General features: G+C 37.2%; 1 protein-coding gene, 1 non-coding gene and 1 pseudogene across 2 annotated transcripts; 1 reads left to right on the forward strand and 2 right to left on the reverse strand.

Annotated features, from left to right (window-relative positions):
* Positions 1-8,593: 8,593 nt before the first annotated feature.
* On the reverse strand, positions 8,594-8,665 carry Trnap-agg. Its single transcript has one exon. It is a non-coding gene; the product is annotated as a tRNA-Pro (tRNA).
* A 206-nt stretch (positions 8,666-8,871) lies between these two features.
* Positions 8,872-29,966, reverse strand: LOC114538400 (annotated as a pseudogene).
* A 1,012-nt stretch (positions 29,967-30,978) lies between these two features.
* On the forward strand, positions 30,979-52,878 carry LOC114538399 (TBC1 domain family member 1-like). Its single transcript, XM_028559577.1, has 19 exons — positions 30,979-31,189; positions 31,481-31,580; positions 31,929-32,036; positions 39,787-39,880; positions 41,629-41,736; positions 41,976-42,101; positions 42,953-42,999; positions 43,118-43,194; positions 43,639-43,708; positions 44,447-44,561; positions 45,875-45,925; positions 46,471-46,537; positions 47,589-47,701; positions 47,800-47,871; positions 48,150-48,326; positions 48,752-48,864; positions 51,616-51,653; positions 52,105-52,168; positions 52,265-52,878. Exons 1-19 carry the CDS (start codon positions 31,083-31,085, stop codon positions 52,358-52,360), a joined length of 1,743 nt encoding a protein of 580 aa, XP_028415378.1. The 5' UTR covers positions 30,979-31,082; the 3' UTR covers positions 52,361-52,878.
* Positions 52,879-53,112: the final 234 nt, after the last annotated feature.

Below are 53,112 nucleotides of genomic sequence, written 5' to 3' on the forward strand. Positions count from 1 at the left end.
CAACGAAAATTTAACATATCACTTTGCAGTAATGTATATAATATGTATAATATATATACCGGGTGTCTCAAAAAAAGTACCGGTGTTTGATTTAATATGATGTAAAAACTATACCAGGTATGGCTTTCAAATAAGTTTTATAGTATTAAGAAAATGCTAACTTCAATTTTGGTATACAGTGCTAGATCTTTCACCTTATATTCAGTGAGATATAAATGTTTCAAGCCAAACTTCAGTTTTAAAACTGGCGAAAAATCAATTAAGACAACTTAATAAATTTATTTGAAGACATTTTCTATTTTTTTCGCGAGTTCTGAAGTTTTTAAAGAAGTTAGCTTCAATCTTGTATTATTTTATGGTTTACATAAAATACTTTGACCTTTGTTCCTTGTGGGAAATGAAAAATGCCAACATTTCTTGTCCAAAGTTCGCCAAACGCTTTGATTTGCCTCATGGGACCTCAGGCATGCAAGCGAATTAGGATATCGTTATTTTATACCAAGTTGAATATGCTTCAGCTAACAAAAGATCAAAGAGTTTGGGCTCGTATTGAGTATGCAAGGGTAAATAATGCCGAAGAGGTAAGAAGGCGATGGCTAGGACGTTGGCCAGGTGATCGTGCTCCGACTAGAGCAGCAATTAAAAGAACGTACAACAAATTTTTGACAGAAGACACATGTCTTAACCTCAATAAAGGATGGAGTGGAAGGACGAGAACTGGAAGAACGATGGAAAACATTGACCTAGTCCGACAATCTCTGCTAGAAAATGGACAACGTTCCACCAGAAGAAATGGTCTGGGATTAAGTCGATGCACGTTCAATCGCATTGTGAAAATCGACCTGAAATTTCATCCGTATGTTTTAATACGCAGACAGGCATTAAAAGAAGGCGACCCAGCACAACGGCTTGCATTTTGCAATCGATTTGTTGGCACAGTTGACAAAAATCCTGGTTTTCTTGATCAATTTAATAGTTTCTGATGAAGCGGTTTTCACCCTTAACTCTGAAGTAAACTCTCGCAATGTTGTCAGATACGCGCAATATGGTAACGGTCACCCTCGCGAACATTACGTTGAATTCGTTCAAGGTGCCGAACAAGTGATGGTTTGGGCAGGTTTAACAAGAGCTAGTACTATTCTTGGCCCACATTTTGTGGAAGGGAATCTCGACAGCAGAGAGTATTTACGAATTATTCGCTATCATGTAATTCAGAGAGATTTTTGTGAACACAATATTGACCATCGTGTAATGTGGTGGCAGCAAGACAGTGCCCCTTGCCACACCAGCAATGCGACGATGCGATATCTTCGCGGACAGTTTCTAGGCAAGGTTATGGGAAAACGCGCCGATTGGCCCTGGCCTCCTCGATCTCCTGATCTGGCAATTTACGACTTTTTTCTTTGGGGATATTTGAAGCAACAAATCTGGAACGTCCCGCATGAGCAGCAGCCTAGGAATTTGAGACAGCTCCGCCAGGCAGTTATCTTAGCGTGCCAAAGTTTAGATGCACAAATGGTACAAAACGCTTTTTCTGGCGTGGTTAATAGAGCACGACGTTGTATAGGTGTTCAAGGACATGCTTTTTCAGATGTATAAACTATCGAATGTGTTAATATTTTTATTATGTGTTGTGTTGACAAGAACAGCAATTTAATTAAATGCTAATTTGATCGGCTGATTTAATGTAATTTTAAGCATTTTCAAAATTGCTCCTTCGAAATGAAACTGTATTATTTCATTCAATATTGCTCAAATATATTCAAATCATATATCAAAATTTTATTTAGGCCTTTCTGAATTCAGTGAAGTCTATTCGATTGAAACTCCTTATTCAGTTTTAAAGGTATAACAAATCAAACACCGATACTTTTTTATGAGACACCCGGTATATATAATACATATAATATATAAATATAATATATATAATATATAATATATAATATATATAATATATAAATATATATAATATAATAATATATATATATAAATATATAATAATATATATATATAATATATATAATATATATAATATATAATATAATATATAATATATATATATATAATATATATAATATATATATATATAAATATATATAATATATATAATAATATAATATATATATATATATAATATATAAAATATTAATATATATAATAATATAATAATATATAATATAATAATATATATAATATATATAATATATATATATATATAATATAATAATATATATAATATATATAATATAATAAATATATATATATATATATAATAATATAATATATATAATATATATAATATATATATATATATATAATATATATAATATATAATATATATAATATATATAATAATATATATATATATATAATATATATAAATATATAATATATATAATATATATAAATATATAATATATATAAATATAATAATTAATAATATATAATAATATATAATAATATATGTAATAATAATATATATAATATATATAATATATATAATATATATAATATATATAATAATAGACACTACAATTAAGTGAAGTATCCAAGAAGAAAGAGTGCTCGATATCAAAATTTAATAGAGCGATTAAAATAAAATCAATGAAATATTACAAAATTTTGAATGGGCTATATTGTTCGCTACACTCTGTGTTTCACGTTTCTTCTGAAACGATCATCAGGCGAATGATTACTCTACAGCAGTTAAAGTTTGTGTGATGACGTTTTTGACGTGCTTGCGCTGATACAATTCAAAAAGGTCATGTGGAAAATTTGGGAAAATCTTTGATCGAAATCACCGATTATCACATCTCTATCATTAAACATCCGCGCAAGTCTCTTCTCTTCTGCAACGATAAAACGTGGGTAAAAAAGAACAACCAGTCTCTTTTCGATGTCGCGATGGGAAGTTACGACGGTGCCGAGGTTTGTGAACTGGTCGGTTTGTTCTTGCTGAACAAGTCTAGCCGAAAGCTTTGGGATAGACAACGTTGGGTTGTACAGAGATGACGGATTGCTCATCCTTGAGGGAACGGGAGGTCGTCAGGCTGACCATGCAAGGAAAAATCTCCACAAAATCTTTGATGACTATGGCCTTAAAATCACTGCGGAAATCAACTACTACCTGGTAAACTTTCTTGACGTCACACTCAACCTTATCGAAGGAAATCACCAACCTTTCCGTAAGCCAAACAACGAGCCACTGTATGTTGACGCTAGATCTAACCATCCACCTAGCATCATCAAGCAAATACCGAAGTCAATCAACAAACGTCTATCCTCACTATCCTCCAACGAAAAATCTTTTAAAGAGAGTCTACCGGTTTACGAAGAATCACTCAAACGTTGTAATTATAATATCAGGCTCACCTACTCCGACCAACACAACCCAAGCCAACACCGTCACAATTCACAACGTAAGCGGAACATAATCTGGTTTAACCCACCTTTCAGTAAAAACGTTAAAACTAATGTTGCGCAGAAATTCCTTCAAATAATCGATAAACACTTTCCAAAATCCTCAAAGCTTCACAAGATATTTAACCGCAATTCAGTCAAAGTTAGCTACTCGTGCATGCCAAACGTAAAAAGTGTTATTTCCAGCCACAACCAAAACATCATGAAATCGAACAAAACCTCGTCAGATCGTACAAATTGCAACCGGCGCATCAAGAATGAATGCCCACTCCTTGGTAAATGCCTAACTGAAAGCCACGTTTATAATGCCGAGATTACAACTACAAATCCTCCTGAGTCGAAGAACTACATCGGTGTAACAGCTGGTACGTTCAAGACCAGATACTACAACCACAAGAAATCCATAAACCACCCAGCCTACGAATCCGAAACTGAACTATCAAAGCACACATGGAACCTAAAAAGACTAAACAAACCATTCAACATCAAGTGGACAATTATCAAATGCGTTCCGGCTTACTCAGCGGGCGGACGGTCATGCAATCTGTGCCTGGAGGAAAAAATGGCAATTCTTAAATCCTCGAAGGAGACGACATTAAACAAAAGAAGTGAACTTTTCGCAAAATGTAGACATAAAAACAGATTCAGCGCAAAAAACTTTAAACGCGCGCGCAATTTTTGAATTGTATCAGCGCAAGCACGTCAAAAACGTCATCACACAAACCTTAACTGCTGTAGAGTAATCATTCGCCTGATGATCGTTTCAGAAGAAACGTGAAACACAGAGTGTAGCGAACAATATATTCAAAATTTTGTAATATTTCATTGATTTTATTTTAATAGACATTATATATATATATATATATATTATATATATATATATATTATATATATATATATATATATATATATATATATATATATATATATATTATATATATTATATATATATATATATTATATATATATATTATATATATTATATATATATTATATAATTATTTATATTGTATTTTTTATATATATTATATATATTATTATATTATATATCATATGTAATATATATCGTATTGTAATACATATATAAAATACAATTACAAATCTCGCTTATACGATAATTTACAATTGGCTACTTATGGTTACATTTTTACAAAGGCTAAACAAGATTTCATATTACACAATATATTTTACTACGTAAGTGGTATTACATTAGAATTCATATGTTCATCAAATCATGACAATACTTGTCACCAGTTATTATTGAGGGGTTAGAAAATCCGGGAATATCGGCAAAAACATCTTGAAAATGTTTTGACGGCAGATTATTGGCAATGAAATTTAGAATCGAGTCGTGTTTCCACGTGAATCGATTCAGGTATGGGTTTCAGACATGCAGCGACTATATGAAGCAAGGTCTCCGGATGGAGGCAAAAAGATCAATCAGAAGATGACGATATTCCCCATTTCGTGAGGCTCTCGCGGGTCGTTAAAGAGATATTGGGGAGCTTTAGATTTGACTACAGCTATACGTCTACCGCTACGGGATTCGTCATTTGCGCGCCAATCACGCCACGGTCTGCTATTGCTAGTAAAGGGTTTGCGCGAAAACTTTGTGGCCCTCGCCTCGTCTAGTACGATAATTTTTGAAAACTTGGTAGTCCTGACTACGTGGTGAAGGAATTTTAAAAGGTGTGGCGTTATATCTCTTTTTATTATGCAGAATATTTTCTTATGAACCGGAAGTGGAAGGCCCCCTGTCGGTGAAGTCAAGATTGAATACTGACTCGTTCAATTTCTGCTAAAACACGCTCGGATGTTAAGCCGGTTCTCCACCAGGCGAATATATTCGCGCGAACAGATGAAAAGTAGGAAGCGATTCTACTTTTTCTCATGGTTGTGCTGTTTTTGTTGATATAAATCTTCAACCGAATCGACGGCTTCAACTAATGTCAAAATTTCTTACTATTATAAAAGCCAAATGCCTCGTATCTTTATAAAATACAATTTGAATCTTCTTAATTGAGCCATTTTTATTGTATTGTTTGTATACTTATTTACCGTTTAAACAGACATATATTTAAATTCATTAACTTATTGTTTTTTCAGATGGAAAGCGAAAACACAAATGAGACGGGGAAACATCACACGGGAATTACAGCTTTGCACATGTAATAATGTTTCCATAATATACACTACATTTCATTTCTAAAAACCAAATGAAATGTAGCGAAAAAACGATTTTGCATATAATTATTGGACGCAGTGTAGGTGTTACTCTAGCTATTCTCCAATCGTCAACAAATATACCAGAAAAAGTTGAAAGATTAAAGATATAAGTCAGGGATGGGGTAATTTATAATATTGCTAGAAAATTTCAATATTTTTGCAGGGATCCCGTCAACCCCGGTTGCCTTGGATGTTTTGGAAAAAGGTAAAAGTCGAGAAAAGTCTGGTTAGACCAGATCATAGTATGGTTATAGCTTATCCACGAGACATTAGAGATGTGAGACAATACAGAAAATTAAACATGTTAACTGAACTAGAATTGATCGATTGGAATGAAATTACTGCAGTAGGTCAAAGTGTCGATCAAATGGTTGAAAGATTCTATCTAAGTGTTTGGCCAAAATTCGTAAAAAGCTTTCCGATGATTAAAGTGCGAACGTCAAGAAAGGACCCGCCATTTATTTCTCCTTTGGTCAAATATTTGCTAAAACAACGAAAGCGAGCTATTGAGGCCAGAAACAGTGAAGCTAATACTCGCTTACAAGAAAGGATCAATGATCTTATCCGGAAAAATCAACTCATGCTGTAAAGAATGAGAATCGTAAACACCGATTAGCAGCAAAAGGCTTGTGGTGAAATGTCAACAGAGTCACAGGAAGGAAAGATAACAGTATATCAGTTACAACAACTATTGATCCTAACCAAATAAATAGCTTCTTCCAAAGTGTTAGTACTGACCCTCATTATGCTAGACCAGAGTTATTCGAAATTCCATAGAATACCAGAGTTCCTTCGCTTACTGATGAAATGATTCTAAAATATTTTCAAAAACAGAAAGGAACATCATCAGGACCAGATGATCTCCCGTACTGGTTTTGGAAAGAGTTTTGGAAAGAGGCCGATTGCAGAATTGCAAGGCATCACGGTAGTTTAATTACATAGCAGAATTTTTCAACATGGCGTATTGACCAACAATTACGCAAATATTTAATATTTCATTGAAAGTTGCCCAAGTCCCGGTAATGTGGAAGCAAGCTAATATCATACCTATACCGAAAGAATCCACTCTCAGTTCTTGAAATCAGTTAAGACCTATATCCTTGACAGACATTATTATAAGAATATTTGAGAAATGCGTCTACAAAACTAAAATTGCGCACATTGTTCAAGATTTCATCGACTCAGACCAATTTGCTTATACAGATGGACATAGTTCAATCATGGCCTTGATCAAATGCCAACATATGTGGTTAAAATGGATAGAAAAAGACGCCAAATATGTGAGAGTCTTGCGTTTGACAGCAATTTCTCTTAACCAATATATTATCAATTGGATAATAAGTTTTCTCCATGCATCCATCCGCCCGTCCGTCCGCCGTCCGCCCGTCCGCCCGTCCGCCCGTCCGCCATCCATCCATCCATCCATCCATCCATCCATCCATCCATCCATCCATCCATCCATATTTGAGAAATATTTGAGAAATGCGTCTACAAAACTAAAATTGCGCACATTGTTCAAGATTTCATCGACTCAGACCAATTTGCTTATACAGATGGACATAGTTCAATCATGGCCTTGATCAAATGCCAACATATGTGGTTAAAATGGATAGAAAAAGACGCCAAATATGTGAGAGTCTTGCGTTTGACAGCAATTTCTCTTAACCAATATATTATCAATTGGATAATAAGTTTTCTCCATGCATCCATCCGCCCGTCCGCCCGTCCGCCCACCCACCCACCGACCCAGCGCTAGTTCGTCTAGACGGATAATGTTTCTGTTGTGCGTCTTTATAACGAGACAAAAAATATTAAAGACGCATTACGTCTTTTTGTGTGAAAACGGCCAATGTGTCTCTTTTGAGGCTAAGGTATAAGAGTGAATAAAATGTCTCGGGGATGAACTCGAGAATGGGTTATAGATAGTATTAAGGTCCTTTGTCAACGAGGCTATTAAAACGTATGTATGCTGTTCATGATCAGTACATGATAATTCTGAAAAATTGTCTTCGATATCGGTGGATAACTGTAACTCGTCTCTTTTTCGTCGTAAGGTACTTTCACTGATACCGAGAATCTGCGCGATCTTGGCCCATGAAAAGTGCAATTCGCGAAGGAATTCAATTTGCTCACGTTGGATAACTAAGGCAGGCCGTCCAGGACCTCGTCCCTGACCTGTAGTCGTAGGGCAGACGAACGACACAGCTCTGTCTTCAGAATTCTGCTGTCGCTCTAAGGCTACAATTACTTCTAAAATTATCCGCGATTGTCTCGAACAGTGGTTATTAAAATCATCTAGTATTTGATCCCGACTTTGTCCAATGCTCGCGACTAGTAACTGCAACGAACCAATTGCGTCCTCCAAGTGAGATTGTAGTTTCGAGGTATTCAGATTCGATTTCTCGTGTATTAATTTGTTGAATTTGAACAAAAAGCGATCTTAGAGAGTGTGTGAAGTTAGCGAGGCCTATTTCATTGCGTTCCCTGGCCACATTTATGCGACGTGTCGACATTTTACTATTCAAAATCCAACCTTTGCAATGTGTTTGCATATTTTAAAAAGTAGAATATCCAGATCGAACAGAATTTTTAATTAGAAGGAATATAAAACTTGCAAATGAATTTTGATTAGAACGAATATAAAAAAAACATGCACAGAATTTTTAATTAGAAGGAATATAAAAACTTGCAAATGAACTCTAATTAGAACGAATATAAAAACCTGTCAGAGAAAATAATAAAATTAAATGGAAGGGTTAAAAATCAACTTAGCAGCAATATAAATATGACAGAACGAATATTTGTTAATGACAATATTGACGGGAATAGCGCGTCATAGGAACACGTATCACATTTTTTTTCAAAGAAAATATACAACATAATTAGACCATCGGCAAATTGTTGTCAAAGTCAAAGGGTGTTCTCTTTCAAGCGAAAGGGGCGAACAGGGCTTGCACGGGAATCGAACCCGGGACCTCTCGCACCCTAAGCGAGAATCATACCACTAGACCAGCAAGCCAAGCACAGAACACGGGTTCTTTTTCCCATATTCGATCACTAACAATAAAGACGATGTATAGCATGGAGTAAAAAAAATGGCCATATCCAGTGATTGTTTTTGGAAAACTTGATTTTAGAATTATAATGCGTGAAATACATGTTACCTAGTTATTACGAGAATTTCTATTTGCGATTCCCTTGGTAACAGAAAGGCGGCATTTATTGAAAATATTTTCTCGTATAACCCATAATTATTTTTAACTTACACAAGGTTTTTTTTTTTAAAATAAAAACGTTATTTACCGGCTACGAGGTCCGGATAAAAAACTGTGCTCTCAGTCCTGATTTTTGAACCCGGACCTCACGGCCAGTGAATAACATATTTATCTCTCAGTATATCTTTGTATATCTGAATGTGGTCTTAAAGTCGGTATGTATCTGAATATTTGCGTACTGAAAATATATTTCTGCGTACTGGGAAATATTTCTGGGCACTGAAAAAATATTTTTGCATACTGGAAATATTTCTGCGTAATAGGAAATATTTTTGCGTACTGAAAATACTAAACAGATATTTCTCAGATATTTCTGATGTACACTCATGCAATTGGAAATATATTTCCGCTATTCAATTATATATCTGCCATCTGTGTTGCCTTAATTATATTAATATAGGCTTTAGAAACGAAGAAAGTAAGCTGTCCTTTGTGATATAAACGCGATTAAAAGAACATTGGAGTTACATTCTGTATATCCTGTGTGTTGTGTAATGACATTGGCATAAAGGAACAGCGGTAAGGGTAACATATAAAAAGCTATTGTGATGACACATTTTGATAATTGCAGGCTTGTTAGGGATTGTTCAGATTATCTTTTAAACAAATTGCAAAAATAATAAAATAGGGCTGCGATATTGATTGCGGGCAGAATTTATGAAAGAAGATCCGAGGAGCTAAATTGGCAGCCCCTATAGTGAACACCTAAAATGCAAAACAAATGTATCTTCATGCACAACAGAGGATATTTGCGCCTTCTCGTAAAAGAAAAGAGGTGCAGTTGGCTCTTTACCATTTCCTGGCTTTGGCACTAAGATTAACGGGATTCTAAAACCTTCAAATCATCTGCGTCTGTGATTGTGTGTACCAGAGAACAATTCTCCACGAACTTTTCATATCCAACAAAACAAAATCTTGAAATGTTACCGCCAACATCTACTGTCACTAAACACAGTTCCTTTCCATTCGTGCCCAGGTTCCACCAAGACTCGGGCAAACTAAACACCGTAACTGCGCGCTGGACAAACTCTCGGAAGTCCAGCAGTTCATCATTCTCACGCAATTCTACCAAACCAATCCCAATATCTGATTGGATAGTGGGTGTTGAAGTGAAGATAGACATATCGGAGCACTTACTAGAAGGAGAAAAAAATACTAAATTACATGTCGATTAAATATGAAGGATGATCATTAATGATCATTCATTCATTCATTACCTCCAAATAAAAAGTTTACAGCTATTTACACATTCTGGGTGTCACATAAGTTTGGAATTAGGCCTGTTTTCCAACGTATAGCGAGAAACCCGTTTCGAAAAATTGTAGAGATTCTACTTGTTCTCTCGAAATAAAGAGATGGTCGTCATGGCATGGATATGATATGATATCGGTCATTTTTCAAACCTTATTTGTGTTTAAAACTGTTAAGGGCGGTTTTCCACTATAGGTTAAATTTTCGCTCGAACAAAGAGTTTTTCGAATGATTTTCTTTTCAATTGTAACAATTCGACCGTAGTGGACTATTCGCATTTGATCTGATATCGCGATGCATGCTAAATTGCGATATATAAGTTGTAAATTATTAAATTATTATTATTTCCTTGAACGGTCAAAATTGAAAGAAGAATCAAGCGAAAATTTTCGTTCCATCGAAAAATTTCGCCTAGTGAAAAACAGCTCCAACAATTAACATTCTCGTTGTTGTGTACATCTGCAGTATATAAAGCAACCGTGTAATACAAGTCACACTAACAAATTAAGATGCATCTTAATTTGTTTATTGTGTTGTGCATAGATGTAGTTTGACTATATGTAGCTAGGCGTTAGTGCATAAGGTGGCAATAGCACTGAATAAATAAAATATCTTTCCTCTGGGATATTTAGAGAAAATATTTTAGAATTACATAATTCAGCTAGCAATCTAGTACAAATCAAGTCGGAAATGTTTAAAACCTTAAACGAACGCCCAGCGATCCAACATATTTCCCATAAGTTCCAAAGATTCCGGTGATAGTTTCTCCGTATGCTGGTGTCATTCGATACCAATCTCCGCCTTGTCCTCCAAACCATATAGAAGATTTCATATTTGAGTGAAAGCGTATCCCATCAATCCACGCGCCAGCACGTACCTCGAGAGAAGTAAGATATTCGCCCTGTTCCAAGTGAAATGTATGCGTTGAACATTTCCGGTCGATCACTCCATACACTGGACAGCCTTTGATAGACAAATTAGCATGGAAAAGATTTTAAAAAAATTGAAATAAAATCATTCCATGTCTAATTCCCTGATGATAGACCTAACATAAATTATCCTTAAATTAGGAAAAAAGATCATCCTGTAATATCTTGTTCAAATCTCACAAGTGCAGACATTCATATAATATACCAAAAATTAAGTTAGACCTTTCTGAATTAAATATTTGGACGTACAGTAATTGTCTACAGGCACAGTTTTAACGGTATAAAGGACCAATACTTGATGCTCTGTGGATAAACTAATGGCCGAGATGCTCTATTGATAAACTAGAGGTAATAACTAAATATTTTGCGTGCTTAATCATTAGTTAACTAATTATCTTTTACTATTAAACTATCTATTATTTCCCTTTTTTACAACCGGGCCCGCATTTAAGAAATGTAACCCTAAAATAAATTTCATTCTCTTAAATTTTATTTACCTTCATTCTCTTCATCCGCTAGTGGTTTTATAGCATTGATATATTCCCCATGATAGATGACATATCCAGTTGGAGCTAAATTTCTTGACTTATACCAAGTTATGTCATCAAAATATGATTGGTTGACCGCTGTTTCCTATTGGCCCTTTTACGTCAGGTGACCAGTTCACGAAAGGGAATGACTGAGGCGTTAAGAGTGCAGCGGAATATGGATTGAGCCACCTTGAACATTTATGTAGAATGATGGAAACGCTGTGTAAGTAACTAATTGCAGACGGTTGTTTAGGAGGTCAAAAGATATAGTGTTTGAAACGAGAAAGTGTGGAGGAAGGGAAAGAAGTAAGGCCAGACGTCAGTGTGACACAAGAAAAAGCACTATTCAGCGGAGGATTCTGTAGCATTACTTATAGACAATTTAGTTGGGCAAGATCACCTTGGGGAAGACAATTATTATATGAGGTCTGAATAATTCTTGATGTCGTGCAAAAGCCGAATGCAATAATGTTGACCACTTGATAATAGACCAACTTGTGATCTAGGTAACAAGAAGGGGGGAAATTACTACAGTTAGAAAGAGCATACTAAAATTAGTATAATTGTTATTATAATTTCCATGTTGACTGCAAAATGTCAAATAGTACGGAAGCCATGCGAACCTGAAAGTAGGCAATTTTTGTATACTTTTGTACTACTAACGGAAGCGTATAATTAATTTAATTACACTCTTCCGGCCATAATACAAAAGTATACAAATTTTGCCAACTTCACATGGCTGAATCTTCGGTACTTTACAATAAATTATTTCGCAGCCAAACTTAGCAGTGTTACTAAGTTTAGAATCATCTTTTCGGAAATTCCGTTTTTGTCGCCTAAATCAAAAGTTGGTCTATTATGCAAGTGGTCCATTGATTTATTATACATTTAAAGACGTAAGAAACGTCCCTATAAAACCATTAAACGAAGTTTATCGTGTATGTTTTCATCGAGACGTGCAAATCGGCTATGAGACATTTCGTTTTTTTTTATTTTCGAGCCCTCCTGGGTTCGTGTTGCAAACGTGAGTTATAAAAAAATTACTATTGGCCGCTGAGCACATCAACAACTGAAATTACCAGTGCTTTCTGACCAATCAAGAACGACAATACACACGAAATGTATAATAATTTGCATTATTGACGGTTCGAAGTTACAAAACATGGATTCACTTCTTCTTAGAATGAAGTTTCTCAGGTTGGGCCAAGATTTTACTGGGGTACCGGCCCTAGCTACTTCTATAGGTATATTAGCCCTAGGAATCAGGCAGCGTAACATACCTATGATAATGCAAAAGAACAGCAGATGATCTAAACCAGTGAGCGCTATGGTCAGCGAACATCCGCAACGCCTTAACTACCTCATTGCAGTCAACAGTCGAATCTGCTGGGGATAAGCAATGACGGGGCGATGGAGCAATCACTGCGAAGTGATGTATATCGTCAAATCCTCTTGCCATTATTCCTTCTGGCATGTGCATTAGATCAAAGCAGTGACCAAGTTCGTGGAGAGCTGCGCCAAGAGTTGTAGAGTAATTCGCCCAGAATGTTCCCCTAAAAAATGAAGATTGGGGACATATACGTAAGTAAAATTTCTAGAGGATATTCATCTACATGGTCATAGATACCCCTGGATACCCTGACTGCGAAAGATTGGATAAACGTTAAAATGTATGCCAAAGTATATAAAAAGTGCGTTCATTTTGGCGAGGAATTAGAAAAATCAGAAAGGCGGAATATTAGAAAAAATTGATCTTGGCATACCCGATGCCAAAACCATTGCGTAGCCGTAGAATCAATTACGTGAGTTCAATGCATGAACCTGGTGTTCGGACAATAATAATTTATTAAATATACAAATGCATGCAATTATAATAATTTATAAACATGCAAACTGCATGGATCACTTATTGAGGTATACTTTATGTGATATCTGATTAAATTGAAAGATTACAATATACAATCTGTACGTTCCATATGTAATGTAGTACATCAGATAGTTTTCTAAAAGCTCGTTTGTTTGCCAGCAGTATGAGTATACTTGAAAGTTTTGACTCCTGTTTCCCAAGCTTTAAGAAACAAATTATTTAATAAGCCCCAAAGTTAATTCATAGGACTAACTTAATCAAAATTGCAACATTGCGTCACGATATTGCCAGCAAGGGAATATTGTTCACAAGGGAACATAAAAATTAGAAAAAAAACAAAACTTGTTTGGCTTTTAAAAATGGTAAAAAAACCAGTTTGAAGATCTCACGTTGTCAAACATGTGCACCAAATTTCCTCATAAACATTAATTTTACAGCTTGAGCACTGAGCAGCACAGTCCATATTTTGTGTTCAAAACAACGTTCTCATATAAATAAAAAGCTAGCTTCTTAGCCCACTTTTAATGCTAGTTGTCCCAAGAACATTAAAGAATTATAGGTTTTCTAAATGTTTTCCCTAATCTGGGGAACCCTCTACTTTTTTGAAGAGCATACTTTTTTTGTGAAACACCCTGTATAGTGCGTAACAAACAAACATAACATTTTTCAACACAGGGATCTTTAAAATAATTACAGCACAATACCTTTTGGCGCTGTCGTCAAAAAGTTTCCTTTTATCGATTTCTCTTTGGTCAGTAAAACATTTTACCAACTCCCCCACATCTTCAGCCCAGGTGTGTAGCCCAGCTGTACCAAATAAGCCAAGCTGCCCCCCACCCAGGGCAGTGTGCGCCTTTACGTAGCGTGGGATGTCCTCGGCATTGATCTGTTCAGGGGGGTCATAATGAGAGCAGGACATGAATGCCAAAAATTTGCAATTTGGGTCATTTTTCGAGGAACTTGTTAGCTCTGAAAACGCAATGCACCTGGTTAAACATGGGGTGGGGTGGGGTGGTATGGGATGGAGGAAAGGAGATGAAATGAAATGAAATGAAATGAAATGAGATAAAAGCGAAACCTAGGCGAATTTTCAACTCCGTCGCTGACGCCGAAGTAATAAAAATTTATGAGTATATTATCAAATAGTGATAAAATAGCGTAGCAACAATAGCGTAGCTATGTCTGGAGGCATACACTCTGCAACAAAATATGTACATCACATCCATACGTAATATAGCCACATAATTTGGGGGAAAACATAAAAAATAGAAGTTACGAATGCATAATAATGTGTTAGTATGAATTAGTATGTTATGTATTTGGCACAAAACGATACATATCGCCATTGGGTATTGATGCTTTAAAATGCTAAAAAAATCCCAATTTTTTTATATAGCTAAAAAACCCCGCAATGTTTAGGACTAAAGGCCATGTTACATGGTGTAATTTTTCTTGCAACTTTAATGCAATTCTACTTTTGAGAGATGTAAATTTGGCAACCAGGAAACTATTATGTTTATTTCACTCCATTTGTACAGTACGTTTCTTACCTTTACATTTTGAATACTCTGTACTAGAAATACATGCATGCAGCAACCCCTCGCCATTTCAAACGAAGCAAAATATTTCCTGGGCTAGCCAGAACTAACCTTCAATATTTTGAAATGGCCTAAATTAAATGTAAAGCCGATAGCTAATGTTTCAAATTTTGGTGTTTCAGGTGAAGTGAAATCACCCGTTTTCCTGCTGCATTAGGGTAATGCGGGGCAAAACGAGACAGTGGGGGCTAAATGAAACATTAAAATGTTAATTTTCGGCGTATTACCAGCCTCGTACCCAGGCGTTTTAATAGTAAAAAATAATGTTGCATTCAGTTATTGCATAGAGGTCAGCTGAAAAAAACGCGAGCGCGCGGGCACCATTGAACTGTAAACAAACTGGAATGATAACCCAGGGGGGAAAATTGAAGCCAGTGCTTTTTACTTTTTCTGAGTTTTGAGCAGAAATACTGAAGTGAGAGTCAATACTTCACTATAGCTAAACGCCTACACTATCAAAACAGCACAAATAATATAAATAAGATAAGATAAGATAATCTTGACTGCGATAAGATTCAAGATTTGTTTAATGCTAATGCGATATTTCTTTGGAAATACACATCTACTCCTTTGTCGTACTGTGCCTTCTCTGCATTAGAAATATTTCCTTTTCCCCTGAACACAATTGCAGGCTTAACATTCTGTTGTCCCTCTGCCCATATGCAGAGCTGTAGAGTAGCCTGTCTCTTATCTAAGCCAGTGGAAGGTTGGGACACACGAACCTGCTTGTTGCCTGTAGTATCTAGGTTTTATTCTGATCTACTAAAAAAGGCAGAGGAACTTGATCAACATTATATCGATTCTGTGGCAACCACCGCCCATACTTGGCATCCAAAGTTGAGTTGGTTCTTCTTCTTTTCGACTTTACTGCCTTTCTTAAATTCAGATGAAACGTTTGAATTGTTTCTCTTCCATCATCTGCAGAATCCTTCTTCTTATTTGATGTCCGTCTGAATGAAATTCCATGCCTCCTTTTGAATCTTTGAAACCAATTCTTGCTTCCTTTGAACTTGTCATCTTCTTCTTTGTCATAACGCATTTCAATCTTAGCTTTCATTTTCTTTCTTAGCCAAAGCTTTAAGACCTTGCACCCGCCTTCCCTTCGTAGTTTAAATAAGCAACAATAAGCTAGTGATGTTCGACATGTTGCCTTTGCTGATGACCTTAGTGGTGCCGGTAGACTTGCTCATTTGCGTTCCTGGTGGAAGAACATTGCTATTTATGGTCCCCGTCTTGGTTACTATCCGCGTGCTGACAAATCCTGGTTGATTGTGAAGCCGCACCTGGAGCAGACTGCCAAAGAGATGTTCGCTGGAACTGGTGTTCGTATAACAACTGAAGGACATAAGTACCTTGGAGGATATCTTCGTTCTGAAGATGGGAAAAATAAGTAAATTTCGTCTTTAGTTAGTAAATGGTGTCAGCAACTCCACGTTTTAAGTGAAATTGCTAAATTTGAGCCCCAAGCTGCATATGCTGCCTTTGTATCAGGGTTTCGGCACAGATTTACTTACCATATACGCACTATTCCAAGTATCAAGACTGCGATGCGAGTGGTAGATGATTCCATCAGCCCGAAGCTCCTGCCAGCGCTCCTAGACCACCGTAGTGTTTCCATCCATGAGAGGAGGTTACTGTCACTGCCGACGAGAATGGGGGGTCTTGGAATACCTATCTTCTCCGACCTGTGCGATGAAGAAAATGAGAACTCAAAGACCATCTGTCAAAATCGGCTGAGTTAGCACTGGATGGAAGAACTTCGCCAATCAAAGGAGCAAGGGCAGGTTCAATTGAAACATCGTAAGCAACGTCATCGATAGCAGTAGCAAGTAGATCACGGATCTCATCATGTCCTCGATGGATAAAGCCCCTTTCAGGCACGACAGGGCATGATCGACCGTGAACGATTTTCCACAGGCGCAGAAAGATGGAAGGCGTTTCAAAGGCCATCGATAGCGCATGTAGATCGCATCAAAGAACTCACGCTTGGTCAAGATGTAGCCCTCATCAGAAAGTGGCAGAGCTGTCAGCCACGCTGAGGATCCTTTCAACTGGGCGAGGTCATTTGCTCGAATCTGCTCTTCACTCATGCAAGATCTCAAGTTCTGTAGCAGCAACGAGTTCCCAACTTGAAGTTGTTTTGCAATCTCACGACGAAGATCGTGGATGGAATCTGCATGTTCTGCTGATGGTGTACCATTCTGGTGGATGATTCTACTTAAGAGAACATGACAGATGGTTGTGGAGTTAAAATTTTCTTCATCACAGATGTTATTAAAGATTGGAATACCAAGACCTCCCATACGAGCTGGAAGCAAAACCAATTGTCGCTCATGGATGGACAAGCTACGGTTGTCGAGGAGCGCAGGAAAAAGCTTCAGGTTGATGGTGTCGTCAACAAGCTGCATCACGGTCTTGATAACTGAAACAGCACGAATGTGGTAGGTAAATCTGTGCCGAAAACCTGAGACAAACGCCGTGTACGCTGCTTGGGGTTGGAATTTGGCAATTTCACTCAAAACGTGAAGTTGCTGGCACCATTTATTAAGTAAAGAACTTATATACTTATCTTTTCCATCATCCGATCCAAGATATCCTCCAAGGTGCTTATGCCCTTCACTTGAAATTCGTACATTAGTTCCAGCGAAGATCTCAATGGCAGTCTGCTCCAGCTGTGGCTTCACAATCAACCAGGATTTATCAGCTCGCGGGTAGTATCCAAGACTCGGATCATGCACGGCAATCTTCTCCCACCAGGCACGCAGTTGCATTAGCTTACCTGCACCACTAAGGTCATCCGCGTACGCAACATGCCTTACATCACTAGCTTCATCAGATTTAATCATGAGCAGGAGTGGAGTAATGGCAACGGATAGCTAGCGGATCACCTTGTGTGGTACCTTTCGCTGATGTGATTTCTTTACCACCTTGCACGAACAATCTTGAAGCTGTTTCATAACAGTTGAATGTATAAACAGCCATTGCGGGACAAATGTACTGAATGTTATGTAACATGATCTTGCGGTTGATGGAATTGAACGCATTGGTGGCGTCCACAAGTAAGACAGCATCTGTTCTTCTTCTTCAAAAATCGTCGACATGGCGTGAACAGCAGCCTCGCAGCCAGATTGTTGTCCTGCACATAGCTGTAAGTCTCCTGCGCTATCCATGATTTGTGGCTTGATGGCAAAGACAATTGATTTTCCAATTATCCTTCGTAGAACCTCTCCAATCCCAATCAGTCTGACGCCAGGGTTCTTGTCCAGAGGTATTAAGCGACACGCTAAAAAGGCCTCTAAGCTGGTGGTCTGATCTGCTCCAATAACGACCTTCTTGGTTGCTAGTGTTCTCGCCATTAACGCTATTGCCGATCGTCTTTTCCAGCAACTCCATAGTTGCGAGACACCAAAATATGCCGCCATTCAAGTGCGTCAAGACCTGAAGGACCAGCAGCTCCTCGAGTCCTCAATGCTGCTTTTGCTATGGCTGTCGTCAATGTTGGCGAATAACGATGGATCAACATACGGAATTTCACCATCAATCATGATGGAGATCGAAAGACGATGTGAACCTGCGCATATACGTCAATTGTATGAGTGATCCTAAGGTTGTGCAGGTGGATGTTTCTGCAAGAGGTCCTTGTACACAGCGTCATTAAGAGGAAGAACTCCACCAGATGATTGTTCATCCAACAAACGTAGAGCTGCGTTCACTTTGCCACGAAACATGAGACTAGCGAAGGTCTTGGAAAGCTGTTCATTCGAAACCTTTCTAGTAGCCAGTAGTGTCGACTGGATGGTTCTACATTCCCGAAGTAACCCATCAAAGTTCCCTTTTTGCCACAAAGCCATGCGCCGAGACAGGCAAGTCACATGGTCTTTCGATCTCGATTTGAAACTCGGTTTTTGCAAGAGAAGAGCAAGCATGATCATAGTAAGTTTTAAAGAAATATTAATGCAAGATCTCCGAGTTACTGTTCCAAGCGTTAATCAGTCTCTCCAGTTCCCTGACGTATGACTTTCCAGCAGCTCCACTTGGTAACATAAACAGATTTTTGCGCCAAAAAACCACTTCTTCATAGGCTGCGTTAACAGCTTGCTTCAGATCGTCTTTAGTGAGGCTGCCCCAAACACCTTTCCGACGGTCAGACGTGCCAAAAACACGTGATCAAAATCATCAAATGACAAAAATTCGGACAAACACATGGTAGGACATACTATAGTTTATATAGAGACGCAACAATAAAATGGTGAAAAGATGCGTATGGGGCACTTGCAAATCTGATTCCAGATAACCAGAACGTTTGTTTAGAAAGACAGAAGGTATACACGTAACATCTCACCATTTGTAAGAAGGTTAGTTACATATTATGTAGTTTGCATTTTATTGGAAAAACGGTTGAGCAGGAAAAAGAAAGTTATGCAAATTTATAACCCACCATTTAAAATAACATGCGCGATACTCGTCAAACGACGTGTAGGCGGCGAGACTCTGTTTGTAACATTTTATCAGGTAATTAAAAATATCATACAATCCAAAAGGAGGAGAATCATAAAGAAGAAGTTATTTACCAAGTTGTACGAGGGAGTTAATGGATCAGCTATTTCCATAACACGAGTAATTAATTTTTGGTTATCTTGAGAACTCTTTTTCTTCACAAAATTTGGATCGAATTGCAGCATCATCTTTTCAACAGCAGTTGCAATATTAACCAACGCAGGTTTTAAGTGACGCTAACACCGCGCTCGCGAACGAGCTCGGGAAGGTATGTTTTTAGCTCGCTCAATGTCATTTTGCTAACCATTTTCGAATCGTGAGCGTTAGACAACACCATTGTAAGGTAAGAAACGGCCCAAATCGTATTTCTTCTACATCTTGAGACATATAAAGAGCTTTAAAACGCAATGTGATCCTGACACTCTATATAAACTATAGTATGTCCGACCATGTGTTTGTCCGAATTTTTGTCATTTGATCACGTGTTTTTGACAAGTGTTTGACCGTCGGAAAGGTGGGCAACATAAGGTTGGCAAGAATATTTTATTTTCAATATACATCGTTTAAATAACAGCCCCTAAGTGTAGGGTAGTTTTACAAAATTTGTAATCGTTTTTTTGCAATGAAACGCGATTTAAAAATGAAAATATGCGAGAAGTTTGTTGAAATTTGCCGTGTCCCGATGCGGGATGTTGCCGTGCAAAAACATCAATTTCAAAACTAGTATACGCGATCCTATTGGTCATCACAAAACGGTCAAAGCTGCATGACCAATAGGATCGCGTATACTAGTTTTTCAGTTAAATTGGTTTGAGACCTTGGGAAATATTTCCCTATACGGACCTCCAATCTGGTAAATAACATATATATTTCGATCATATTTAGACGATGTATATTGAAAATAAAATATTCTTGCCAACCTTATGTAATTATATACTATATACGTGACGTATACGTAATGCAGCGCGCGGTCAAAATATATTAGAGAGCTTTAGATTTGACTACGACTCCCGCTACCGCTACGAGATTCGTCTCATTGACTTGATATTCGTGATACTTCGTACTGACGCCAGAGACTTGTAGCCGTCGCTCATCTTACTACGGCATTTTAAGAAAACTTCGTAGTCCTCACTACGTGATTTAAAAAGCAATAAAAGTTGGCATTTTCTTGTTTTTTTCCAGAAAATAATTTGAGAGAACTGTTTTTCATGACCATGGCTTTTGATTATGTGTATCTTTCGAAATAATAGCGTAAAATCTCGAAATATTTGACAGGATAAACATGCATTTATCATTGTGTTTGCAGAGGTTCGTCATGCCAGCACGCGGTGCCGTATGCATACAACGTTTGCGCCACAATCGCGCCACAATAACGAATCTTGCATGGCCGTAGCGGGAGCCGTAGTCAAATCTAAAGCTCTCTATTGAGACTGACAAAGAGTGTATGTAGCATGAAAAAATGCTCTGCTTGTTCCTACCGCAATTTACTTATCAAAGAGGAAATTTTTAACGATTTGCACTCAGGTAGGAGATTTAAAAAGGCTTTCGCAATTTTGATGTCTGAACTCTGAACGTCAAGTAAAAAATATAGCTTCGTAATTCGACGGCTATGAAAGATCTGAAAACAGAAATGATATATTTTACTAACATTTAATTTGTTTACCTACAACATATTTCTATTAATATTTGTTTATCCATTATATTATACACTGATTTGCATCTATGTAGTTGAGCCAAAACAGGTCTAACCAGATCAATGTGTCTATATATAGCCCATCTTTTGATGAAGAATCATACGAGATATATTAGATCAAAGTATTTAAAGATGCAATAGGAACAAAAATATATATCTGAAGGAGCAAGGTCTGAGGGTAACTTGCCTAAATTCACTCACACCTCAAATTGAGGCATCATCATGGCCTTAGTAGCTGACACTAAAATTAATTATCTGTACTAATTTTGTCAACAGGGTGTATTATACATACAGTTAATCTCTGACATATCTATTTTTTTGCAGGGATAACATAGGGTTGGTGGATCAAGTGGAGGCATGTTTTGCAAAATTCTGGAGAATTGAATTGTTGAACAACAATACTATTATACACATGAACTAAACACATGAACTAAACTTAAATACAGAAACTGTTTTATTATTAGGCCGTATTCTCTGGCACGAAAAGTCGCTTAGAAAACGATTTTCGTTGCCTCCCTTCGGGCACTACTTGAAAACACGATAGAAAATTAGGATAAATTATAGAAAGTCTAAATTCACTTGTTTTCACCTGCACAAACCTGCAGTTTTCGAGCATTTCATCTTCGAAAAATCAGTGAATTTGCATGTTTTGCAATACAGCGACGCCATTTTGATTCAGGAAATGTCTAGGATACTTGGTGTAATTTACGACATATATAGCAGATTCAGCAGTTTTATACCGGTATTTACATGAAGCTCCGGCATTTTTGCTGTGCAAGCAGGTTTCAACAAGGAAGCTTTCAGTGGAGTTTTACGAGGTTTTTCGCAAATTTTCATAGTTTTTCAAAACTAAATTAGTCAGAGAAGAGTTAGACAACAATTAATCGGAAAAAATCCGCAAATTTGCGATTTTTTTAAAGCATTCTGCTCTTGATATTTACAAATAAATAAGAACAACTTTATTTACACGCATTAAATCATCCACGAGCGTTTTGTTTCTAGCCAATTTATATAAAATAATTACTATACAATTCTTTTTCAGCATACCCTTTAATTTATATTAACTACTTTTATAATACACACGTTTTCTCAACAAAACTATTTACAACATCTCAGTTTTTTGACAAAGTTAATTACCAACGCCAACATCTATTTAAACGTGATTTGCAACGTACAACTACTGTACATGTTAAAATATTGAACACGCATACCAAGGTTGATATCAGCCATACGTTTTAATACCATTGTGGGAGAATTACGAGCGCCTTATAATTTTAAAACACAAATAAAATGTTGAACTCAACTCTTTTAATCGGACAGCTAATACCACAACTCATGATCGACGTCATCTCCGAAATCCAGATTAGATCCTGATCCTTCAAGTTCATCATCGTCATCAGATTGAGCCAGGCCATAACTGCTATCATCGTCGTTACCATCTTCAACTACTGCATTCTGGCAATCACCACACGAACATAGGTCGGTGCACTTTAAGTCAGCCTTTTTGCAGAAGCAACGCATGGTCGAGCATCTAGAATCTTGCACTTGCACTCAACACACTCAATTAAAGATCGCGGAGCGGGTGGGCGTGTCATCCAAGTTATCTCCAGCTCTTTATCGTCAAGCGTCCAGCCATTGCCAACCAGTGATGGAAGATCGACTTCTGCACTTAAACACTGATACCATGATGCTGCTTGATTGCTAATGCCATTACCAGTAAAAGCATGAAAGCCTGGTAAACAAAGAGCAACATCCACGCCCAAGAATTTCGAGATAATTGCTACAAATACGCAACGATGTCTATCTCCCGTGCCAGTCAGAAAGAAAATCTCTTTCTGCATCTGTTGTTGCATGCCAATCGCAGGTATAAGAACATCTGTATCAGGGCTTTTGATAATAACTTTATCGTACGTTGCTGCTGCGTGGTTGGCATGTAGAATTAAACGAGTGTCTGCTTCTTCGTGGTGCTATGAAGCGAAGACACCTCATTACTTGTAACAATATCGTTCGGGGAATCACCGGGATATAAAACATAGCATATTTCTTTAGCAGTTACGTACATAGTTGAAATGGAAAACCACCGGGAGGAGTTACATGACCTCCAGTGTTCACATAAGAAAGATATGAAAGATTCCTTGTTTCCACCGGCAGGGGCGGATCTAGGATTTTTCGTACCTTAGTCAAAAAGTTTCAAACAAGAAATTCGGGGGGGGGAGACGTCGCATTCGTCGGGGGGGGGGGTGCAGATGCAATGTGAATGTTTCGCCAAATATCAGGGCTCATCAGCATGCCTCGGAGAAGCATGATACTACAAAGACATTGTGTGATTCTGACATAGACAGGCATTTTCCATAAGAGCACATGCTGATTGTTTTTATGCCCCAGCAGTAGCCCAGCACCCGCCTTCAAATCTTTGCACTGCTGTAGAAATTGGTGAATTTAGTAGCAATGATGCTTTACATATTGCAAGTAACCATACTTGATTAAATTTACATAGGTGCAACCACAAATATGCTAGTTCGATTGAATATTTTGGTGTTTCTTACATTTACAACACAACAAAATATGATGAAGATCATCCAAACCTTTCTTTGGAGTTAAGTGTGGTTGAATCATGCAATTAAATAGCAATTTACTTCTTTGTTCCTCACAATCAGGATAATTAATAGGTGAAAGTATTCCTATTTAAAATTGAAGCCCATTAAATACAGACCCATTATACAGAGAAAGGATGACGATTTCTTCTCACTGCAATTAAGTATATATAGCTTCCTGTCTTACCAAGTCATATTTCGTACAACCAGTATCTATAAACATCCCTTAGAAACAGACATTGATAAAAGGTTATTGATACTTTTGCTGAAGTATTGATCATGCTCTTCCACAGCAGAAGAAAAACAAGGGTGCTGAGAATAAAAATCAGCATTAAGGAAGAGCTCTATGGAGGTCAAAATTCTCAATAGCTCCATTAAGCTATTGTTACCCACTCTTCTACTAAGGACACAGAGCTTATATATACAAGCAGTTCCCAGTAGTTTCATCTAAGAGAGACTAGGGCATGAATGAAACTTGGTTTTATTACACTTAGGTATATCTTAGTCAGTCACTTAGGTAAAGATGAATAAATATTAACCTAGTAATTGATAGCTTGATAGCAAAAACATCATGTTCCACTTTCATGAACCATTAAGTATGAATAATTGGCAATATAATTATAGAATTATTATATAATAAACTTGTGTTCATTGTTTAAAATGTAATCAGAAAATATGGCCACTTGTATGCTTTACTGCTATGTGTTTTGAATAATTATTTTTGAAATTAAAACACAGTTTAGTGCTCTAAGCTTTACCCTAACACATCGGGTTGTACATTTCACAGAAGGTATTAGGTACACACGAAGTTCACATAATAGTGATATGATAAAACATTATTACACTCCTCGATGGCTCGATTCTTCTTGAAGCGTATGCATACGCCGCAGTTATATGCAAATTAAAGCGAAATCCTTATGTAAATTTCAACGTGCAACGTGTAAATTTCTACTTTATAGCTTGTGCAGCTTGACAGTTCTAACACAAATTACACAATCACCAATAAACAAATGCACGAAATCTTTGTAAAATGTTGTTATGTTTACCTTAAGGCTGTACAAAACTTCTTTGTTGTCTGCCGAACAGACGCCGGGATGTACAATTTCGCAGCAAAATTTCTCATGAGGCAGAAGCTGGTTTTTTTCAGTTCGTTTAATAATTGCTCAGTTGAACGCTTTGCTGCGGCGTCTATTCGCTTCCTCAGATCGGCCTCGATAGTTTTAAGATATTGCCGATCGTCTTTCTCCAAAGCACATCTCACGGCTTTGTAAAGATCTGACATGATTAATAAATAGTTTTGATAATAAAATTTTTCTTTTGAGTTTAATAATCGTTCGAGTTTTCGTTGCTGTCAAAACGACGATGACGTCAATCAGAAAGGTCAAGGAAAAAAGGAACCTTGCGGTTTGCACGCTCTCAGGTCAAGGTCAGATCACACTGATCGATCAGAAAAATACAACCAATGAGAATTGAGATAGATTTTGAATTAGCCAATTGAATAGCCCAATTCGAGCCCCTGATAGCTTCACCGATCAGAACTCCCCACAGATCGCGCAAAAAGAGAGACAGCCAATCAGATGACTGGGATTTGATGACGAAGCGAGCAAAATTCATGCATAAGACCGCTTTTCTGCGCGCTCGTGCTTGAAGGCCTGGTCACGGAACTCTTTTAACAACTGGACTGCCAAACATCACCAGTGCCCGATCAGCTCAATACACTGCACGTGTTAGCAACTGGACTGCTACTTCATTCAAACACTTTTCTTCGCAATTTTTACCTTAGTCGCGTGATCGCTCTGATCACCCCTAGATCCGCCCCTGTCCACCGGATCTTATACACTTTTTCCACTGTTTTGGAACACTCTGATCTTTTCCGAAGATTTGACCTTTCTGGACTCCATTTTCACTTTTCAGCTCTTCGTTGTCTCTCTGCATTCTTTATGCTCAACTAAGGATACCTGTCTGCAACAATCTAATCGTTTGGAATTATACTTTCGTGCTAGCGTGTTGAGGTTTTTAAAAGAGCATCATCGCCAAATGTTTTCCGTTTTTCTTTCATCAACTGAATAACTGCCATAGCATCTACAATCAGTGCATTGTTGTTAAATGCACAATCATTGACTTCTGGATTTCCAGATTCATTTTCCAATACTTCAGCAAGTTTAGACTTGGGCCAACTTGGCAGTTGTCACAAGTCCTCACACGTTTTCATAAGCAAAAAGTTTGAAATTTGTTCTGTTTCAACTTCGTTAAGATGTCTGGGTCTTCGCTCAACAAATTCGTTTTTAGTGGATTGATTATAATAAGATAAAGGCGTTGGTAATTAACTTTGTCAAAAAACTGAGATGTTGTAAATTTATAGTTTTCTTGAGAAAGCGTGTGTATTATAAAAGTAGTTAATATAAAACAAAGGTTATGCTGGAAAGGAATTGTGTAGTAATTGTTTTATATAACTTGACTAGAAACAAAACGCTCGTGGATGATTTTGATGCGTGTAAGCAAAATTGGCGGTTGTTTTTCAGATTAATTGTTGTCTAAGTCTTCTTTGACTAACTTAGTTTTGAAAAACTATGAAAATTTGCGAAAAACCTCGTAAAACTCCATTCAAAGCTTCTTTGTTGAAACCTGCTTGCACAGCAAAAATGCTGGAAACTAGGTATAAAACTAGTATACTGGTATAAAACTGCTGAATCTGCTATATATGTCCTATATTACACCAAGTATCTTAGACATTTCCTGAATCAAAATGGCGTCGCTGTATTGCAAAACATGCAAATTCACTGATTTTTCGAAGATGAAATGCTCGAAAACTGCAGGTTTGTGCAGGTGAAAACAAGTGAATTTAGACTTTCTATAATTTATCCTAATTTTCTATCGTGTTTTCAAGTAGTGCCCGAAGGGGGGCAACGAAACTGAACGATAATCGGCCACAGAATACGGCCTATATTTTTACAAATTAAAAGAAAATAAATATTAAAATTGATAAGGCTTTGTTTATTTCTTTTCCGAAGAACCTTTCCAGTCATTGCAGGCTAATCTGGGAGAAGCTGGTAAGCCCTTTTGCATATAATCAATAATAATTACCATGAATATCTTGGCCTACAAACATCCCTGGTTCTAATCTTCCTTAATGCAGCCTGATCTGCATTATCATTTGCAAATATATAAAAGCATATGACCTGCACAGTGGCCATAATCACTGGTTTTATACCATGGAAGGAGCATCACCTGTGCAGTCAGAAAATTATAGTGCTGACCACTGCATGGTGCTGACTGCTGGAAGTTTCAATTTAATAGTTTATCACTATAGGTTCAAGGTAATAAGCTCATCAATATACATATGATGATATAGTTCAGTACAGAAAAAACTATTTCTTCTGGCTAATGAAATCCAGCAAAACAAATAGGCAGGCTAATTTTGGTAGAAATTGCACATCCTCATCCTCCCAATGATTCTTTAATAGCCTCTGTTTTCTTTACATCTTTTTACCTTTTAGCGTTCTTTGGGAGAAAATGCCTGAAATATGGATGTAATATGTAAAATAAATGACTTCCCAGAATAGGGTAATCTTTTTAGAAAAGTGTTTAGGTTGTTCAAACTATACATATCACATCTCGTGCTGCCGTTTTTTGGTCAAATATAAAAATATATAAACAACGACATCTATCTAAAGACTGTTCACGAGAAAATTGTGAAATTTTATCTAAAAAAATAAAATTTATGAATAACATATTTACCTGTCAGTCAACTGCATTTTCATTTTGGCAAATTTCTCGAAGTTTTATTTCTTATTAGTTTCCTGTTTTTGACAGAAGTAACGTGTACGAACGACTTCGACATCCTCACATCCTCACAAAAACGTCGAACATATTTGATCAAAAAGTTTTCAGTTCAAAAATATTGACAGACGTTTGAATTTTGTTCGGAAAATATAATAATGAAAAATAATATTATTTTTAACAAAAACCAGGGGGGAGTGCATTTGTAGCGGGTTCAGAATTGAGCCTTGGTCAGTGGTAACTACCATGGCGAATAGGAACCGGTGGCATCAATCTGGCATCAGCAAACGCTGAAATACGCCATGTTTTTTGCTTCACTTTTTGGTTGCAGGTAAGTTCCCCAGGAATTATAGTCATTCACTGATTATAGTATAGCTCAGTGTCCATGACATAGAATTTGGACAACTTTGGATTCCACTATGTCACACTTGAGTGTTTATACTTTCCATCTTATACAGGCACTTGCCGAGCATGCGCAGTACAAAAAAGTGGGTACACCAGTCTATGTTCTGTCACAATACCCGGGTGTAATTAATCTCCTAGGGGAATTAGTACCCTCGCAGGGCTCTCCGTGCCAGGGGTACCTAAAAGGGTACTGTATTAAGCTCTTTTCATCAAGTCTGTTTACCAGGTATGTATATCTACTCTCATAGTTGCAATTATCATCTCACTTTGTGTTCACCTAGAACACAGTATACATATTAAGTGTCACTGCCTTTTTGCTCCTGCCTAGATTTTGGCCTGGATGGGCAATGTCATCCTTGTTAATGGGCAATGTCATCCTCATTAATGGACAATGTCATCTCCAATGCTCTATTTCACTCAAAATACCTGTTCCAGTTACTAATTATGGTCAACAGATTTTACTACAATAGAATATTAAATAATGTCAATTACCTTCCAGAAACCAACTGTACAATTCATCACCATTCATTTGATGTGCTTTCTCAGTGGTCAAGCCACTTGAGAAAACATGAATTAAAATTGTGCCATCATCATTTTCTTCAAGTTCAAATGTCTGGTATCCAAACCCATGCCTATTCATATCCTCTGCCATAAATGTCTGTAGAAGCCTTGCATTAAAGCTAAGCTTTTTCAAAGCAATTTCAATGCTGTTATTTTTATTTTCAGGTGCATCAAATGATCCATCGCTGTCTGAGCATTTGATGTAAACAACACGAACAAACCTGAAACAAATGTTTAAAAAAACTAGTTTGGATGTGTTTTTTAGGGGTTTAATTACATTACAATTAGGGTGTTGGTATCCAATATCCCAAAATATTATTTGCACACAATATGAATACTGCATATAGACATTCTTTTTGATGACTGCCAGGGGTCATTCTAAGGACAGTGTGAGGGGGGTATACCAAAAGTCTGGAGTAGCAGGAGCCTTAATAGCCCTAATTTTATACATTTATATGCATGGCCATGATTCTTCAATGTCAAGCCAAATTACCTGAGATTAAAAGGAAGTACAGACTAAAATATTAATAAGGAGCAGATCTACATGCAAGTTGAATTATCACTAGCAGATTATTACATAAGAACACGATAACATGCGCATGCACCTTGGTTGATTCATTTGCTTTTCATAACAAATTTGCAAATCTCTCTCCACTGCTAACTCATCACACCGCACTTTCACCAGATTGACTCCTCTATCCAATTTTAAAAATGCTTTAAACATTTTGTCCACCAAAGGCCATCCATGACATTTCCCATTGTGATACACCAGCACTTCGCTTGCTTTGGTAATTGGCAAATCTTTACCATTTTGCTTAGTTTGTTGCTGTTTTATTAATTCGGGCTTAGGTTCGTTTGTTAAGCTTTCACTTGTTAATCCAATTGAATATGGTTTAATTTCCCCTTGCAATAAAAAAAGAGCGTGTTTGACTGTTTCTTCTGACTTACAATTCAAAATAATTTCGTGATTCGCTTTCTCTACCATAGTATGCAGGTGTACCGCAGCCATATCAGTACGTGGTTATAAAATAATAAAATTATCGGTTTTTTAAATACTACACTCAAAAATCGATTCGTAATCCCCAAAATTCACAAAGGCATCATAGAATGTCTAAGGATTTAATATCGCTGATCAATCGGTTCTATCACTCCGTGGTTCTATCCATAGAGCCATATAACCATAGGCATAGAGTTAGGACTATGAAATATACACTAATCAAAGCAATATTATGAATTACGGCAACATTGTTGAGTTGTAGTTTGTTACAAACCTAGCAACTAAAGGAGATTATAATATAACATTTATAGTACGCGCGTGCTGATTGGTCGAGAAGCGTGTTGTATTTAACTGATTAGACAACGAGTCGGAGTTGTCTATGAGCGAATAGTCAACGAAGGCGAATAGTCAACGAAGGCGAAGCCTGAGCGTGCAACCATCACGAAAAGGCAATGGTTAAGTAGCCAATCAGAATGTAGGATTTGTAATAAACAAAAATCGGGTGTAAACTAAAACTGTATAAAAACACGGGAATTTTCCCGCCGAAGTTGTCAAGCGAAGCGATGTAATGAGAATTCGTAATTGGATCGAATTATAATGTTTGTACAAAATCTTTTTATCGAGTTATATTATAAAAGAAATAGAAAACGTTTTTCCTGTGTTTCTATACAGTTATAGAAACACTTGTGGGAGTTTTGGAGAACTCGAAATATTTGATTATTGATTATTTCTCGTTCTCCACTGATTATTTCTCGTTCTCCCAAACTCCCACGCGTGTTTCTATAACTGTATAGAAACACGGAAAATGTTTTCTATTTCTTAATTATTTAATTATGAAAATGTTTTCTATTCCTTAATTATTTTACACGTCACAGCTAAGCCAAATATAAATGCCTAATATTTAACAGATATCTTAACAGTTATTCTGCGAACTCGAGTCGTATATGAGCTGATAGCCGGCGAGGGGCGTAAACTGTTTTATTATATACACAAACTTTGTCGCCCTTTCGGTGCATTTTGGTGTGCTATACTGCTATTATCAACTAAAGCTTGGATTTCTATTTCACTCAACTCCCCAAATCTTTCAGCCATTTTGTTTACTTTCTCTACTAGACAGATATGAGCTAATATCTGTCTAGTAGCCAACCAATGAAATTGTTCATAAACTTTGTGGATTCCAAATCCAAAAATCAAAGTTGATAAGAATATTCTATATTTTATAATTGGGATACTGAGTTTTTTTCTACTGTCGTTTCCATTAACCAGTCAGCGCAGTGGCACACCGGAAGTTGTTAATAGCGTAGGTTGGAGAAGTCGTGCGCCAAAATTCGAAAAAGAACGGAGAAGTAAGCCCACTGACCATTTGTGTCATTTCATTTACTTTCATGAATTGTAATCGTTAGTTTCGTTACTTTACTAACTTTTAATAGTTAATAGAGAGTATATACAGACTTATACAATGATTCCAGGTCGACCTGAAGTTGTTGGTTTTGACGAATATGGCTTTGCCGTTTTTGCAGAAGGCTCGGTACATTTAAGTGGTGAACAAAGATGTCATAAATATAGGTTTGTATTGCTTATTTTTGTATCAACAAAAGTCATGGATTTTTGTAACGTGTATTTTTACATTGATCAAAATTGTCAACTCTTGGCATCTTCTTTGCCGTGATGTCAACATGCATTCCTAGCATGCATGTTATTTCTTACCTGATAATTAATTGGCTTGTTAATATTTACTGTATCGAGCTTCACATTTCTTTACCATATTATCACAATTAATTCTCAATGTCCTGGCAGTTATTAATTTCAATTTTTAGATTTCTAGCTTCATCTTTATGTTTTCCGCACTTAATATAGTCCTACAGATGAACTGTTTTGTGATGTGAAAACACTTCAAGCCATGTGGAAAAAGCTGGATCACAATTTTGATCAGAACAGTGCTGTTTCACCTCAAAAGGTTCACTGTTTTATCTATCTATATATATTATTATCAAATTTACATGTCTGTGTTGGTCTGTGGGTGAATGTTTACTGTTTAGTATACATGCATTAAAACAAATATATATATATATATATATATATATATATATATATATATATATATATATATATATATATATATATATATATTCTTACAGTCTAATTTACATGTTTGTGTTGGTCTGTGGGTGAATGTTTACTGTTTAGTATACATGCATTAAAACAAATGAAGCCTTATAGCAGTGTTGCTGGATCATGCAAATTATATGTATACTGCAAATGTAATCTTGTCATATTAATAGGCATAATTGTCCTAATTTTGTAGTTAAGGAATTTTGTTAAAAATGGAATACCACATGAATTAAGAGGAGAGTTTTGGCAACTTATTGTTGGGAGCAAGTTATTAAAGAATAATGCAAAATTTGTGTACCAGGTTTGTTATCCCATGGTAATCAGGGGCCGGTTGTTCGAAAGGTGTTTAGCTTAAACGGTGGATAAGCCAAAACTTAAAAGTACTCTCATACATCTTGTGAATGACTGAACCTGCATTTTATGCATTAAACATGTACTTTCATTGAAAATTAAGCTATTTACATCGAAATATTCCAGCTCATTTGTCCAGTAAAGAGATCATTTTATTTTTTATTTTGAACTTATCCACCGTTTAAGCTAAACGCCTTTCGAACAACCGACCCCAGTTGTCCAGTAATCAATTTTCACTAGATCAGCATAACCGAATAACGGCATTACAATACTAGCATAATAAAGGAGTCGTGATTTGAATGGTAATAAGTGCTTAACACTTATAAGAAGACCGAGCCATTGATTAACCTTCTTCACAATATGTTCAATATGATGTGTCCATGTAAAGTCTGATGATATGAAAATTCCCAAATACTTGAAAGTACAGACATTACCCACTTTATGATCCAGGATTGACACTGTTAGAGGCACTTTACTTTCTGATTTGCGATTGCTGCCTATAAGCATGCATTTAGATTTTTCTAAATTCAGAGTAAGTTTATGTTCGTTCAGCCACTTTGCTACTGTCAAGAGGTTTCTGTTTAACTTCTCATTGAGTTCCTGGGATGACGAACCATAACAATAAATCACCGTGTCATCAGCATAAAGTGAGCAAGACTCCAAAACTAGGTAGATCATTTATATAGATGACAAATAAAAGGGGTCCTAGAATGCTCCCCTGAGGTACCCCATATGAGATTGGCAATTCACTTGACAGTTCGCTTTGTGAGATTGACGCGAGATTGACGACGACAAATTTGAACTAGCTGACGAGGCTACTGCACAACTTGAGATATGGTTAACTGAGGCGAAACGCGCAGAAAAGTTTGTAGTGCAAGAGGAGCAACTTAAACGAGAACTAAGGTTGCATGAGAAAAAGTTGGAAATGCAAGCTAAGAAACAAGCAGAATCTGAGGAATGCGAAAAATCCGCCGCAAAACCAGACGCTAAATCGCCAAAACTTGTTATGACGAAATTCGTTGGGTGGTACATTGGCCCAAATTCTGGGGACAATTCACTGAAGCGATAGACAAAAGTGCAGTCGCACCGATTACGAAGTTTACCTATCTGTTAGAACTGCTCTGAACCAAAAGTAAAGCGTTGTGTTGAGGTCCTTCCTTTCGGCCCGAGGGCTATAACCGAGCAAAATCCATTTTGGTTGACATATGGCAAGGAATCTGAAATAGTCATATGTTATATTAAAGAGATTTTAGACCTGCCTCAGATATCGGGTGCCAACCCACGGAAAATTGCGGAATTTTATGAAAAGCTCGCTCATTACTTTCAAGCTCTGGAGACAATGGGAAAGCTCAGCGAAATCAACGGGAATGTGCCTATGACGCTAGATAAGCTATATGGTATACGGGGGATCTCGTTTGCACTGACCCAGCCTGGGAGTCCTGGACTTTCGCAAATCTAACTGAAGCCTTGAAGCAATGGGTTAAACGAAACCCCAATATCAATAAGGAACGCGAAGAGCACGCTAGGAAAAAATTCTTTAACGCTCGTAGCGAGAAATTCAGACCCCGGGGTTGCGTCAATTGCGGGGAGCTAGGCCACAGGGCAGTCCAGTGCGAAAAAATTAAAGATGTAACTGAGCGAAAGCGTATATTAGCGAAAAGGGCCTATATGTTTTAACTGTGCAATGAAAACCCACCGTGCTTCGGAATGTGCCGGCAAAACTGCCTGCAGCCACTGTCAAAGGCGTCATCACACTTCAATATGTGACCAAAAGAATGAAAAGCATGAGGACAATCCTAATGATAAGAATTTGAAGTTGATGACAGACGGGCAAAGTGGAGAGGGCATTTTTCCTGTGGTGACAGTAAACGTGAACAACGTAATGTGTCGAGCGCTGATTGATTCCGGTGCAGAGAGCTGAGAGTCCGCTAAATTGATTAACGCTCTAAATATAAAACGACGCGAAATAAGACGTCAACGCATAGATATGCTAATGACCACCCAAACCGCGAGGATGGAATTCTATGACGCAAAAGTGAGCTCGGTTGACGGAAGTTACGAAATGGACGTCCAATTGACCAAAGTCGATAAAAGCGAACTCTTATCAATCAGTAACCTGAACTACGATAAGTTAATACAACGTTATAGACACCTAGAATTGGCCAAGATTGACGACAACGATACGAAGAGACATCTCCCAATACATCTCATACTCGGGAGTGGAGAATACGCTCGAATCAAAACCAGTACGAAACCCCTCATTGGAAAAGACGGAGAACCTGTCGCAGAGAAAACTAAGCTCGGCTGGTTTGTGATGAGTCCTGGGATCGAGATTGACAAGAACACATTAACGAAAATACGAGTAATCAACCAAAGCACGCTCAATGATTCTATCGTAATAATCGATAAGCCTGCTTTAAAAGAAAAGCCTACCCTAAAAGAAGCATACAAACCTAGAGCAAACAGAATGCAATCTCAGAAAACCAATGACCGAAATAATCGAATCTCCAGACATAAGCAAACAAACCCTTCCTCCAAGAATTTTCGAAAAGGTCGCTATCCACCCCATAACAAAAAGACACAGAATCCAGGAACAATTATGCACAATCCCCAGGAAATATCGAACTCGATGCCGACGTATACAGCGAAACCTTTTCAATTAAGGTCAGAATTTCAGCTCGAAAACACCGAGTCCTGGGAAGCTTATCTACAGTCAATCAACCATACTTTAGATCAATTTGGAACACTTGTCTAGGTCACACAAAACGACCGAGGCCAAATTTAACCCCCATTTCTATTAAGCGCCCAAAAAAAGAAATCCCAGTGCTCATAAGACAACGAAGCCAAACTAATCATAATCGTGGACGTTCTCGAAGATCACCAATTTTCCGGCAGTTAAGATCTATAAAACGTACTTCAATTGCTTACGGAAAGAAACTTCCTATATTAAAATACTTCGTCTCATCCATCTCGCTCTCAAACGTGATGTCGTTGACCCCAAGTAGCATGTCTCGTGAAGCAAAATCAATGTGAGATGGTTGCTATAACTGAAACTTGGTTAAAGGATTCAATTCCTGATTGTTCGGTCAATATAGGAGGATACCAATTACTAAGAAGGGACCGTAAACAAAGAAATCACGGGTTGTCTCTATATAAAAAATAATATTAAGTGTAAACTCCTAGGTGATCTCTACCATGACGATCATGATGTGTTATGGGTAATGTTACAGCCAAAACCACTTAATTTCCCGTGGTTTTTCGAAGATAATTGTTAGCGTCCTTTATCACCCTCCAAATGCTAACAATAGAGAAATGCTCAAATATCTGAAAACCTCATTGCAATATATTGAAGTGAATTATATAAGTTGTGGAATAATTTTATTGGGTGATTTTAACAAACTTGATTTTAAACATGCTGCTAAAAGTTTTCAACTAAAGCCTATTATCAGCTTTCCCACAAGAGGGCCGAATATACTCGATCAAATTTTTACCAACTTGAAAGCTTATTATAGTTCGCCAGTTGCTGGCCCTCCTTTTGGTTTGTTTGACCGTATTACTATCACCGTCTGTCCCGAATTACGAAAAGCGATGGAAACACAAAAGAAAATGATTAAAATTTCGTGATAAGAGAGCTATGTTGCCTGTTTAGGGCGTTTTCTAACAAATGTCCCATGGGATTCCCTGCTGGCATGTCATCAGTCTAGTAAAGATAAACTCTCAGTTTTTACACAAGTTATAAATTACGGTTTAAATACAATTATGCCAGAACGAAAGACAAATGTACAAGTCAACGATCGCCCATGGATGACGCAGGAACTTAAACGTTTGATCCTGAAAAGGCAAAAAGCTTTTACTTCCGGAGATATATTTCTTTTCAGGCTGCTACGAAATAAGGTAAATAGGGAAAGAAAAAAGTGTCGAAAACGTTATTATAAAGCAAAAATGCAAAAACTATCCGACTGCAAACTTAGAGATTGGTGGCATGAAGTGAAGCAACTATCCGGCCTAAAAACCTAACCGGAAAAATCTTCAGTCTATATAGGAACTATTTCCCATGATAACGATTCCAATAACGGTCAAAATTTAGCAAATAGAATTAATGAGCCTTTCAATGGCGTAATGAAGGATTACTCACCCTGGCTCTTTCTTGCTACGATTAACGACCTCCGACTTTCCGGCGAGCCCTCAGAAGATATATGGAAATATGCAGATGACACTACAATTTCAAAAGTCATTCCTAAACACAGCAATAGCGCGCTGCAGCCAGTTGTTGATAAAATTGTTAATTGGTCTGAACAGAATAAATTACATCTACACCCCGAAAAATGTAAAGAGATGAGGATTCAATTTGCCAAGCACGAAGGTATGTTTAATCCAATTACTATGAATGGACGACATCTTGAAATTGTAAAATCAGCGAAAGTTTTGGGATTAATCCTAACAGATGATTTTAAATGGACCAAACACATACAAACGGTGGTTGCTAAAGCTTCAAAACGACTTTATCTTCTAAAACAACTGCGACGAGCTGATGTGAAAGAAAAATATTTAATTCAATTCTATAATGCATGTGTTCGATCAGTGTTAGAATATGCCTGTGTGAAGTCTCCCATTCGAATCTTCCTACATATCTATCTGATGATCTGGAACGAATACAACGACGTGCAATGAGGATTATTTCCCCTGGTATGAAGTACAAAGAGGCCTTGCAACGGGGACATCTGGAGTCACTTTTTGATAGACGAGAATACTTATGTAAACTTATGTAAGCTTTTTGATCAAATAGAACAAAATCAGAATCATAAATGGAATAATCTTTTACCAAGTGTAAAATCGGGTGTTTATAATAATCTTCGAACTATAAGAAAGTATGAACTCCCTCTAATTAAGACAGAGCGTTTTAGGAAATATATATATATATATATATATATATATATATATATATATATATATATATATATATATATATATATATATATATAAATATATAAATTATTTAGTTAGAGAAATATCGTGTAAAATCAGTTGTAATTCTGTCTTACTGACTGCAATATTTGATTTATTAAACAATCTAATTCTAAATTCTTTGAATGACTGTTTGAACTCTGGCCCTCCGTTACAAAACCTTCTATGGAGCATCCTCGTTCGAGCGCGATTTTACCCTAAACTCCTGACCGGCGACCTAGAAAAGGCATTCCTTCAAGTCCGAGTGAAACAGTCGGAACGAGACGCGTTGAGATTTCTCCGGGAAGCGAAGCAGTTGTAGCGTATAGATTTACGAGAGCATTATTCGGGCTTACGCGTTCTCCCTTTCTACTCGGTGGCGTGCTCAACGGTTAGCTATATTAGCTGGCGAAATGCGGAAGGGTCTCTATGTAGAAGACCTGATTACTGGAGCTAGGTGTTAATACCGGAGAAGCGAGAGAGAAAAAGATTGAAGTGTTTGAAAATGCAAGGTTCACACTCCATAAGTGGCATTCCAATTCGCCGGAGCTCGAAGAGAATCAACAACAAATCGCGAAACACGACGTCCGCGCGAAAGAAACGACGTTGGCCAAACAACGTTTGGGAGCTGGAATGTTCGGGACGAAGTTGCTCGGTTTGCCGTGGAATAAGAAACAAGATTTACTCAGCGTGGTGACCAACAAGGAGCATCCAGCCACAACCAAGAGAGATGCTCTGTCCCAGCTAGCAAAGGTGTACGACCCCCTCGGCCTAGTCTCACCTACAACCCTACCCGCGGAAAACTCCTTTACCGAGAAATGTGTGAATCGAACCTGGCTTGGGATGGAGAATTCCCTCAACCCTTGTAGAGACGGTGGAACGACTGGTATATGCGTTTCCCAGAGGCTTACGAGAACCGTAGGACCGTGGCCCCATCACCAGTCCATCTTGTCGGTGAACCTTCACGCCTTTGGTGATGCGAGTAAGCAAGGAGTAGCAGCAGCCGTATACGCAGTTGTCGAACAGGAAGGAGGAACAACGCAAGGGCTCTTGTGCTTTTACTAGATTTGCGAAGAAAAGTCTCACCATCCCTCGATTAGAACGCGTAGCGGGACATATGGCTGGGAACTTGATTAGTAGTGTGGAGGCAGCGCTTAGGAGAGAGACAGTGACCGAGATGCATTGCTGGTTAGACTCTACAGTGGCTCTCTATTGGATCAATGGCCAAGGGGAATATCGCCAGTTCGTATCCAACCGCGTGAAGAAGATTCGTGAGCATGAGCGTCTCGAATGGCATCATGTACCGACACTTCAGAACCCGGCGGATCTGGGGAGTCGAGGAGGGAACGTAGTAGGTAACGAATCCATGGCGGAGCATTGGCAACGATGGCCAAAATACGCGAGAGGTATTGGGTCGCGAAATTACGGCGACTGGTGAAACAAGTACGAAGTAAGTGTCATGGTTGTGTCAGGTTCAGGTCGCGAGCCTACCAAAGACCACCCCCGGGCCGATTACCACCGACGCGGACTCAAGGCACGAACCCTGGGAGTGCTGGGAGTTGACTTCGAGCGGCAGCAACCCTGCGAATAGAGCAGCAAGCACAAACGAACAGGGACACGAGTTAGGACAATGAATAGACACGTTTATCACCTTTAATCTTATTAAACTTAGTTTTGTTAACATGCAGGTAGTCGAAAGGACGATGAACCCACGACGATGTCAGTCTCTTCAGAACATATAACTCTAGCTCGAATTATATGGGGGAATGTGTCGGAGACTGACAGGATAGATAAGAACATAATTATAAGCAAAGTTACTATTATTACCATTTAAGGACATATTATTCAAGGATCGTGCATGACGTAAGTAATTGATCGATCGTGCATGACGAGATAGAATTGCAATCATTTATTAGATAGGGTGTAACGAGAACGAGAGTAGAGCGAGAGTGATCGTGAGTGAGACAACTTTGAGAACTGTGATTTTGTATATTCTCTTTTATGATTAAATATTATTAACTGTGACTTGTCGAATATTTTTTAATATTGGGCTAAGCGATTGCCTTTTTTGCTACACTCACAAAGTTTAATGAGGACAGTGGTGAAAATTATATTATTTTGCTTAGCCTAAGTTGCTTTTATACCTCCGATTATATTAATATAGCTATATATACAGACTGCAGATAAGTGGACTAGAGGTAAATGCCGCGCACTGATTGGTTGATTATCGGTGTGGAAAAGGTAATCTTGCCCGCTCAAAAATTCATCTTGCGCGCTCGTGAAAACATTCATTATAGAAATCAAATTTTGGAAAAAGAAACGAATAAAAGCCATATGCCGTACAGTGGCGACGAGGAGCACTCCCCGAGAATTTTACTATCCTGGGGAAACAAATGACCCAAATGCCACGTTTGAAGCCGAAGATATCAACGCTGAGCAAAACAACAACAAAAACAGCCAATTTTATCTATCAATCTTAAAAAAATTGCAATCTAACAAAGCCATATAATAAATCCTTTATTAACCTCGTTTGCTCGGTCTGTGCGTGAAAGTATTGCCTTCGGTTTTTATCGCACAGACGAAAAATCTCAGGCAATACTTTCCCGTACAGACCTCACACTCGGTTAAAAAGTAGTTAATACCAGGAATATTTTTCATTTGTTGCTATAGATAGCGATGTTCACTTTTTTTGCAAACTCCAAACTATTGCTTTTAGTTTTGAGCTAAATGTTGATGTAAATAGTATTTCTTTATAGGAGAAATTGTCTGAAGTTCGTACCATGTTAGTTGACCTTGGGGTTACAGAATATGATGGAAGGAATGCTGCCAGGATTATCGGTAGAATCGCGGGTATGTATCAAAGACATGTTGAACAGCGTGTTCATAGTATTTCAGAAGTCCTCTCTTAAAGGCGTTAAATGTGATGACATCCCCTTAATACCGCCCTCAAGAGGGAACGGCATCAGATGGTTATCCTCGACGAGATCCTACCTGAGCTCTCCAAAGCAAAATTTTTCTCCACAGTTGACCTTCGTTCCGGATACTGGCACTGCCCACTTGACACGGAATTGAGCATGCTGACCACCTTTTCTACTCCATACGGTCGCTATCGATGGCTCTGGTTACACTTCGGCCTTTGCGTCTCTTCCGAGATCTTTCAAAAGCAGGTGAATCTTGCTCTAGAGGGTCTCGATGGTACGTTCAACATAGCGGACGATATTTTAATCTATGGCGTCGGTGTAACAAAGGAAGAAGCAGAGAAGGACCATGACGTTAAATTGATCAACCTTCTGCGCTGCTGCAAGGAACGCGGAATTGCATTAAATCCTGACAAGCTGAGACTTCGGATGGAGGAAGTACCGTTTATGGTCCATATCCTGACAGGACAAGGACGAACCTCTGGACGACCCAGCATTGGATGATGGAACCCAGGAAGAGACCGCACCCATAGGCCGAACCCAGGAAGAGACAGCACCCATAGACCCAACAACCGTAACCACCACAAACTTTGGCAGGCAACAAACCACAATGTTTGATAGCACCCATAGGCCCAACAACCGTTCCTGCACCACAAACCTTGACAGGCAACAGACCACAACGTCAAAGAAGGCCACCCAGTTACCTTAAGGACTATGATTGCAATTGAACGCCTGCAAGAAATCTGTAAATAATATATATATATATATATATATATATATATATATATATATATATATATATATATCAATTCTATGAATAATGAAACTGATAACAATGAAGATCGTCCATATTATGTTTAGAACTCTAGCAGTGATGCTTGAAATTTAAAAGACATTTAAATTTTGTTGTACTTAAAATCTTTCTTGGATTTCTTCCGAGCGACACCTGCGCGGGTTGCAATCTGCCTTAACCACTCGGCCACGACTGCATAATTACATGATGGATTGCTTATTTTGCCTAAAAGTATTAAAAAATTAGGCATTCTGATTGGCTTTGCCTTTAGTTTAAAAACAAAATTGCCCCTTGTTTCCAGAAAAAGTATAGGGCACTTGTTCAGTGACATTTTGCAAGCTTTTCTTCGAATGGCAACACATTTCAAGAGGAAACGAACCATACACTTTCCTATAATAGATGCATGTATGACAAGATGAAAAACAGATAATTCTAAACGAAAATGGGATACTGATGGACATATTAAATTTATATTGCATGTAATGAATGATGCAATCGATGTTTTAATCAAATTCGTAATTCGTTATTTAATAAAAGATGCGTTGATTTATTCCACTCCATGCATGCATAATTTCTTTCAAATAGGTGGATATAATATAGGCGCAACAGTTTTGCATGCATTGGCGTAGCCAGCTTGTCGATTTTGTCCCTCTATGTAAATTTCGTGTTGGTATAATTATTCATTTCTTTAGAAATTCATTGTTTTCACAGTCAATGAACACCAAAATATGAGCATAGCGGGACAAATCGTCAGGCTCTGGCTACGCTACTGTTTGCATGTGTAATAATAATGTACTTTTATGCTGCCCTGTTGATATTTTTCATATTGAATAGTGTTTTTTTTAAATGTCAGCCCTAAGACATCTTTATATAATTATTTACTGTAGGTTCGTATGAAGACGAGGAAACAATCATGATTGAAAGACCTAAATTAGAATTGGACGAAGTTACACGCACCCATCTGAATGCATTCAGACAGGTTCTCCTTGATGCAGGTAAACGTAAACCGTTTCTGCATGATAGGAGTATAATCCTTAAAATTTTCTCTTTAAGCATGCAGCGTCGATGCAGGGTCTCGTTGTATTGTTTTTCAACTCTGATCACAGGTAGCCCAACAGTCATGGGCCAGGTTTGATATCATACATATAGCATATAATTATAGCATATAATAATGCTATATGTATGACATCATACTACAGCCCCCGACTCACCAGTCACTATAAATTATCTTTAGATCGGACATTTCCAACACACAAAATGTTTATGGCGGGCACAATTTCGGGTAAAGAAGGACGTGCTGCATTATTTCGCATCTTAGCCGTCTATGTCCTGTACAATCCACAAGTTTCCTACTGTCAAGGTAATGACGCGAGTTGACTATAGGTTTTTCAAAAACGAAAGCGCGGAACTGACATAAGTTTACTGAAGGCTGGCAAACTGGCAAAGTGCAAAGAAATGTTCATTAATAATCAGATTATTGTGATTAACTATATGCATATACAGTATCCATACTTCAACTTCAGAAACAAAAACAAATGTCGGGAAACGCTGACGATCTTGTTATAATTATCACATTTCATGTTCTTTCACAATCCATGTTTTTGTTGCCATGCATGGCTGTATAAAGTGTATTGCGTTTTACACCAAATAATTTGCTTTATTATAATGTGTATAGAGATTTATGCACAGCAGAATGATGAAATAAAGATCGTATTTCACTGTATAAATTAATTTATGCAATTTGGCTGGACGTACGATGTTTTTCACGTGTGAAAAAATGCCATACACGGCTTTGATTGGACGTACGATATTCTTCACACCTGAAAAATTGGCGTATCTCATTTTGGCGGCAATTTGTTTACATTTTTTTTCAAGATGATCTTTCGGAAAGAATATCTAACTTCTATTGAACAAAAGTACAAAGAAACTGAACGGTAATAAATATGTTTTGATGCATAAAATTTCGATTTTTGTTGCTCGCCATTAAAAACGTGCCGTTGTCGAATTGATCTCTGTACACATTTAATAAACAAATTACTTGATGGTTGGCTCGTTTGTACGATTTTTATTATGAACTCGTTGTGAAGGATCGCAAACTCACTCGTTCGCTGCGCTCGCTCGTTCGTTTTGCGATCCTTCACAACTAGTACATAAAAATCGTACGTACTCGCCAACCATGAAGTAATCTCTATTTATTTTATCATCAATAAGGTATGTCTTATATTGCTGGAATGTTGTTAACACAGATGTGCGAAGAGGTTCGTTATATATGCTTTCTCCTACTGTACTAGCTGTAGTTATATATGATGACGTGATACTGAGGACATATATAATTTTAAGTGAATTCATGCCTTGTACTGCTTCATGTCTCAATAGGATGCATTCTGGATGTTGGCGTCTCTCATTGAAAGACCAAAATATTTGTCTGGTTATTTTGATTCCACGCTTTCCAAGTATATAGCTACTCTATTTTTTTTAAATGTTAGGCGGCAGAAATAGCATGCAGAGGCCGTTACGAAAGCTAAGTGTTATGATGCATGCACCGGATAGTGTTTTTTCAATCGGTCTAAAATCCCGTTTGATCAGTGTAATTTATTAGCTGTAATTTCATTGCTTTTCAGGCATGTTTGCAACGGTTGAAAAATTGCTATCCGGGGGATGGCACTATATGCAGCTTTCGCGTACAACCGGGGCCAATGCTATGCTATGCTATGCTATGCTATATGCTATGCTATGCTATGCTATGCTATGCTATGCTATGCTATGCTATGCTATGCTATGCTATGCTATGCTATGCTATACTATACTATAGACAGCTTACGATGTTTGGTAGAACATGCCAAGTACCTGCCAAGTTTTATTCACGGAAACTGCTTTTTTTGTTATTCTCTCTACAGAATTCAGAGGCATTCTCTGGTATTTGAAAGATTACTTAGTCAGAAAATACCAAGACTTCACGAACACTTGGTAGGTTAAGAATCAGAAACCTTGATCCATAAAAAATTAAATTCGATTATCAGAGGGGTATAATTTTTTCACGAATCAACAGAGGCGTAACTAGAACGACAATTCAGGTCAGCCCGACGGATTTCTTTTATCAGTGCAATAACCCACAATAGAAATCCGTCAGGTAGAACTAAATGTATGAATAAAACACATCCTCACTGTTGTTCTAGTAGCCGTTATAATTTTAGTTTGCCAATGGACCACTTTCATAATAGACCAATGATCTAGGTAACAAGAAGGAAATTTATTACCACAGCTAAAAAGAGCGACCTGAAATAAAACCAGAGACCAGCGTGGCAGCGTCTTCAAACAACTTAGCATCAAATGTGGTATAAGAACTACCTAAAATAGACAAAACACTTCTCGAAGTGTTTTGTCTATTTTAAGCAGTTGTTATACCACATTTGATGCCAACCTGAAATAAATATAATTGGCACAGTAAAAACAATAAATACAAGTTTGGCAGCAAAATGTCAAGTATATAGTATGGAAAATATAGACATGCCGGCGAAGCAAGCAATTTTTGTATACTTTTTATCATGGGCAGAAATGTGTAGCTAATTTAGTGATACATGACTAATACAAAAGTATTCCAAATTTTCCAACTTCGCTAGGCTATATTTTCCAAGTTTCACGTGTTCTAAAAATTTAATTTTGATGTAGTTAACAATTTATCGGTTTATTTCGTATAAATTTCAGAAAGAAAATGGTATTGATCCATTATTGTACATTACGCCATGGTTTATGGCACTTTACACTAGTCTTCCATGTTGGGACAGCGTTCTTACTATATGGGATCTTCTATTGTTGGACGGTATGTCAGTGTGAAATTTCCTTCAAGTATAATTCTATACAAGAGAGAGTCGGTACGTTCCGCTTATACAAATTCTCATTAAATCTGGTATAACAACAACCGAATATAGACAGTTTCGAACTAAAGGCCTTCATCAGCAGTATATGAATATATACTAACTCTGATATTTAACATATATTCCCTGAAGGCATGGTGGATATATGGCTGAATAAAAACCGGGACGAAGTCGGGGTTTTTATTCAGCGACAACGATATATCCGAGCCGGAGGTGAATAATTGCTTTAGTATAATTACATATAAGGTGATTTTTTAAAAAGAACTGTTGTAGAAAATACATGTTTACGTTTGTAAAATATGTGTGACGTAAATATGTATGTTATGCAAATATGCATGTTATGCAAATATGCATGTTATGCAAATATGCATGTTAATGCAATATGCATGTTATGCAAATATGCATGTTATGTCAACAGTTATAGAGCGATTCAAATATAAAACTATGTTTTCGCAAAATATAGTTTTACAACTTAGTTTTTTACTTTGACTTTTGACTTTGTGGTTTTATTGATCTATCACTTTGACATAAACAACTCTCTGCCACTTTGAAAATTCCGCTTTAACGGTCGACCATTCAGAGGCTAGAATCATTTTCAAATTTATATACTAACCCATGAAGACCGTTTTAGACCTTTTCGGTAATTACGTCACATTATTATCGTTTTAAATTTAGAACCACCTTAAATAAGATGGATTTTAAGTTTTACTCCTACAAACTATGCGCAAAGATGCAAAACATCCTTCTATAACCCGTGCATGAAAAATAATTTTTCATTTTGATTAATAAGTATGGGAATAAGCCATAACGCTGGAACGATGCGGTCTTGCCCCTTCAGCCTCGTTCTCGTGTTATGGCATATTTCCACATTTATTGGTCAAAACAAAACAAAAATTCATTCATGTCGTGAAGAAGGATGTTTTGCATCTTTGCACGTGGCTCGAGAGAGTAAAACTTGAAATCAATTTCATTTAAGGTTGTTCTAAATTTAAAACGTTGTGATGTTAACATGTGGTGAGGTAATTACCGAAAACGTCTATTGGGTCAGAACGTCGAGTCATTTTTGGGTCTATTTTTAGGCAAATCGTTATACAACTTATTCTTTGATTATCAAGACATTCCCCGATTATGAGGGGTATAATTTTTTCACGAATAAACAGGCGGAACTAGAACGTTAACTCAGTTCTGCCTGACGGATAAGTGCAATATGGGTCTATTTTTGGGCATATCGTTATACAACTTATTTTTTGTATTAAAGGGACCTCTGTTATATTTCAAGCATCACTTGGTATACTTCAAGCCATCTCTGGTACATGTATTTTTTTATTCCATATGTAAACAAAGCAAACCTTTCATTATGTCGTATTTTACGAATTTATTTCTGAATAAGAAAACGAAACAAGCATTGGAACCGGTGCTGTGTGACCGCAACGTCAAAACCTGATAATACTTATCCGGTTACACCGCGGTTAATACTTATCCTAAACCGTGATGATTTTCTAGAGTATAGGCAGAATTCTATGCCGGCATCGTGTGATGTAGTCTCGATTAAAGTATATAAATCACATCATGGTAGTTATATGTGTCTGCTTTGCGCGTTCCAACATGTTCATTTTTATATCAAATATTACCCATTACACCAATGGCAATGGGATCGCAAACCACAAAACAAAGATTCGAGACCATTCCAATTCCAATTTCTATTTAAAGCCTTTGTATACCCTGTAGTGATCCGTAATCTTTTGTATATTGATACCCCTGGGCCAATCATGCTGGCCATTATTTTATCTCACGCGTAAATCTTTCTCAGATAATTCTGTTGTTCATGTAAATGTGTCAAACGTTATTTTTCAGATGATCTGCTCTGCCGCTCAGGCATTGCACAGATTCTTCCTATACTACTTCGCTTGCCTCCAGACAGGTTTGAATATAGTATACATATGTTGTGTATGCATGCATGTGAACCTATACCTCAATCGATTTTTGAAGCGGTCCACTAAAAAAAAGTATCCTTTTTTTCGGAAAAACGCTAAAAACGCGTTTTTGATAAAAGTCTAAAGGCTTATATATGTCATATTTGAAAAAGCTAGTCGAGTATTTTAGTATGCATTTGTTGACCCATATGTAAAATAACAATTTGGAAGCAATTAAAATTTTCCGCGCGTGAGAAAACGCAACAGTGGAAAGCAGCCCTTATTCTGAGTAAGAGGAGTTACCATATAGTTATGCAATTACCATAGTAACGCGATGGAAAATAAACAAACGCAATGACTAACCAGTCTATCGTTATAACCATGAAATTATTTAGCTGTAAATATTTTTACCTTATTGGTAAACTGAAAATGTACATAAATTTGCATTACATTTTACATCACATTTTACATGACGTTTTACATTACAAAGTCTTTTATATTTTAATTGCATGAACTAGAAGTGACAAATGTGTTCAACCTAAGCTCTGGAATTTTGTCAAGTTAGCTTTATTGCTTTTTGAGTTATCTTTACACGATAGTTGGTAAATGAGATTGTCATTCGCTAAGAAAAAAGTTTTGGGTATATACATAAATTCTAGAGAACAAAACAAAATGGAACAATGAAGCAGTGAAACAAGCCAATCGATCACTAGACAATTAATTAGACATAATTAATTAATTAAACATAATTAGAAATATCCTCGCGTTTTTTGTGTCTTCCCAGAGAAATTTCCAGGATCGATTAGGAAGACCTTTAAGATGGCATCCCATTTTGCATTGCGTTTCAATTTTGGTCTTTTAGCGAAACATTTGGACGCCTAATTTTCTTATTCAAAATGTGCATTTGACTATTTCCGGGACTTTGTATCAAGCCACTAAACTAACTATATCGCGCATTTCTCAACCGAAAAATAAAAAAATACAGGCGTGCAATGCGTTGTTGCTGACAATGTTTCTTTAGATCCGTATACAAGGCCGTTTATTGTTTCTTGATTTCAGACTAAGGAGGTCGTACTTTGTGCCTGTCATGTGGCGTTGGACTATCTATGATTGGGAGGTGGATGCCTTTCAGGCAATAATTACAGACACAAGCAACGTTCATTGTAACCAAGGTAGGATACTCGAGAAAACAAGTTAAGTTTATGGCATATCTGGATTATTTTAGCGATCGTTGTCAGTATTTCCTAGCTGTTAAACGCTGAACGTTTAGACGTAAAACGAAAGCTCCACAACGACGAAAATTGCCGGGCAAGAAAGGTCCCAAGACTAGCGAAGGATATTGGTAAGTTTTTTCTCATGGTATTTTTGTCAAATAATTTTATTCTATAAACTTCATAATCTTTTCTGATGATCTGTTTTCTGGCGTATCTCTTTATTTTTTCACGATATGATTTTAACTGCGTATGTTTTTTCCCACGATATTGTTTGGTGGATACCTATTGTCAATAAAATTTTCCAACAATTTTGGCATCAGTCATTCTCCCTTTAACTTATTTAGACAAATATACACATGGCATTTGAATGGCATGTCTCCAATTTCTTTTTTTTTCATTTTTGCAGCGGTGACAAATGAACAAAGGGATTCATTATCGTTTTTCGAAAGGGTCACAAAATTTGTGGGTAATTTTTGGCCCATATCATTTAATCCATTTGATAAAACTTCGGTAATTAATGCAAGAGAACTTGAAAGCAACATAGCATCATCTGAAGGAAACTTACCAAAGATAAATGTTGAAAGTAAGCAGCTAATTCGATTTAATTAGGCCTCAGACGACCAAAGTGACATGACATACATGTCAAGATGACTTTGAAATCGTTCTTTAATAAATTTGATATCGCGATCATATCTGTCTAAATCCATATCAAAAAGATTATTGTTAAAAATTAAAAGAAAAACATTGAAGTCACTTTTCTCGTGTTTGGGAAAAAAACGGGTTATTACGAAAGGCCAGGGGGTGCTCGGTTTCTTCTAGCATACGTAGTCGTCGCAGCTACGAGATTGACGTTTTCGTTTTTTCTTATCGTACACTTTTAGCGATTTTGTTTTCGGTTATGTTTTATTCATGTTTTGTTCGTATTATTGAGATTGGTTCAGTTCTGTTCAGTGTTTAACCACGCATTATTTGCAAGATGTCTTATATCGTCTTCATTTTTTTCACTAGATGACAACACGTCAACTCCTGGCAGACGTCGTACGACGAAGTCAAAGAAACCGCGTGATAATTCCTCTTTACGACGCAGTCCTAGAATTGCAAAACGTCGTTCGCCTAAAAAGGTAAACTGCTAAGCAAATTTAAGCAAACATACTCTCAGACGTACCAGATGAACTAAATTGTGTTGATGGCCGGTTGCATTTTCAAAGGAAATTTTGCAATCTTTCCTTAATTAAAAGGTAGCCTAATCTTTCGTTTTCCGGACGTTGCACTCATAAAAACAAGAGATTTATGCTTGATTTTGTAATTGGCGAAAAGTAATCACCCACTGAGCTATACTATAATTCCTGGAGGACTTGCAGGAAATCAGTGCTCCTAATGTTTTGAAATGCAAAAAGTGAAGCAAAAAACATGGCGGATTTTGGCCTTCGCTGACGTCAGATTGACGCCACTGGTTCTTATTTGCAATGGTAGTTACGCCTCAACACATCGACGCCAAGGTTGAGCAGTTCGTTTAAAGCCAGCGAACGGGAAAAGAAGCGACATTACAACAAACGGATTGTTGAAGTCGAGCATGGCTCCTTCACACCGGTCGTCTTCAGCGCCTTTGGCGGATGCGGAAGAGAGACCCAACATTTTCTCTCCTTCCTGGGTGCGAAGCTGGCTGACAGGAAGAATCATTCTCCATCTATTGTGGTTAGCTGGTTACGACGAAAGATCACCTTTGCTTTGATTAGAGCTCGCGTGGTGTGTGTTCGTGGAATTCGAAGTTGGAGGACTAAATTGTGTTGGATTCGAAGTTGGAGGACTGCATCCATCACATCAACATTAGCTAGTCTAGTTAAGTTGTTTTTGTAAATATTCTGTAGAACTTTTATATTTAGTTTTTTAGTTGCCTACTATTAATAAACGTGTTTTGATGTTTAAAAAAAATGATAGTTACCACTTACCAACCGGGATCCAAAGCATGAAAAAATGCGAGCAACCTCCTGGTTTTCGATAAAAACAAGAATTTTGTTTTAACGACATTTTTGTAATTGCACAAAAACTGATGGATTTTTTCCCTTTTTGCTGGTTCTTTTCAACTTCAACAAAGAAGCAGCAATTTGCTCTGCTTGTTCCTACTGCAATTTACTTATCAAAGAGGAAATTTTTGATGTCTGAACCTGAACGTCAAGTAAAAGTATAGTTTCGTAGTTCGACGGCTATGAAAGATCTGAAAACCGAAATGATATATTTTACTAACATTTAAGCCCCGTTTACACTACACTCAATTTATTGGCACGGCACGGCTAAAATTGGTACCCGTGCCCATTTTTATTGGCGTTCGGGCTACCAAAACAAAGGCCTAGCACAGATGAAATGGGCACGGGTACCCATTTTAGCCGTGCCGTGCCAATAAATCCAGTGTAGTGTAAACGGGGCTTTAATTTGCTTACCTACAACATATTTCTATTAATATTTGTTTATCCATTATATTTTACACTGATTTACATCCATGTAGTTGAGCCAGGTCCAACCAGATCAATGTGTCTAGCCCATCTTTTGATGAAGAAAATACGAGATATATTAGATCAAAGTATTTGAAGGATGCAATAGGAATTAAAATTCTGAAGGAGTAAGGTCTGAGAATAACTTGCCTAAATTCATTCACACCTCCAATTGAGGCATCATCATGGCCTCAGTAGCTGACACTAAATTATCTGTTATAATCTTGTATAAATACACACACTTAATCTCTGACCCACCTTTTTTTTTGCAAGGATAACATAGGGTTTGGTGGATCAACTGGAGGCATATTATGCAAATGGCATTGAGACAACTATACTATTTTACACAAGAACTACACACATTCTTAAATACAAAAACTGTTTTATGATTTTTACAAAATACAATGTTTTGTTAAAAGAAAATGAATATTAAAATTGATAAGGCTTTGTTTATTTCTTTTCCAAAGAACCTTTCCAGTCATTGCAGGCTAATCTGGGAGAAGCTGGAAAGCCCCTTTTGCATATAATCAATAATAATTGCCATGAATATCTTGACCTACAAACATCCCTGGTTCTAATCTTCCTTAATACAACCTCTGCATTATCATTTGCAAGTATAGAAAAGCATATGACCTGCACAGGGACCATAATCACTGGTTTTATACCATGGAAGGAGCATCACCTGTGCAGTCAGACAATTATAGTGCTGACCACAGCATGGTGCTGACTGCTGGAAGCTTTCAATTTAATAGTTCATCACCATAGGTTCAAGCTAATAAGCTCATCAATATACAGTACATGATATATAATGATATACGTCAGTACAGAAAAACTATTTCTTCTGGCTAATGAGATCCAGCTAAACAAATAGGCAGGCTACCCTTGGGCTTGGTTGAAATTGCACATCTTCATCCTCCCAATGATTCTTAGCCTCTTGAAGTTTTATCTGTTATTTGTTTCAAGTTTTTTTTCTAATGGCTATAAATAGATACTGTAAAAATAGCGGCTATCAACCGCTATACAGATCTTTTATTTATAGTCACAAAATTGACAGTTTCCCTTGACAACTTGGTGAGCGTCGCCTAACAACATTATTAGATGACGTCACAAACATTGCTCTCAAACTACAAAACTTAACGAACAAACTTTCGCAATTCTACGCTCAACTGGAAATCGCAATATCTATTGAACTAATAAACTATGATTTGCTATTGTTGTAGCTATATAATTAGAATGGTTGCAATATTGCTTGCTATCAACCTAACCCTAATATAGGCGTCTGAATGTGGCTAACTTTGTCCTATTGTCGAATCGAGGTTAAGTTATACTCGCTGCCTTTTGTGTCTTTTCCATTGATCAATTGATAAAATATTTTTGTTACAGAGTACCAACACGCCTGCAAGGAATGAATGGCTCAGCGGGTAAGTGATTGATTTTTAATTATTCGGCAGACGGTAGGCCTAAATTTTTTGTTCTTTATTATTCTTAAATGTATATGACCACCAATCGTTACCGAATTTATTCTTTTCCCACCCTTTCCAGAAGAGTGGTTAAGAAAGGGAGGCTTAGTTGAAAGGGGGGCTTATTTTGTGATCAATGAAATGACAAAATGGAAGGTATTAGATTGAAATACGTAGCCAGCCTGGCGATTTAGCCCCACTATTCTAATATTTTGGTGTTCGTTGAATATGAAAACAATAAATTCTTAAAGAAAGAAATAATTTTATCGTCCGGCATGCAAGCCACGCTTCTTCACATCAACATAAAGACAGTTTTAAATAGAGACTTTAATTAAACTTTAATAGAGTTTGCTATAAATGGCTGTAAGGATTTATATTTTGGTCGTCAACTTTAATTTAATTCTTTATCAAGCTCACCAAATGCAATGCACGCTTTTAAGATGTTCAACACTCCAACGCCAATGAGAACCACTAAGGTTTGTACCACTTAACATACACGCTGTCTATTATATAATACTGAAATTAGGCAATTAACGTCCTTTTCAATCAGTATATAATTTATGTGTTTGTAGAGTACCAAGATACCACCAAAAACGATGAATAATTTGGATCTCTCATTTCCACCACCATTCTCTTTATCGCCAGACGTCGAACTTCAGGATATTTAATCCCTGAAATTTAATCTCAACTCTAATTTTGAGTCGCTGCGAGGACGGGTGTGTGAGAAATTTACTAATACCTGGGATCGCGGTTGTTCGAAGCTCGTTCAGGCCAAATTTAGGCAAAGTCGACATGTTATGAACGTCTACACTCATCAAGCGATATGCCAAAAATAATTTTATCTTGTCTGCCATCATCGTAGCTATAATTACAGTTTTTTTATAATTACAGCTATATAGTTTTAGTGCATCAATATTACGTAGTGTAGTGTTCAGTTAGACAAGAGTCAATAGATTTCAACGATTCCCCCAACTTAACTTTTCTATCATGGCATTATCTATTGTCGTTGTTGCATTAATTTGACCCGACTAAAATGCGGGGTAAAAACTTTTGCCCAAGATTGTAGATCTTAGAATTCAGTGCTTCTTGCTGCACGGATAGTTTGGACTGCAATACAAATGGAACGATAACTCCATAATAAAGTCCATTCATTGCCTCAAATTAATTAATTGAAATACAGTATGAATGTAACAAGAATTTTGGCAAGTTAGAACTGTTTTGGCATAAGTTTCATCAATGGTAGGTTTGTAATAAAAACGTTAAAATGTTGATGGCGACGTCCAGTCGCCCATCTTAAGGATGTTATATAAAAGTAGATGTTGCTTAGCTGCTACGGTTGTTGAGGCTGCTCTAGTCGAATGAGCTTTAAATATTGTGGAGTCTATTCCAGCAGCTAAGAAAATATCGCATAACCAATTCG

This window comes from Dendronephthya gigantea, unplaced genomic scaffold (genome assembly GCF_004324835.1).
Source record: "Dendronephthya gigantea isolate DGI-Jeju-01 unplaced genomic scaffold, DenGig_1.0 000183F, whole genome shotgun sequence".
Lineage (NCBI taxonomy): Eukaryota > Metazoa > Cnidaria > Anthozoa > Malacalcyonacea > Nephtheidae > Dendronephthya > Dendronephthya gigantea.

Coding starts and splice junctions, on each gene's coding strand:
- LOC114538399 (XM_028559577.1), top strand. CDS start 31,083: ATGATTCCAGGTCGACCTGAAGTTGTTGGTTTTGACGAATATGGCTTT. Junction 39,881..41,628: donor GATTATCGGTAGAATCGCGG/GTATGTATCAAA, acceptor TATTTACTGTAG/GTTCGTATGAAGACGAGGAA. Junction 47,702..47,799: donor CAACGTTCATTGTAACCAAG/GTAGGATACTCG, acceptor CTGAACGTTTAG/ACGTAAAACGAAAGCTCCAC.